Below are 72,089 nucleotides of genomic sequence, written 5' to 3' on the forward strand. Positions count from 1 at the left end.
AAACCCTCTATCTCAAAACATGGCATTGGTTCCTGGATCAAATGGTGACAACCATTTTGGAGTTAGCTTCTCTTGTGCTAACACTTCATTGAGTGGTTTTACTTTGTCTTCTTTGGTTTCTATCACGGAGGAGGAGGTAGAAACTTTGGATGATGAGGACCTTGCTCTCATTGTGAAGAAGTTCACCCGCTTCTACAACAATCATCGAGACCGAAGGAGGGGCAGTTCATGTGACTGCTTTGAGTGTTGTGATACCACCCACTTCAAGGCAGACTATCCCAAGATCAAGAAGAGAGAAAACCGCGACCATGACCACAACAAGCACAAGATGAGGAACAAGAAGCCCTTCTTCAAGAAGAATCATGACAAGATGGCTAAGAAGGCGATTGAGACGGCTTCTAGGGCGTTCGTGGCTGCTCTCAACGACATTGACACCTCTTCTAGCGAGGAGGGGGGCTCGGAGGAGGAGGAGCTACCGGTGAAGGATAAGAAAAAGAAGAACAAGAACTTCATCGGCCTCTGCTTCGTGGCGGATGACAACAACAACAACGACCCCAAGCTTGATCCCTCTGAGGTATTACCTTCCTATGACCAATTTTTTGTCTAAGTTAATACCTTGAATGATGCTCTCATTAGTTAGGATAAGTGACTTAAAACAAAGTTATGCGTGAGTTGAAGGAACTTAGGCCTAAGTATGAGTATGTTTCTTCTGAACTTGTATTGCTTAGGTCTAGGTCTGATGACGAGGAGTGTGAGAGTTGTTTGTCGGTTGTGATTGAACTTGCTGAACTTCAGAATATGCATGCTCAAGTTGTCAATCGGCTTGAGAATGCCAAGAAGAAGCTCTTTGAGGAAGAGTCTAGGTCTACTCTCTTAGGTACTTGCAAGAATTGCTCTTTGCTTGCAAAGGATGTTGAACTAAAAGACAAATGCCTTAAAGAGCTGGAATATAGATTGACGGGTGCTGGGTATTCGAAAGATGTGCAACCGAACTGTTCCACTTCCATAGTCTTTCAGGACAAGATCAGCTGGGTTAGAGGGCAAGTTCAGAAACTCTTGAATGAGAATGAGTATCTCCTTTCTTTAGTGGAGAAGTACTCAGATGGCAAGGGAAAATTGAATTTGATCTTGGCCAAGACCAAGATGTGTGCTGACAAGGCGAGTTTGGCTCTTGGGCTGGGATTTGAGAGGGTTGCTTAGAATGAGGATACTAAGACTGTTTTCACCACACATACTACCCTAGAAGCTAAGAAGACCAAAATCAATGTCACACCACAACCCATCAAGAAGAAACCCACACCGTAGCCTACCAAGAAGAATCCAGCACTACAACCCAAGAAAGCTCCACAACCTAAGGTGAGAGCCCTAGTGAGAGAGTCTAGAGTGATTGGCAATCGAGTTCCTCAAAGACTCTACCACTGCACCTACTGCCAGAAAGAGGGTCACATTGTTGGGTTTTGCTTTCATCGTAGGAGAGATGAGCGGTGTTGAAGGGACCGGTGACATCCTAAGAGAGGGGGTGAGTTAGGACAGTTAAAACTATTTCAGCTCCCAAAACAACATATGATAAACCTATATCAATTTTTATCTAAATATGTTATAGGTTTATCTATGTGTCTACTATACCGATCAAAGCACTTACAACCTATCTAAGAAGGTAAATTGCAGGAATGTAAATGCGGAAACGTAAATAAGGTAGAGAGAGCAAACTCGACACAAGGATTTTTTTCACATGGTATCGATAGCATGAATGTCACCCCTAGTCCACATTGGAGCTCCACAAAGGATATGCTCCTAGTCGGCACCTGGTCACGTCTCTTGAGCCACCAAGTTATAAAGACAAGACCTCCACCCGGATGAGCCACCAAGCCACCAAGGCAAGGTCTCTTCAGGTTCCTTGCCGCCATGATCACTTTAGAGCTTGAGCCACCAAGGCAAGGGTCTCTGCATCCCTGCACAATCGCCATGCCACCGCTACACACCAAGTCAGAGGGTCAACAATCTTGCCGGTGAGTCACCAAGACTCCAAGTGTCGGTGTACCACTTGGTACAAGGTTGGATCACTCCTTGATCCACTCTCTAGGCAGCAATCACCTAGCAACACTCTCTCTAGGCCTATAAGCACTAAACACTCTAATTATATGCTTAATCACCTTGGATAATTAATTTAAGTACTTTGGTAGCTTGGATGTCTTCTCAGGTGTACATAAACTTCTCTAGACTCTAGCACCTTCGAATGGCCAAGTGGGTGGGTATTTATAGCCTCAAACTCGCGCACAATCCGTTAACCCAATGGCTCTAAAAAGTTGTTAATACCGGATGATCCGGTGAGAATAATAGTACTAACACCGGATTATCCAGTGAGTACACTCTCACAAACTGGCCATTGGAACCCCACTCAAGCCTCTGTGAACACCGGACACTCCAATCTATACTTCATCTTCATCACCAGACTATCCGATGAGTTATCCTGAGTCATCTGAGTCTTTCCTTCTTCTCTATGTAAATTGCTCTTGTGTATGCCTCAGGTGCACATGACTTCATCACCGGACTATCCGGTGAGTTGACTTCAGCCAACCGAGACAATGCAACTCTCTCTGGAAATAATGCTCTGGTGTTACACAACCTTCATCACTGGACTATCCGATGCCTTGAACTTCGTTCTGCTTCTTTGCACTATTCATTATCCGGTATTCATTCCATTCACACTGGACCATTCGATGGGTTGAACCTTCAATCTTTAGCGGCTACATCCTTCTCTGGTAATAATGCTCCGGTGCATTCATCCTTCTCAACATTGGACCATCAGATGGGTTGAGCCTTCTCTTCTTTTCTCCAGAAATGCTCTGGTGTAACTCTCACAGATCATTGGACAATCCGGTGAGGATTAACCTTCATTCTTCAGAACAGCACCTTCTCTGAAAGAATTGCTCTGGTGAGCACTATGCTCAAACACCAGACTTTCCGGTGAGGTCTTTAGGCCTCTCTCCCATTTAACAAATATACTTCAGTGAGTTCAACACCCAGAGCACCGGATCATCCGGTGAGGTAAATCTTCCTGGGACCGGTGAGGTAAATCTTCCTGGGACTTTTCCAATTCAGTACAACTTTGTCCCTGCTGTGGTGGCTCCTTCATGTATTGCATCTATGAGACCTACTAACATATATTATTGACAAATATGTTAGCCCATTAAATATGTTGTCATTAATCATCAAAATCATAATCATAGCCTAATGGGGCCATTTTCGCTACAATCTCCCCCTGTTTGCTGATTGATGATAACACAACCAAAGCAAGTGGCAAATAATAAATGGTGGCAAATAATAACAAATTCTTACCACATTGCTTGGATGCATGTTCATACCACTTAGTCCCCCTTTGTTGTGGCTCTCCCTTTCTCCATTGTCACTATCTCCCTTGAACGATCTATGCAAGAGCTTCTCTTTTGTACATCTAGGCACCTAGCATCTTTTCTTCTCTCCCTTTGACAACTTCGGCATTCCTAGATGTCTTGCTTGTATCTACAATCTCCTCGCATTGTTCAGCTTGCTTTCATCTTTCTTTGGTCGTCAAATTTCTCCGCTTTTATCAATAATCTCCCAAAAAGGACCATAAACACATGTTGAACTCAAGAGAAAAATATTAGAGCACATGGGAGAGAGCTTCACAAATCATGATGCAATAAAAGGATACCAATTGTAGGCTATGAAAGCACATGGATCATAATTTATTAAACTCACATAATATAGTCTAAACTCCCCTTATATGTGTGCATACATATGATGAGAAAAAAATATATGCACAACTAACCAATATATTAAGATAGGAAGTTTAAGATATATATGTATGTATGTAGCTTAAATAAATAAAAGATTTGACAATGATACCAATTGAAATATTTAAGCATTGTATACCTCCGAGGACATGTTGATTGCTCCATGAGAGTATAAAAGATGTCACTAGAAACACTTGTTAGTCTCGAAATCACAACCTATAGAATATACTCCCCTTAAATGTGTGCATAAAAGTGTTAAATACTTGTGAGATATATATGCACTTGTTATTGATAACAATGGGGATTTATCCTATAGATTGGGTCATGGCACAAGAAAGATACCAATTGTAAAAACTAGTTCTATGTAAAGAACCTACAACGAATAAACCATGTAGGTTGCACATGTTTTAGAGATAAACACAAGCAACCTACCATATGAAAACCTACACTAGGCATTAAAATAAATTAAAATAAGCATATGCAATCCTAGGTAAGGCAAATGAGCTAGAAGCTAAACAACAAAATGCATGAACATAAGTCTTCCCTCTTTTTCCTTTAGATAGGGATTTGGGTATGTGATGATCATGATCTTCATCAATGCGTCCATCTTGTATACTTGGCTTGTTTTCTTGAATCTTCACTTCATCTTGTGAGACAAGTCTCCAAATCTCCAAGCCGACTTGTGCATTAAGTATTCTTTGGAACCCAAACCGATTGGGGCCCCTTCATGTTGGTCATGACTTTCTTGGACATCCAAATGGGTTGGTTCCACCTCCGGTCCTTTCTCCAACTATGTGTGAAACCACCTTATCATTGTCCTTCTTCTTGAGCTTGTAGTAGTTTCTCTTGGTCGTGATCTTTTAGTTGGACTTGGTGTAGAGATTTGAGGTCTTGCTGGAGAGTTTCGCTATCTTTTTCTTGTCCTTGGTCTCCTTCCTCACTTGTTTGCATTGGAAGGACTTGTAGCCTTCTTGATGGTATTTGAAGCATGTTACGGTGGACCCCTCCGCAAGCTCTTCACCATGATTGCACGGTTATCTTGAAGAGGTTGGATATATCCTTTGCCCTTTAAACTCACCAAGTCCTTCTTCAGCTTTTTCAGTTCTTGCTTAACCTCATAATTCTCTTGTGCAATAAGGTTTTTAGATGTTTCTATAACAACATTCGCAACACAATTCTCATTGCAAAGGGGTGAGCATGATAAAGCAATTAAATCATCATAAGAAGTGAAGGCATCTACCTTATGATTGTAATTAAATAGAGAGGTAGATTGCTTCAAAGGAACCTTAGTTTGAGATTCAATACACTCAAATTTAGCTTTAAGCTCATCATGCTCCTTGTTTAGCAAATTGAATTTGTACAATAATTGTTCATAATTAGTAACAAAGGTAGCATGATTGTTGTTGGAGCAAGAGTTCGTCTTGCCCCAGCAAGTACAGCGAGAGTTTCTTCTAAGGAGGAGACTCAAGCTTGGAGATGAAGTTTGAGAGGAAGGAACACCACGAATGTATTAATTGTAAAGATATAGACTGGGCTAAGGGGGAGTATCACAGGAAAAACTCTGCGATTATGCTCCTCCGTGCTATGTTGAGCGTGTCCTCTTTTTTCCTCTCCCTTCTTCCAAGTGACCACAACCCCCTGTTTATAATGCAGTACGTAGCTTAGTGTACAAGTTATTACCATGTACAAATATCTAGGACCTAGCCAAATTATTGGGCCTTATCCTAGATAACTATCTTTTACCCTACATAAAAGATAAATATCTACCGTGGTAACTATGTTGGTGCTTGCCCCCTTAGGGGTGAGCCGGCTGCCAATTACGGCCCGACGCCGCTCTACCGGGGGTGTCAGGATGACTTGCATCGTATTGGGGTGTCAGGATAAGTACCACTTGTACTGATATTTATCACCAGTCACCTCGCGTCAGGTCGGCGGCAGAGAGTGGGTGTCCTTTCTTCCCCGACATTATCTCCGGAGGCTGGTCATGCCTTTAGGTTTCGGAAGGCCGCATGGGCACCGGAGGGGCAACCAGAAGGGGTCTGCAACCCCTGGGGATAAGGCCTCATGTTGAGTTTGGAGGTCGAAGGCTCCGGGGGTACTTGTTGTAGCTCCGAGTCTTCGGAAGGCTACGTATGAGCCGGAGAGGTGGTCTGAAGAGACTTGCAGCCTCTGGGGATGGGGCCTTTTACCGAGTCTGGAGGCCGAAGGCTCTAGAGGGACCTTTGATAGCGACCGCCAACTATTATCCTCAGGTTGATCTATTTTTCCCCAACAAATGTCATCAAGTGCATTGAATTTCTTAAGCTCTTTAGATTGTTTCTTAAGGGCCCTTTGTTGCTCATTGATCTAATGAAGGAGTTCATCATAGAAAGGAGAATCCTCATCGGATTCATCATCACTTACATTGCTATCCATACCTTTGGCCATAAAGCACTTGTGAGATGACTTGCGCGATGATGACTTGTGTGATGACGATATTGAGAAAGAGCTTTTGTTGGAGGGGAGGATGGTGAAGCTTTCATCACTTGAGCTTGAGTCTTCATCATCGCTCACCCATCTCCCTATGCTTGCGAGTGCCTTGGCTCTTCCCCTTATCTCCCTCTTCTTGATCTTGATCTTTTTCTCCTTCTTGATGTGATCAATTGTATTGACCAAGTCTTCAATGGAAATAGGATGATCAACCTTGGCATTGATCATCTTCGTATTCTTCTCTAACATTGAGAAGAGCTTGACCATCTTAAGATCAATTTCTTCATCACTTGATGTGTTTTGATCATCCTCTTCATAGCTCACTTCATCTTGATCACCATCGCTTGAGCTTGACTCTTGTTCTTGTCTCCGCATCTTTGCCTTTATGTGTTGGCATTGAGCTTGCTTGCTTGTGAGAGCAAAATTCTTGGTATCGGATGAGGAAGAAGCTTCCACCCCCATGTTCATTGTTATCTCATGCGATGATCTTGTCGAGCACTCTTTTGGAGTCATCTTCTTGATGTCATTATTGTCGTAGATGATAGAGACTATCAACTTGTACTTTAGAAGAAGTACTTGAAGTATTCTTCTCACCACTTGATCATCTTCAATTTGCGTTAAACCTAACACATTGATCTCATTGACAAGAATATTCAAACGTGAGTACATGTCATTAGCACTTTCAAGGGGTAATTGCTTGATGCCATTGAGCTTAGTAATAAGCACATGATATTTCTAATTGCGCACATCCTTTGTGCCTTCATGTATTTTAATGAGACTAGTACAAATATCATATGCATTGGTGAGAGAATAAACACGATTAAATGCATCAACACATATAGATGATAAAAGGATACTCTTGGCCAACGCATCTCATTGCCTCTCCTTGTTGGTGATGCGAGGTCTTATCCCATCCTCGGTGACTCTCCAAACATGTAACCCTCGGACTTGTAAATAACAAGTTATTAGAATTTTCCACCGGGTGAAATTTATGCCATCGAAAAGTTGAGAACTATGGGAATCCATCCCAACCCCAAATGTCACTACTCACTAGGCGATGAAGCCTAACCGATTACAATGAAACTAAGGCTCAAATACCACTTGAATTGGTAAAACCTTGTGAAAGGTGTGAAGCTCTAACATAAATTGTAGAGCTAGATATGAGCCCTAACTCTGATACCAAGGGATCGGTTACGTCCTAAGAGGGGGAGTGAATTATGACACTTAGAACTATTTCAGATCCAAAAATAATACAAGATAAACCTATATCAATTTCTATCTAAATATGCTCTAAGTTTATCTAGTGTGTCAACTCTACTGATCAAAGCACCTACAACCTATCTAAGAAGGTAAATTGCAAGAATGTAAATGCGAAAACGTAAATAAGGTAGAGAGAGCGGACTCGGCAAAAGGATTTTTTTTCCCGTGATATCGATGACATGAATTCCAGCCCTAGTTCACATTAGAGCTCTACAAAAGATATGCTCCCGGTCGGCACCCGGTCACAGCTCTTGAGCCACCAAGTCACAAAGACAAAGCCTCCACCCAGATGAGCCACCAAGCCACTAAGGCAAGGTCTCGCCACTAGTCTCCCTTCTGGTTCATTACCACTGTGATCACTTCGAAGCTTGAGCCACAAAGGCAAGGGTCTCCGCATCCCCGCACAATCGTCTTGCCGCCGCTCCACACCAAGTCAGAAGGTCAACAAGCTTGCCAGCTCCAAAGTGCCAGCACCACTTGGTACAAGGTTGAATCACTTCTTGATCCACTCTCTAGGCAGCAATCACCTAGCAACACTCTCTAGGCCTATAAGCACTAAACACTCTCTAATTATGTACTTAATCACCTTGGATGATCACTTTAAGCACTTTGGTGGCTTGGATGTCTTCTCAGGTGTACATAAACTTATCTGAACTCCAACACCTTCAAATGGCCGAGTGGGTGGGTATTTATAGCCTCAAACTCGCGCACTAGCTATTAACCCAACGGCTCTGAAAAGTTGTTAACACCGGATGATCCGGTGAGAATAATAGTACTAACAACGGATCATCCGGTGAGTACACTCTCATAAACTAGCCGTTGGAATCCCACTCAAGCCTCTTGAAAATCGGATGCTCTAGTGTATAGTTCATCTCCATCACCGAACTATCTGGTGAGTTATCCTAAGCTATCCGAGCCTTTTCTTCTTCTTTGTGTAAATTGCTCTGTTATATTCATCCAGTGCTCATCACTTCATCACCGAACTATTCGGTGAGTTGTCTTCAGCCAACCGAGCCAATGCAACCCTCTCTGAAAATAATTCTCCCATGTTACACTGCCTTCATCACTGGACCATCCGTTGGGTTGAACTTCGTTCTGCTTCTTTGCACTGTTCATTTTCCGGTATATTGTCCGGTGTTCATTCCATTCGCAGTGGACCATCCGATGGGTTGAACCTTCGATCTTCAGCGGCTACATCCTTCTCTAGTAGTAATGCTCCTGTGCATTCATCCTTCTTAACACCGGACTACCCGGTGGGTTGAGCCTTCTCTTCTTTTCTCTGGAAATGCTCTGGTGCAACTTCCACTGATCACCGGACTATACGGTGAGGCATATTCTTCAGCACAGTGCCTTCTCTGGAAAAATTGCTCTAGTGAACACTCTACTCAAACACCGGACCTTCCGGTGAGGTCTTGAGGTCCCTCTCCCATTTGACAAATATACTCTGGTGAGTTCAAACACCTGGAGCACCGGACCATCCGGTGAGGCAAATCTTCCTGAGGCTTCTCCAATTCAGTCCGACTTTGTCCCAGCTACAGTGGCTTCTTCATGTATTACATCTATGAGACCTAATAACATATATTCTTAATAAACATGTCAGTCCTATTAACTATGTTGTCATTAATCACCAAAATCACAATCATGGCCTAATGGGGCCATTTTCGCTAGAACATTCATGCTACCTTTGTTTCTAATTATGAACAATTATTGAGCAAATTCAATTTTCTATACAAGGAGCATGATGAGCTACTGAATATCTTCCCACACTCTACCTTTGAATTTGCCATAAGGTACAACATTCTAGTAGGCTCGGCTCATCCAGCTCTTGCAAATTGAAAGCCAACAGCTAGTACCAAGCTCAAAAAGAAATTGGTTTACTATTAGTAACACTTTTTCGAAATGGATTTCGAAAAAGAATGGGTACTAAGGCTAAATTTTAGTGCATTGAATCTCAAACTAAGGTCTCTTTTGAGTAATATACCTCTCTATTTAATTTTAATCCTAAGGTAGATGTTTCTACATCTTGCAATGATTTAATTGATATATCATGCTCACCCCTTCGTAATGAGATATGTATTGAGAATATTTTTATAAAACCATATAATGACCTCATTGTGCAAGAAAATGATGAGCTCAAGCAAGAAGTCAAAAAGCTCAAGAAGGACTTGACAAGATTAACGGGCAAGAATCATGTCCAACCTCCTCAAGATAACCATGCTACCATGGTAAAAAAGCGTGCAGGGGGTCCACTGTGGCATGCTTTAAATGTTATCAAGAAGGCCACAAGCCCTAACAATGCAAGCAAGTCGAGGAGGAGTCCAAGAAGAAGAAGAAAGTAATGAACCTCTCCAACAAGAAATTCCAACATCTACACCAAGTCCAACTACAAAACCACGATTGAGAGCAACCACTACAAGCTAAAGAAGAAGAACAATGGTAAGGTGGTTGCACATATAGTTGGGAGAAAGGACCGGAGGTAGAACCAACCCATTTGAGTGCCCAAGGAAGTCATCACTAACATGAAGGGAGCTAAATCGGTTTGGATTATAAAGAAGACTTGAAGTCCATAATCGGCTTGGGGATTTGGAGACTTGGCTCACAAGATAAAGTGAAGTTTCAAGCAAAAAAGCTAAGTGTACAAGATTGGGTGCATCAATAAAGATCATAATCATCATATAACCCAAATTCCCATTAAAAGTTAAATAAGGCAAATGTACTAGATGATAAATCTCTAGATTGATGATATCTTTTGCCTTGTCTAGGATTGCATGTGTTTATTTCAATTTATTGCAATGCCTCGTGTAGGTATTCATATGGTAGGTAGCTTGTGTTTCTCTCTTTCTTATGAGCAACCTACATAGTTTATCAGTTGTAGGTTCTTTTCATGGCATTAGTTTCACAATTTGTATCTTTTATGTGTCATGAACCAATATATAGGGTACTCTTTCCATTGTTATTAATAACAAGTGCATATATCTCGCAATTATTCAAAACTTGTATGCACACATTTATGTAGAGTATATACTATGGGTTGTGATTTTGAGACCAACATGTGTTGCTAAATATATCTTTTATATTCTCATGGAAAAATCAACACGTCCCAAGGAGGTATGCAATGCTTAAAAGCTTCAGTTGGTATCATTGTCAACTTATTTGTTCATTTTAAGCTACATCTATTAATGATATGACTTAAACTTTCTACCTCTACTTATTGTCTAGATGTGCATATATTGCTACATTCCTACAAGTGGTATTCACAAGTGGGTTTCATTATATGTATGCAGACATAAAGGGGGAGTTTAGATTATATCATTTGAGTTTCATGAATTATGATCCTTCTTTGTCTCTTTTAATTGATATCAATGCCTAATATCCTTACAATTGGTATATCTTTTCAATTGGGGGCATGATTTATAGAGCTCTCTCTCATGTGCTCTAATGTTCTTCCTCGAGTTTAACATATGTTTGTAGTATTTTTTGAGATTATTGACAATGAGAGAGAAGTTTGATCACCAAAGCAAGAAGTAAGATACAAGATGTCTAGGAATGCCGAAATACGTAAGAAGAAAATACAAAAAGCAACATGATGCACCTAGGTTGACAAAGGGAAGCTCTTGCATAGGTCGATCAAGGGAGACAGTGGCAATGGAGAAAGAGGGAGGCACAATATAGGGGCACTAAATGGTAACAACATGCATTCAAACAATGTGGTAAGGCTTTATGCTCTTTACGATTTGTATCATTTATTATTTATCACTTGATTTGGTTGTGTTGTCATCAATCACCAAAAATGGGGAGATTGTAGTGAAAATAGCCTTATTAGATCATGATTGTGATTTTAGTGATTAATGACAACATAGTTATTCGGACTAACGTGTTTGTCAAAAATATATGTTAGTAGGTCCAGGGTTCAAAAAACCGACGGTAACTGAGCAAAAATCATGATAACCGACCATCTCGGTCCAGTTCGATTTCAGAAACCGAACGGCAACCGAATTTGAATTCAAAAAATTTTAAAAAATAAAAAAAATTCAAAAACAAATCCTAAAAAAAACTAGACACAATTCTAAGACCTTATGAGAAAAAAATTTCAAAAATAATGTCGTTTGCATCATATTCTATAGGGAGGAAGTTTAAAAAAATGAAAAAAAATTGAAGCGTGCGGCTCAGTTATTAACTCATGTTAAGGAAACGTTTAACATGCAAACACATATTTTTCTTGTGTAAAATGTATCTTAAGAGGATCTTTAAAATTAATTTCACTTTATTTAGAGTTTTATTAATTTCTCTATGATTTTTACAAAGTTCACAAGCATAAAGTAAATATGTTAATTAACATTTTCATGTGTACTATTATTTTTCCTATGTGAATCATAGTATAAATAAACTAATAAAAGTTGTTTTATTAATTTTTAGGTGTGATGGGTCAGTTATGAATTAATCTAGTCGCAACACATTACACAATTCTGCATGTTACAATAACTAATTCATGAGTTCATGTATTTCTAAAAGACATAGGATCATGTAAGAAGACTAACAAAATTAGTTTCATAATTTTTGGATTAGCAAAGAGTAAACTATGTATTTAACTTGGGTTAACAAATACATTTTCTCATAGAAAATTTTGAACTTTTTATGAGTATAAATACTTTTATCATGTAGATCATGTTACAAGGAAACCAACAAAATTTGTTTCACTTGATTTGAAGCTCAGATGAATTAGTTATTGATTTTACAAGATTGAGATAATTTTTGGGTTTTTTGTTGAACTTCACTGAAAATCGAGAAAACCGCTCGATAAATCAAGAAAACGAGTGGTTACCGAGAAAACCGAGTGGTTACTGACAATGTGGAAAATTTGAGAAAACCGCTCGATAAATCGCAAAAAACCGCTCGGTAACCGGTCCAAACTGACCGGTTACCAAGCCGCTAAAATCGCGATTTTTCCCCAAATTTCAAATTTTGCCAAATGAATTTTGTCCAATTTTTTTTGAATTTTTGACCGATTATCGTGGTAAGCGTGACTTTTTGGTTACCGCCGGAACTCGGTAACCGAGCTCCGGTCAGTAAGTCGAACCCTGAGTAGGTCTCATGGATGCAATACATCAAAAAGTCACCACGGTAAGGATAAAGTTTGATTGAATTGGAGAAGTTTGTGGAGAATTGACCTCACTAGAAGGTCTGGTGCAGAGAAGTTTGCACTAATTGGAGCTTTATGTTCAGAAGCTATTAGCCTCACCAGATAGTCTGGTGCTCTGTGTGTTAAACTCACCGGAGTATTTCTGACGAAGGGGGAGAAGGCTGAGGATATCACCGGATAGTTCAGTGCAGAGAAGTTTGCACTCACCGAAGCTTTATGTTCAGAGGCTGTTAGCCTCACCGGATAGTCTAGTGCTATGTGTGTTGAACTTACTAGAGCATTCATGCAGCAAAGCTACCTCGGGGCAGAAAGATTTGAAGGCACCGGATAGTTCGGTGATAAAGGGTATAAAGCACCGGAGTATTTCTTGCAGAGGCGATTCCAGGTGCTGAAAAATGAAGATCAATTCACCGAATAGTCCGATGATCACAGAGATAGTCGGACCGGAGCATTTCCAGGGAAAAGAAGAGAATGTTTAACTCACCGGATGGTCCAGTATGAATGGAATGAACGCCGGATGAATCCAATAGAGCATTTTACATCGAGAAACTGCAAAGGCTCGAATAGCTCAAGATAACTCACCGGAAGGTCCGATGATAGATTTGAAGGCACATTGGAGTGTCCGGTGTTCACAGAGACAGTGAGTAAAATTCCAACAGCTAGTTTCTGAGTTTGTACTCACTGGATGATCCGGTGTTAGTACTACTGTTCTCACCAAATCATCCAGTGTTAACAGCTTTTCTAAGGTGTTGGGAAATGGCTAGTTGCAGGTTTAAGACTATAAATACCCCTACACTCAGTCATTTGAAGGTGTGACATACTGCTGGAGTCTAGAGAAAGCTCATACACACTTGAAAAGACATCCAAGCCACCAAAATGCTTAAAGTGATCATCCAAGGTAATTAAGCACAAGATTAGAGAGTGTTTAGTGCTTATAGGTCTGGAGTGAGTTGTAACTAGATGTTGCAACTTGGATAAGAGATTAAGGAGTGATCATAGCGTGTACCGAGAGGTACGCTGGTACTTGGAGTCTTGGTGACTCACTGGCATATTGGGCCTTGGTGGCTTAAGCTTGTTGACCCTCCGACTTGGTGTGGAGCAGCGGCAAGACACGTGTACGAGGATGTGGAGACCCTTGCCATGGTGGCTTGAGGTCCAAAGTGATCACGGTGTCAAATGATTGGAAAAGAGGTTAGTGGTGAGATCTTGTCTTGGTGGTTTGATGGCTCATCGTGCTTGAGATCTTATCTTGATGACTTGGTAGCTCAAGAGCTATGATTGAAAGAGTTGTGCGGACCGGGAGTATATCTTTTGTGGAGCTCCAACATAGACTAGAAGTAGGTTGCAATACTCTTGAGCAATAGAGTAGACACACTAGATAAATCTAGAGCACATTTAGATCAAAATTGAGATAGATTTATCTTATGAAGCTTTTGGAGCCAATTTAATTTAAGTTTCTAAGTGTCCTAATTCACTCTCTTCTTAGGATACCATTGTTCCTCACAATATGAGAGCCTTTTGCTACGGTTTTAGAGGAGAGGAAGATGAGTGCTTAGCCTATGTATTATATGAGAGTTTTGTGAGAAAAAATATTTGTAATCTGTCTAAAATAGGACTGACCTCTGTTGCAATAAAGTTTATTTTTCTTCATATTGTTGTGCTCACCTACTTCTAGTTTATCTCTATTGGTTCCCTTGTAAATTTGTAAGTTTTTCGGTTTCCGAATTTGATTTTTAGGCTGAAATTTCATCACCTTGTGAGGTCATTCTTCTTATTGTTAGAGGCATAAAATTTGCATACACACGCTTATATGATAAAGTTTTGAATTCTCTTGCCTTTAGGCAATCAATTTGGAGAGTTTTGTTGCTTGGCGTTCATCATTTCTTGTTTCTTCGCAAGTTGTAATCTTTCGAGTGCTAAGACACATAGATTGATTTTAAATAGAACTTATGGTTCATATATCATCGTGGAGTCATGTTGTCTCGATTTTTTCTTGTTAAAACTTCTCTCTATTTTTACTTTCGTTTGAGTTTTGAGATGAGTTTTGAGATGTTGTCTCGATTTTTTCTTGTTAAAACTTCTCTCTATTTTTACTTTCGTTTGAGTTTTGAGATGCGTTGACTAATCTAAATAGGAGAAGATCATCGATTTCGAAAGAAATTTGTTGAAGCGCATATTCACTCCTCTCTGATCATCAATCTTGTTCCTACAAAGTTTAATAAAGTGTAGTTGCACCTCAACCGTGTTCATACTTAACGATGCTTTCAAACTTACACAAGAAGTCAAGAACATATGATATCCTAAGAACCCTTTCGTTGATGAAAGAAGGATTAAGTTACAGTTCGTGCATGACAGAATCTACAGATCATTGGATAATAATATGTGATCAGAAGCATATATTTGGGATCAAGGGGCCTCTAAATGGTGTGTCGTTAAAAACCTTAAGTACATTTTTTTTAACAATCTTGGTCTAAGAATCATATTTACCTCTGGTAGCTTTACCGCATTTGCCCGTCGTACCATCCGGTTTCTTCATACGGCACGACTGCTGACAACAGCCTATCACCAACGTAACCCCATCCCTGCACGCAGTAGTAACAGAAATTAGATTACCACAGTTCAGAACCTATCCATCTGGAAAGGTACTCCCAATTTCTCGATCATTGCAGGTATTCCTCTGGCATGCGCAAGCAGTCTTTCTAGGTTCTGTAACTCGGTTGGGACGGCTAACAGGCTGAGCGGCCTGGGTGGAGAGGAGGGAGAGGGGATGGGCTGGCCGGTTGGTTGAGGGGTTTCGGCCTAGACACTTTTTCTATTTTCCTATTCTTTTTTCTATTTTCTATTTCTATCCTTTTCTCTTATATACACTAGTATATACATGTACATATACTTGTACATCATATACTCTTCTTATATACATCTATATTAGCCCACATAATCAATCAAACAATCAATCACACAATCACTCATTACATATATACATATACATATACATATATATACACACATATATATACATGTGTATATATATACATACATACATATGTGTGTATGTATGTATGTATGTATGTATGTATGTATGTATGTATGTACACACACACACACACACACACACACACACACACACACACACACACACACACACACACACACACACACACACACACACACACACATATATATATATATATATTATAAGAAAAATTATCGCTCAATGTATATATATGTTTATACATATAACATATATACTCATATATATGCATATATACATATAGGCACATGTACACACTTAGGGTTTTATTTAGTTTTGCAAACTTTTTATTTTCTTTTATAAAAGTTTTTATTTTCCTGGGTTTTAGGATTTTGGCTATTATAGTCGGTGATGTCATTGACGATAGTAAATGGCCTTCGGCCACCTGACCACCACATGGTGATCAGGATGTGTATGAGGATTTCATGTACATGGGCAGGGAGGTCCCAAGCCTGGCTCCCTTGGTTTATATGGCGCTTTGTGGATGGAACCACTAACCAATTAGTTGGATAGGGCCACCAATCATGGCGTGTCGGTTAGGATATGAAACCAAGATCAACTAACACTCTCCCACTTGATCTAATGGCTCATCATCATCAGACCAAACCTAATAAAATGGTGCACCAAAATAATACGGTCACAACAGCCATCAAAATACCATTGGACCTCACAATCTATAGTACACAATTTTCATTTCAGTATGGATAAAACTTATGCCTTGGGAGTTGATTTCTTTCTTTTGGTCCTTTATTTCCAAGATCAAGAAACTAAGTAAAGTAATTACCTTAGAATGTTCTTTAGATATATTGGATGGTAAGCCTTTAGTTAGCGGGTCGACAAACATGACCTTTGTACTTATATGCTCGACATTAATGGTTTGATCCCTAAATTCTATCTTTCACAACATGATACTTAATATCAATGTTGCTTAGTTATTGCAGCTTTATTATCGCAGTATATCTTGAGCGACTTAGTTATGCTGTTAACCAATCTTAGCCTCGGGATAAATTTTTAAGCCATACAACCTACCTAGTAGCCTCATAACATGCCACAAACTCATATTGCATCGTAGAATATGTATTAAGGGATTGTTTGGAGCTTTTCTAGGAAATGGCTCTTCCCGCAAGAGTGAAAATGTATCATGAAGTCAACTTCTTTGTGTCCATGCACTCTGTAAAGTTAGCGTCCAAATAACCCTTAACCTGAAGATTATCAAACCTCTTATATGTGAGCATTAAATGCTTAGTGTATTGCAAAAAATGCAAGATTTTCTTGATAGCTTTCCAGTGCTCTAATCTTGAATTAGACTGATATCTGCCCAACATCCCTGTTATATAGGCTAAGTTAGGATGAGTGTAAACCTGAGCGTACATAATGCTCCCAACTGCCGAAACATAAGAAATTGTCTTCATCTAATCAGCTTCTAATTGATTCCTAATGGATTACTAAATGTATCTCCTTTAACACCAAGAGCATTTGATGTAGAACGATTATGCATATTATACCTTTTGAGCACTGTATCAATGTAAGCCCTCTGAGATAGACCTAACACCCCTTTGGACCTATTTTGGTGAATCTAACGTAATTATTCTGAGCACTCTATCAAAGCAGAAAGTAATACATTCTTCTGAGATTTCAATCCTGTGTCGTGTGGTTTTCTCTTATGCCAGTGATTCCAACTTTTATGTTTGCTTGATCTTTGTTAGTCATCAGTGGAAACTATTTTGATATAGATTGGTGGAAAAAGTATTTTTGGTTGAGTTTGTTTCTGGGAAGAAAACTAAGAGATTGGTGATCAGAACTCATTGGATGAGGACCGCTACGAATACAAGAGCATTTGCAGGACGAGGTTACGACGACTCATTGCGATGTGCTAGAGGAGACACATATATGTGGATGAGGAGATACAACCGGGAATAGCAGATGAACTTGCATATATAGATTCTTAAAATATAGCCATTAAAAATATAATGGTTAGAAATATAGCTGTTGAAAATATAGTCATTACAAATATAGCCGTTACAAATATAACCGTTTTATAAACGTAACCGCTACAAATATATGGTTAGTTACAAGATACTATTAAAACATATTAGAGTGGAATATGAAGAGTGCAATATGGATAGTTTGTTAAACTACAAAGATATAAGAAGAGAGAATGGTTTTAAATGTCATTTAATATGAAGATATGGATGGTGTAATATGAAGTGACTCCTGAAGATGCTCTTAGTGAGGTGAAGGTTGCTACCTCTTGTACCCGATTTTCACACCTACGACACTAGGTATTTGTGTTGGATGAGAATTTGTCATTCGATTGTGTTTCGGTAAGACAAACTTTGTCTTACCAAAGAGAAAAAAAGGACATCACAATGCAAGCTCTCAAAGAAAGAAAGGTAGTGATTAAAGAAAGAAAGAAAGATGCATTACGGGCCAATGTCGGTTAGTAGCTTCCCACGAAGGCAACACTTTCCTATTAAAAACTTGCTTGGCCTGCTCTGCGTAGCCCACATATCCATCGCTAGAGCATCTTCGACCATATTCCTTTCATTTCATTCATTTTCCGATTCCCTTCCCCGTTCTCATTCCCTTTATTTTCTCCCATCTCCAATAGCTTCCCTTCGAGGGAAATCGTGAAGGAAAAGGAAAGAGAATCCTTTCCTGAAAGGAATGACCTTGAGAATCCCTTCGTGACGAGAACCGTGAAGGGAAACCGTTGGAACGCTGAAAGGAACAAAAATCCCTTCACGACGAGATTTTCGTCCTCGAAGGGAAGCCGTTGGCTATGGCCTTAGAGATATGCCATACCCTTCTTCCTAAGAGCCCCAAACCTTAACGCAGAGTGGCACGGGTGTGGCCGCAGGACTCGACAGGGCAACACGCGCGGTGCGACCATCGTCATCGGTGAATCCATCCACGATGGGTGCCGGCAACGGGCAGAAGGCCAAGATGACCCGTGAGCGCAACATGGAGAAGAACAAGGCCGCCAATGGTCCGATCTTCTTGCGCTGTTACTTGTCCCTTCCAGTACTTAGATTTGGGTGGGGGTGCTCATCGTGTGATTGTTCTGGCTAGGCTGTCGATTGATGGATCTGGGTGTTTCTTTCTGTGTCGATAGCCAGCTTGAGACCAACAAGAAGGCTAATAGGCTATGAGCGTCTAGGTACCCGGTCTAGATCTATTTTGTTTTATGTTTTGAGATTTTTTGGTGGATTTTGTGATTGATCGATGGTGTAGGTCGTCGTCATAAGACTAGTATCTTGTATTAGTGGTTGTAGCTGTAATCTATAGGTTAGAATTTCTTTCCCAAAGTTAGGACCTGGAGAATATTATGCGACGGATACAACCTACAATGATAAAGTAGGTTCTTTTGCCAGAAAAACTTTACTTAGTTCAATCTGTGCACTGTGGTTGTTAGGTTCGACCTGCGAATTGGTGAGGAAAATTTCGATGATTTGTAAGTTTTTTTTACCAAGAACACTACGAGTGGGTCTTGCCGTCTTGGTATATGAAATTGACTTTGGTACTTGCTGCGACTGCTCAAGAAGAAGGATGCACCGTGCAATCCTTTCCCTTGAAATGGGCTTCTCTGATGAGTCAAACCAGGCACACCCTTGTTGCATAGTTCTTAAAAGAGAACCAGTGAGCAAACTAGTCCTACATGGATGGTTCGTTGTTTACTAGTCCATCCATCGGGGTTACTGTGCAGTCCCTGGTTGAAGAATATTTTTGTTAGTTAGATGTCACTAAGACTAACGGAAATTAGTTGTTTGGAGCAGCATTTTCCTTAAAAAATGACTTAATATAGTATTATGTGTGAACTATTGGCCAAGAAAACAACTTAGCCCAAGGCATGCTATGTGGTCTACTTGGGGCCTATGAAACACCGATACAGATACATGCATTGGTATCGAATTGATACGGATACAATAATACATCATTTTTCTACTTAAGTTCTATTACATAACATACTAAAAGTCTCAAATTTAGAACATCTATTATCACCTTCGGACACGGCTTGACTCCATGTCCCTTCTTCAGCGAGTGAGCTTTCGCTCTATTGTAGCTACTAACCAACATATGGATAATAATTACATTTCTATCTAGTATTGCCTCCACCTGGTTTAGGTTTCTCTATAACTATGGCATAATCCCACAGTGGAGCCTTGATGTTGGTGGAGGTTTCATCAACGACACTACTTGAAGTTGCCGCTGCCATCTTCTCATCGTTGGTGGTGCCACCATCGCCGTCGTTGCTGGGTGAGCACAACTGCACGATGCATCAGCACCACTGAGAATAACCAGAGGGGACGATGGAAGAAAGAAGATCAAGTGAGGTTGTGTTGCGCGTGCGGTGGTCATGAGGAGGGGGGTACTCACCGATCAATGAGGTTCGCCGGTGACTTGCAGCCAGCAGGTAGTGGAGGGCGGCGCTGCTACGGACGTGGCAGCGAGAGGGAGGCATGTAGGTTTGCAGGAGTTGCTGCTTGGAGTCGACTAGGATACAGAGAGGTGATGCGCTCATACTAGGTCGGACTAGGCTGAGTTGTATCTGAAAAGTATCCCACGAGTATCCAAGTTGTATCCATATTTTCAATCTTTATTTTTTAGACGGATACTTGGCGGATACGTATCGGCCACGTATCCAACATGTATTTGTATCGGATATGGTATCCGATACTGATACCAGACCGTTTGGAAGTATCGGTGTTTCGTAGCTTGGGGCACCAGAATCCCACTTAATGCTTGGAACTGGAATTCAATCTGGGCCTGACTAGGGCTTCGTTTTTCCTTTTTGGACAAACAATCACTCATGTTCGGTTTTACGAACTATGCAGTGTCGTGAATTTGTTTGGGACTAACTGGACAACTAGTGATTGTTGGCTCATCGAGTTATTGGTGGGTTGTGCATATGAAAGTACAAACATGAATTCCAACATTGTTCGTGTTTCTGCTGAATGATTAGTTATTCAGCATTTATCGATTTCCTTCATTGGAACTACCTGATGAGTGCAGTAGTTAATAGGTGAGTTTCAAAACATTATACCTTTACTCAAAATGAATTATTGAGGCAATATTTATAATCTTGATTGCATATGTGGCAAGTTAGCATTTTAAATATTTTACTTATATTCTTTTGGTTAACATGAACACACTGCAAAGTGTGCATGCAAACGTTCATGTGTACCAGTGCTTCCCCCATCTGAAGCAGTGAAAACTGAGACTAGCAACCAGTATGGTGGTCTCGGAGTTTAGAAAATGTGTCTGTTATCTGCGCAGTTTGATCACCATCAGTATATTACTGAGGGAGCTCATTCTGTGTTTTCTGCCGTCTATCCTGCGTCCTATCCTATGTTACCCTACATATGAAAGTGATGTGGTGTCGAATGAAACTATTGTGTGCATGGTTGTTACGGCGATGTGGTGAGGTGCGGCGACTCACCACCTTCATAACTTTATAGCGCCATGGCGCGTGGAGTGGTGACGCCATACACACGTGGCGAATACACACATTATAGTCTAGGATATTAGCAAATAGCAATGTAATGTAGCTCAACAATTATAGTCTAGGATATTAGAAAATATAAATGTAACACAAAAGATAAATAGCAATGTAAATGTAGCACAAAAGACATAGAACTCTTATCTCTTAAAATTCATCCAATGCAAACTCATCAAGATCGTTAGAAGCATCCACGTTCTCTGCATCATCTTCAGTAGCACTCTCAGACAGCTCTTAGAAGTCTATCTGAAAAGTTGCATGGCATTAGCTTGTGCAACAAAGAAGTTTACCAAACGTTGAGATTGATTTTGTCATTCTTAGCTGCGGAATAACCTAGATCAAGACAAATAGCAGTATCATTGTGAGCATTAGCTTCCTAGGGAGCAAGATACAAAGCCAGCACTAGAGCAAGCCACCCCACACATGTACTAGTGTAGCAAGCCAGCAACCCAGCACTAGAGCAGCAGCTAGATCCCAGTCATCCCACACATGTATTAGAGCAATAGAGCAGCTAGAGCAGATCATAGTTCACACAACACAAGAGAGAAGAGAGGCAGAGAGGGCAGCGAATAGGGACATGCTTACTGAGCTGGCTTGCGCAACCACGCAGGGGCGGACAGGGCGAAGGCAGTGGCATGGTGCACAACAGGATCTCAGGCACGGCCAGGCGGACCGATCTCGGGTAGGCGAACAGGGAAGTGCGAGCAGATTTGGCGACGCTATGACTCACAGATCTGAGCAGGGGTGGCGGACGACTCAGTATCGGCTGTGGCGGCAGTGACTCGTGACTCGCCAGTCGCCAACTCAGGCTAGGTCACGAAAATGGCATGCCCTCATGGTCTCGCCTTGATCTGTGACCCACCCGTGACCTGACCTCTCCTCCCCTCGATTGATGGGTATGGCACTCGCCGCAAGGAAAAGGCCACCACACGATGCCTTATCGTTGCCACGATGACGCCATCCTGAAACGATGGATGCCATACACTCCGGCATCATGGCATCACCGTGGCGAGGAGCAGATCACTACCACACCACCATATCATCGTTATGGAGATGACATAACGATGTCATGACAACTATGTGTATGCTTTTAAAACCTAGTTGATTTCAGAACAATGAGTTTCTTGTGCAAACATGATTAACGGACTGTGAGAACTGTTCTAATTTGCATGATATTGTATCTGCCTCCTGCACCTCTTCGGATTTCCTTAGCAAATAAGTTTGTCATAGTTTTACTCCTTAGAAATGTTTATCGTTCACCATACTTTTTGTTCATTCGCTTGTCTTGGTTTACTAAGCATATGTCCATAAATACGTATATATGTTATGAAATATTTTGAGTTGGGAGTTTTGCATTGTAGTGTTTGGTTGTACTCATAGTTATTACGATGGTAAGGCGAGGCGAGGTGTCTGACCACCTTCACACCTTTTAGACTAGTATAGCATGTGGTGAGGTGCACCTTTTAGACGAGTACATGTGGTGAGGCGACACCATACTCTATTCACATGAATGTACAAGCACTAGCAGTACTGCAGGACACATTATAGAGCACTAATAGCAAAGCAGTACCAGAAGCACTAGCACTAACAGAGCAGTAGAGCACTAGGAGGAATGGAGGAGCATAGCACTGTAAAGTACACAAACACAACTAATAGCAAGCACCTAACACTAGCAAACTCAGTAGAGCATACAAGCAAAGTACTAAAGCAGTACCCACGGAGCACTAGCAGAGCAAGCACTAGGCACTAACATAGGCATGGAGGAGCTCTAGGAGTAGAGCAAGTACATGCGGGATGGTGGAAGAGAAGTTGCGCCGGTGCTTCTGAAGCCTGCGGAGGAGTCCATGTGCCACTACAGGGGAGCAGACAATAGAGATTCGGTGGACGGCGGGGGATGGCAGGGGGTGATCATGGTGAAGCAGAGGAGATGGGGACTAGGGAGATTGGTAGGTGCTAAAGGTGGCGTGCATGCTAGACTAGAGTAGAGGAGGCGGCAGCGATGGATCTGATATTGAGAGATGGTGGCGCGCCCTTCTACTCTGGTGTTCAGGAGGTCTGGTCCCGCGCTTTAACTCTCTCTCTCTCTCTCTTTCATTTTCCCTCCCGCGCTTTCTCTCTTCTTTTCCTTAGTGTGCACTCTCAGTTTCCCCCCACCGCATGCATTCCTTCGACCTTGTGGCTCCCACCTTGAGCAATACAGCATCACATCATGATTAGGTGATGCCATATCTGGCAAGGAGGATGCCACATCGACATTAGGCAAGTCGAGGAATGCAACCACCGCTTTGACGCCTAGGTGTTGATTAATAACTATGGTTTTGCTTCTTTTCACTAAACACCAGATAGAGTTGTGATATTTTAAATTTCTATGAACTGCCCAACTTAAGGTCATGTGTCATGTCTTTGAATCATTTTAAACATAGGTATGCACAAACGGGGTTAGTATCTAATGCTTGAAATTGTGCAGATGGATTAGCTGCTGCCCTAGACTTATTTTTGCAATAGCATCTTAGTCCCATAAGGATGTAGAATTATATAGTAGTTTGGGTAGCTGCATTTCGGGCAAGTCAACTAGCATTGTAGCTTAACTCTCGTAATGGAGGGGGGAATAGTTCTTTATTGTCGTGAATCCTAGCAACACATCTATTATCATCAGAGCTCCATCAAACTAATTAAGTAGCAAACTGGTACATCATAATCTAAAAAGAAACACCTAGATCAATATGAATATGCTTTTGGTTGTGCTACTTAGGTCGAATGCAATTCTAGATTTGTGTTAATCGATCCATTGTTCGATAGTTCTCTCTCCTTGTCTGCGGTAAACCTAAATTCGTTGGGCTTGCAGCCACCACCTTATCACCTGCTAAAAAAGTAGCGTGTCAACGTTTTCACCCTTATCTTGAGCCGGTTGCTAGCAACCACATCCGCGTCAGGGATGTTGAAGACTTGTAGGGCTTGATTGGGAGGGGAGGTGACTAGGGATGGCATTTTCCCCTCTCGGGTCAGGTCCCCGTGGGTTTCAGCCTCGACGGGGGCGTGTTCGATAGGAAAAATAGCCCCGCAGGGATATCGGGTTCAGGGCCAGGGCTGCATATGCCCCTGTGGGCCCCAAAAACACTGACGTGCCCAGGCGGCCAGCCCACATGCACGTGCACGGCCAGCCCACGCGCCCCTCAGGCCTCAACTCTTGGCTCTCTCGCTTGCTCTTCCCTCTCACCTTGAGGTACCCATTCCCCATTTCCCCAACTGAGCTCCACGCCGTAGAGCAGAGTGCTGCCGTTGGATTCACCGTGGCACCATTCAAATTGGCAGAACCCGAGCCAAGCAGAGCACGAAGGGAGCTTGGTTGAGCCTTTCCCCACTAATTTTGCGCAGATCCTGTCATCCCCAAGCCAAATCAAGCGTTGTCCGATGTTCTTCTCCAAGTCTGGCAATGAATCTGCTGCCTCTCCATCGATTCATGGCTCTTCTGCTTCGTTGTTTGATTCCCCACCATGGTGAGCTTCGACGTGCCCCCTTGAACCTTCCGCACACGTCGAATCCGCCGTGGCCCGATGTCGACGTGGTAGCCATCGTGCGCCCTAAGCCGCCTCTTCCGCCACTGGCGTGCCCTTGCCAAGCCCCTAGGTCCGCTGCTCCACTAAAGGATTCCCCGCGTTGCGCCATGAAATCCAATTTCAGGTCAGATGTGGTCAGGCCAAACCCGACAGGGGCAGACCCGTTGCCACCCCTAGATATGGCGGAGGGTGCTGGCTGGTCCCTAGTTTTTTTAAAAGAAACTAAGCATTCCATTAAACAATAGACGCCACACAATCGGTGACAACTAGAGCCTGGATACAGGACGGGAGCTAGGAGGCTTTTCACCATGGGATCATCCTCCATTGAGCAAACACATCTAAGTGCTGCTAACGCATGAGCTACCCTATTACATTATCTAGGGTTAAAAATTACCGAAGCACTATTAAAATTCAGATGTCATAGTTCCTTCAGCTCACAAACAAGACCACCAACCAAACTAAAATCAAGAGTTGAGGATGTAGCAGTTTACTTCACCATGATCACGTCTTTCTCCACCACTATATTCCTCATTCCATCAACCAAATGTTCAAGCCGCCCTCTTCCCGCACATATTACTTATGCATCGCTATCCCGGATTATGAAGCCCCATCCACCTGAGTGTGTTTCAAGACAAAAGGGCCCATCACAATTAGGTCTCCTTTGGACTGTAGGAATTTTGGAGGATTTCAATCTTTAGGAATTTTTCCTGTAAGGGTCATTTGGAACAAATGAATGGACTTATCAATTTCCTATGAAAATCCTATGGAGTGGCTTCTTTCATAGGAATTTTGGAGGAATTGTAACATGAGGTTCAACCTTATGGAAAATTTCATTTGTGTCTATCTCTCTCATCTGATTCCTGTGTTTTTCTTGCGCTCCATCCAAACGGTAATTCCTGTGGTTTTTAATGTGATTAATGTTTAATGTGAAATACTCACGGATTGGAGTGTTCCAAAATGGCCTCTAATTTGGCTGGCCACGAGAATCAGAAAAGAAATGAGGAAACATGCATTAGCAATTTTCCTCGCAAAAGCAAGTTCCTTTTAGAAAAAAGAAACCAGGCTAGTCAATACTTTATGCCTTCTGCAGTCATGCCTTTTTGTGCTTTAGTTCGGTCTTGCCATGATGTTGGTTTTGTGCTCTCTTTGCTTTGCAGGCTCACAGCACGTTGTCCATGTCGGGTAGGGTACATCGTACGCTGTACATGGTTCAGTGGAGGTGTAAAGGAGTGTTGCACAATAGATTAGTTCATTTGACCGAATATAAAGAACCAGACGACTTTGAATTTTCCATGTGAGCCCACCATACACGCGGAACGCCAACTCCACGGCAAGGACCGAAGTGTCCCCTCCGACGCGCTCGCTGGAAAATGTTTTATCCACCCGGCCAGTTTACACAGCTACCATTCTTTTGCGCAGAATACATGGCCACTATCTTATCTAAATATCTAAATCCATCACTTTTGAATTCCTAAAATTAAGCAATTCATACGTACTTTCATGGTTTTATCTTCCATCTTCTTGATCAGCATGATTTTATCTTCCATCTTTTTTATCAGCATGTGTGGACTATACTAAAGATCTTAATAGTTATCTCAAAGCTAGTTTCAATACAAACCTTAGGTATATATGAGAACTTAAAAAGTATAGAACGCACTCAACCCAGAAGTTGAGTATTGGTAATACGAGGCCTTGAGATTTAACTTAGCACTCACTAAGTCACTGAAGTACTTTAATACTCTCATGAGAAACATTGCAAGATTAAAGGTGTGGATGTACGTATAAATCATTTAGGTTTGAGCTCTATTTTATATGAATTTGAATGTCTATTTCTTCTTATTTACACTATCACTAGATTTTTCCTTAGTTGATCGACTTTGTTTTTTAAAAGCAAAAATCACTGCAGCGGTTGTACCGAAGTCAAAAGCAACTTCTGGTTTTGATCGAATTGGGCTCACCACCTCTGATCATATAGAAACGACTGTTCAGAACTAATGGGCTTGTTGGTTGGTTCCCCTGCGAGACTAAACCAATTTGTGGGCAATGCCAATCTATAGGTGAAGCAAGATTTTGCTTCGAAGGCAACCAACTTGCGGGCAAGCCTCATTTTGACTGAGGCAATTCGTGGCCGAGCGATCTAGTCATTCTAGGATTACTCGCATAGGGTGTTCGATTTCATTGGCTTTACCAAATTCGCTGGAGTTACCAAAATTTTGCTTCAAACCAAACTGCAGCCAAATTCTGTGTCCTTACCAAGTATTAGTTTGGTTTTCCTTGGCACTCAACTAAAATGGCCTAATAAGGATCCACATGGGCTAGTTGCGTGGAAGACCATTAGTCTAGAGATGAGCGGATGAGGTCATCTATATGTTTTCTTTTCCAAGTCGGTCAACCCGTCCAATCCGGGCCTGATAAGTGATCACCATGGTCTCGGTGCCGGATGGGTTCATGGGTTTTTTATCTTCAAGAAAGCTTTGGCATGAGGATGATATCATGTTATCTTGGATAAATTATACTACATAGACTCTGCTTTAGGATTGTCAAACTTAAATTTGGCTTTTATCATGTTGATCCAAAAAAAGGAAGGAACCAAGCAACAACTCATAAACACTAAAGCGGTCAGCTAGAATTGTGGAAGAAACCGCTCACTCTACTTGTTAACCCCCGATCAACATAAATTTACTTAATGAAAAACAGTCACTACTCACCAAATGATGTAATAGCGTAGCGCAGAAGCTAGCTAGTTTGGGTGCTAATCTTGGGTCAGGAGGTGTTCTAATTTGGCAAGACACTGTCTCAAATAATATAAATTCTCTCGTGGCCGTAGACATTACGTCAGCCTTTAGTTAATGGAATTACTTTCCATATAAAAAAAACAGATACTACTCACCTTAGGTTTTCATGTGAACTGGCTTGTTCCGTTGTACATGCATGTAAGAGTAGTTTGGAATATGCATACATGGGCAATGCAAGGTATTTTGTCACCAATTAAGAATGTTCTGTTTACGAATCCGTGACGCTGTAATTCGTTAGTAAGGACAAATGGAACTCCAAAAGCAAGAGGAAATGGATTTCATATAACAGATCCATCTATTGAAGAGTTAAAAAAATAAGTAGCTGTGGCAGAGCTGCACGAATAGATGTTCAAGCAGCTTCTTGCTCAGCGTTACTCGCAGCATTCAGATCCGCTGAAAGATCAAGCTCCTGCATTGCATCAGTGTAGGTTGTTAAATTGCTAACTCAAGGTATCTCTATTCTAACAATACTCTAGTACTGAAAAATTGTGATCTTCTTTATGCCTATGATCAATTACCTTTCCAGTGATCTTGTTGTACAAGGAGAGCACGTCCTTCACAGTCGTCTCAAAATGAGTGGTTGCGTCGTAGCTCTGCAAAATGAAGGTATATTTATCAAAAATTCTACAGTGTGGTCTGATTGAATGTAGAAACTGTGGCCGCTTGCACTTACAATTGTTACGAAACAACTATCATTTTCAGGATTGTTAGCAGGTTCGTATCTGTCGTAGATGTCGAAGAATGTCTCCTCCACAGGGCCGAGCAGATCGATCCCAGGTTTTAGCTCAATCTCAGGCTTGTCAGTCTCAGCTTCAGTAGAAACGAAAGCGATGAACTTTCCTTTTGGTGCGATGCTGTGAGCGTATGAGCAATAGGACACGTACCTGAAATGAAACAACAACTTCAGAGTATTTTTTTAAAACAAGGCATCTCTCACTACGTTAGAAACTATCAAAGAAACACATCACTAAGGTTCCTCAGTACACGTCAATAATGTATTATTAGTGATAGGTTCAGTGACGACTCGTCACTAATGTGTGTCCCAGACTGAAATGCAGTCATAACTTGTCACTAATGAGGGTTCATTAGTGACGGCGAGCAAACAACCCGTCACTAAAGATATTAGTGACGGGTCACATTAAAATCCGTCATTAATAATTCAGTAATTAATGACGGGTACACAGGGCCCACGTCACTAAATATAGCCTACTTATTAGTGACGGACCGTTATGATACCCGTCACTAATATTAAAATAATTATGATGGATTGTAGTTGTTACTGTCACTAATAACTAACTCATTAGTGACGGGTGTCCTTATCACCTATTACTAATTTCTTCGTTGGCCACTACAATCTGCTCGACCAGTCTTATCCATCCATTTATCTCTCTTGACTACTCTCATCTTCGCTCACGTCCAACCGCCTCCTCCTCCCGCCGCCGCCGCCGTTCGCACCTCGCCACCGATGCTGCTGCCATCCTCCCCCTCCACCACAGCCCAACGTACGTTGTTGCCCCCCTCTACCTACTAGGGTTAGGGTGATGAATCAAGGTAGTGGTAGGGGCCGTTGCCGTCACCGTGGCGGACTTGGATGGATCCCGACAACTCCTCTATCGACTCGCGCACCAGGCGTACACTCCCCTCCAGGCATTCCCCCATCGACGTTCCCCCACCGGCCATGATCAAGACCGATCATATTAACCTCTTCTATTTTTTTTCTCTTATTGTTTGGCTCATAGTAACACTAATTAGGACACACAATTTAATTGAGTTTATAAGTACGTTAGGCTCAATTCATATCATCCTATCATATAGGTATTGAAACATATCATATGGCTCAAAGAGGTAATCCCTACTATAAGTGGTAATGTACCTTTGGTGCAATCCACTCTAAATGGAAGGAATTTTGTGAAGCTATCTATCTCTTTTGACATACGTTCAAAGGGAGAAAGTAGTGAGGATATCACTATTAGAGCCTGTGGCAATGCATCACCAATTTCGTTGCATTCCAAAAAAAACGTCGTTAGATGGTGCCTAAAAGTGCTTGAGGAGCATGAGTTCTTTTTGCCTGACTACAACTATTTTTGAACAAAAACGCTTGGGGAGGGCGAAGAGGATTTAGCTTCGATCAGTGAGAAGCTTGCTTAGTTCAATGAATATGATATGGTACAATAATATGTAATCCGCTTGTTTTGGTATACATGACTGTTATCGTATATTATTTTTATAATTTTATTTTCTTTATTTGTAGGATATTTTTTGTTACACCTTTACGGCAATTAGCTTTCATACTATCTTAGATCAAGCCATGAAGCATCTTGAGTTAAGCTTTTATGGACTCGGAGTGGACTTCACTGCTAAAGGCAACTACCAGGCTGATATAAGGTTTCATTTAAGTGGAAATGAATCAGCTAATAAGACATTGCTTACTGTCTATGGTAAAGCATCGGGTCGTCCATGTGAAGTGAAAGAGAGTGCACTAATTAATGCGCTAATGTATGTCGATGAAGTACTAGGATACAATATTCTATATTTCAACTATGTTTAATATCAGAGGTTACATGCTCCGGCAAATGTTCAAGTGTAATGATGTATGGATATTTGGATAAGTACGTAATGTATGCATAACTATATTGTATGACTGACTTGAGTTAAATTCAAGTTTCTGGATGTATATCTGTGTTCTTGATATACTCATGTTCTGTTCTGTTGAATGGGATCTGTTGAAGTACTCTCTGTTTGCATGCATGCCTCTGATCCGAAATTCGATCTCTTCTTGTAGAAGTCATTAGTGACAGGTCTTAGTTTTCACCCGTCACTAATATATCATGAATGATGGGTGTTCTTATCACCCGTTATTAATGTTAAATCATTAGTGATGGATGTCTGTATCCTTGGGGGTTTACTACCGGGGCCACTCATTACTAATGGGTTGTGATGAGACCAGACACTAATGGCACACTCATTAGTGGTGCGTGTCCTTATCACTCGTTACTAGTGAGTGATGTTTATTATTATTTTCTTCACCGAGCAGCACGACCAGATAGTGTCTGTCCGCCGTGGCAGCTCGGCAAAGGGGCGATTCTTTTGGCGATTTTGTTGAGGCCAAATCAAATCTCAGTGTTTTGAAGTTGGTGTCTATCCCTGGCCTTTGAAGGTTTGCCTCCTCCCTCTCCTCCTCCTCTTGCTCATACATGCATGGTGGATTCTAGGGTTTGAGTTGGAATCAATAATTTTTCTACTTCTCCCAGATCTTGATATATGTGGATTGTCCCCCTTAGTGTACATGCATGCGTAACCTACGTCTCTCGTTCGGGAGTGTTTGATTATAAATAACTTGGTAACTCGTCATATTTATAAGAAGATGCTCTTGAATTGTCCACGTACTTTGGACAGTTCAAGGATATGTGATCCGAATAGTAGGTTTCTGTGCTCTTGTATGGTTCTAGAGAGAATTTCGGTGGCGTCTCGTTGTTGTTCTTTGGATACATACCCTCTCAGCTCGTTGTCGGGACATGTATTTGGAGAATAGCAGGGAGGTGTTGCCGAAATTTTCTCCAGAACCGTACAAGAGCATGGAAACTTACTTGGGCCACATATCCTCGAATGGGTTTAGGACCTATCTTTACCCATTAGAAATAAGTTAGGATCCTTCACCATAGATAACATCAAGAGGCTTTATAGGATGGAAGTCAATGAACTGGAGTTATTGAAGGAGCAGATTAGAGAATTGTAGGCCAGTGGTTTCATCAGACCTAGTTCTTCACTTGGGGATCACCAGTTATGTTTATAGAAAAGAAAGATAGAAGTCAAAGGATGTGTGTTGATTACCATTATTTGAATGAGATGACCATCAAGAACAAATATCCACTACCAAGGATTGATGATCTGTTCGATTAATTAAGAGGAGCCAAGTACTTCTCTAAGATAGATTTTAGATCCGGATACTACCAATTGAAGATTAGGAAAAGTGACATCCAGAAGACCGTCTTTGTAACAAGGTATGGATTATATGAGTTTATAGTCATGTCATTTGGATTGACAAATGCCTTGGCATACTTTATAAATTTGATGAACAAGGTGCTCATGGAAGAACTGGACCAGTTTGTGATAGTGTTTATTGATGATATTCTCATCTACTTAAGGAGTGCCAAAGAGCATGAACAACATCTGAGAGTGGTTATGGAAAGGCTAAGAGCACACCAGTTCTACGCTAAACTCAACAAGTGTGAGTTTTGGCTTCAAGAAGTGGCATTCCTTGGACATGTTTTAACAGCTGAAGGTGTGTCAGTGGACCCTTCAAAAGTTGAAGCAGTGGTTGATTAGATTCAACCAATCAATACCACGAAAATCAGAAGCTTCCTTGGACTGGTGGGTTATTACTGCAAGTTTATTGAAGGATTTTCAAAATTGGCTAAGCCAATGACTAAGCTTCTCTAAAAATACGCCAAGTTTGAGTAGGATGAAGGCTGTGAAGAGAGCTTCTAAGAACTCAAGAAGAGACTAACTACAGCCCCAGTGTTGAAATTGCCAGATATTCAAAATGACTTTGTAGTCTATTGTGATGCCTCACGCCAAGGTTTAGGTTGTGTACTGATACAGGATAGCAAGGTTGTGGCTTATGCATCTAGGCAACTGAAGCCACATGAAGAAAACTACCCAACTCATGACCTAGAGTTAGCAGCAGTGGTACATGCACTTAAGATATGGAGACACTATCTCCTTATAAATAAGTGTGAAATCTATGCATATCACAAGAGCTTGAAGTATATTTTCACTCAATCAGAGTTGAATCTTAGGCAACGAAGATGGTTAGAATTGATAAATGATTATAACCTAAGTATCTAGTATCACCCAGGCAAGGCTAATGTTGTGGCTGATGCCTTGAGCAGGAAAGTTTACAGCCATGACCTACGAGTATAGGAGTTAAGGCCAGAGCTCCTTGCAGAAATGCAACATTTCAATCTGCACATAACACAAGGGTAAGTTCACACTTTTGTGTTACATCCAACACTAGAGGATAAAATCCGTGAGGCCTAGTCAAAAGATGAAGAGATTCTAGAGGTCAAGAAGAATCTCGGGTTAAATGAAGCACCCGGGTTTAGGATAGATCCACAAGGAATTGTATGGTACAAGGATCGGTTATGTGTACCAGACTAGAAAGATCTTAGGGAGTTCATCATGGATGAAGCCCACAACTCCCCCTATTCTATTCATCCTGGATGTACCAAGATGTACACAGATTTGAGGGTTAAATACTGGTGGACAGGAATGAAGGTTGATATAACAGGATTTATCGCTCGATGTGACACATGTCAAAGGGTCAAAGAAGAGAACCAAAGGCTAGTAGGACTGATGCAACCATTAAAGGTCCCAACTTGGAAGTGAGATGAAATTGGTATGAATTTCATAGCTGGGTTACCAGAACTCAGAAGGGTAACGACTCCATATGGGTTATAGTGGATCGCTTGACTAAAGTATCCCACTTCATACCTGTTAAAATAAGGTATAATGGAGACAAACTAGCAGACTTGTATATCGACCATATTCTGAGACTACACGGAGTTCCTAGCAGGATCGTCTCTGATCGAGGACCCCAGTTCACATCGAGGTTTTGGAAAAGTCTACACACTGCCTTAGGAACTACACTAGATTTTAGTTTTGCTTACCACCTACAAACTGATGGTCAGACGAAAAGAGTAAACCAGATCTTGGAAGATCTTGTGAGAGTTTGTGTGATAACCTACGGAAAAGAATGGGAGAAAAATCTATCATTTGCGGCATTCTCATACAACAACAGCGTCCAAGCTAGTCTGAAGATCTCACCTTTTGAGGCATTGTATGGAAGGAAATGTAGAAAACCTCTACTATTGTCAGAAGTAGGAGAGTGTACACTCTTTGGACCTACGTTAATAGAAGACACAAAAAAAGAGTTGCTAAGATCAGAGAAAATCTGAGAGAAGCTTGGAGCATACATAAAGCTTATGTAGATAACCAGAGGAGAGACTTGACCTTCAAAGTTGGAGACTGCGTCTACCTCAAAGTATCCCTGATCAGAGGCACCTGAAGATTTCAAGTTCATAGAAAGCTAGCACCTAGATATGTGGGACCTTACGACATACTCGACAAGATTGTAACAGTGGCATACAAGTTAGCACTCCCGGAAGAGATGTCCAATGTACATGATATGTTCCATGTCTCACAGTTAAAGAAATGTTTGAGAGTTCCGGAAGAACATGCTCCCCTAGAAATCATGGACCTCCAGCAAGATCTTCAGTATAAGGAAAGATCCATCCGGATCTTAGATGTGGCAACTCGTCAAACTAGAAGAACAGCAGTCAAGTTCTGCCGAGTACAATGGAGTAATCACACGGAAGCAGAAGCTACATGGGAACGCGAAGAGGATCTGAAGAAGGATTTTCCAAATCTTTTCGACGAGCTTTCTAAATCTCGAGATTGAGATTCTGTTTAAGTGGGTAAATTTGTAACATGCTAAGTTTAAACATATTAATTAATTATAAATTTCACTCTAAATTAAAACTTTTATGATTACTTAGGCTAACTAAGATTAAGGAAATAAGTATATGAATGTATATATACCAGTATGTATACATTCATATATATTAAGTGTACTAAATTAAATAGGTGTTCCAAAGTGCACTAGAATCAATTTCAAAATAATTCCTACATTAAATTGGTTCATATGTATTGGTTTGAGATCTTTATGGTTCTTTGTGTCGAGATTTAAAATCGAATGTCTCTCAATTTCAAATCTACTCTTATATTCTATTCAGCTCAAATCCAATTCGATCTCAAATCCTTTGATTCAAATCATCTTCAGAATCTCAAGGTCCAAGTCCAAATCATAGTTCATATGTTCAAATGATTTGATCCTATTCCAAGGTTAAAAATAAATTCAAATATTCCATTTGAATTTATTCCAAACTTCCTCCTCAATTTTCCTTTTCTTTTCCTTCTTTTCTTCCATTTCTCCCCTAGGCCGGATTTCCTCCTCTCCCTCTCTTTCCCAACCCATCCAGCCTACTCAGCCTTCTTCTTCTTTCCTTCCCCTCTCCTTCTTTCCCACGCTAGGCCGCCACCGCGCCCCTCGGCCCAACTCGCTGCACGCTGGTCAGTTCGCCCGCGCGCGTCTCCGAGCGAGCGTGGCCGACCACGTGTCACCCATCTGGTCGCACCTCATCGTCGGCCGCCATTTTCCCCTCTCTGGGTAATATCCCCGCGTGCCTGACCGATATCCGCTTCTCCCACTCTCTCCTTTATCTCTCGCTCTTTCTCTCCGCCCATGCTTGCAGCCCCACCACCTCACCGATGCACTGTCCATCGACATCTGCTCAACGTCACGTGCTCACCACCTCACTGCTCCTTTCTTCCTCTATAAATAGTGAAGCCTGGCCCCCTCTCCTTCTCCTTTTCCCTATTTTCACCGCCATCGTCGCCATTGCATGCCACCGTAGCTCACCGTCGCCGATCCTCCATCCACAAGCAGTCGAGGAGCCGCGTCGCCATCCCAGTGCCACTCTTCGATGGCTGGAAGCCCGATGGGAGACCATCCAAGCTGAAGCCGAGCAGAACCGCCACCACCCCTTCGATGAGTTGTCTGCCGCCGCCCTACCCGTCGCCGTCTCCAAGCGTGGTGAGTACTCCGGACCCCTAGCGCTCCCTCCTAGGTAGCTGGTAGCCACCCTGTACCTCCTTTTCGTGTAGCTGCGCACCACCGTGCTTAAGGCCTCTCGCCGTCGTGTTGTGGTCGCCGCCAACGTGTGCCTTGTGCTTTGTGTTGTCGACAGCCATCGTGCTGTGATGCTTAGAGCCCTCAGGCACCTTTTCTTTGTAGGTTGGCACCTCCCAGTGTAGGGGAGGTGCTGCCCATTTTTCCCGCATCGCTGCCTCCTCCCCGGCTGCCATATGGTGTTGCTTCCCGTTGCCGGCCACTAGCGGTAAGCCTCCCGCCGCATCCGTCGTAGCGCATAGAAGCCCGACATCCGCTCATTTTCGTGAAACCCCGGTGGAATCCCAACTCTGACGAGCTCTCCGGTGATGTGTAAAAATGGGTGAAAACTATTTTGGCGGGGGTAGGTGGAGTAGTACTCTAGATAAGGATGCTCTTGGGGGCTTGAGTCACCTTTATGGCGTTCATTGTTGGAAGATATCTGCCTCAATCGTTTAATGACCGATTCAATTGTCTCGACATGCTTAGCCACCCTTGTGCAACCATGTGTCCTAAATATGCAAGACTTGATTTTTCTTTCATCATACTGAGTTGGGTATCATACTAGGAGGCCGAGAGTAGCGAGCAGTCAAGTGCCATTTGTCTCTCTATTTGTAGGTTTCTAGAATCGACCTATGCTTAAAAAGGGGGCTGGCCTTCAGTACATGGACTCTGGCGCTTGGCGGTAAATCTCGTAGAAAAGCCCGATATGAAAGGTGATTGAAGTGTCTCGATATAATTCGCTCATCCGCTTGCAACGGTTGGCGGCTAAGCATATCGCGTGGGTATAATGTACAACCTTTGCAGAGTGTAAATCTATTCGAATAGTCGTGTCCACCGTCATGGACATGCGAAACATGACCCCATTTGACTATACTATGGGTGCGTGTGTCTTGATAAGTGAGTGTGTAGATTAGATGTTCGTATGATGAGGTTCTTAGCCCAATCCGCCAGAAATTATGTGGTACTAGAGATATACCAGATATAACGATAGGGGCTACGGAGCGAGGTGTGACCCCTCCCAGGACAAAAAAATCCCAGATAAAACTTGTTACCTGGTTTTAAACCATTTAAACTGTTTTAAAGTCAATAATAGATGATATAATTGAATACCTGCATAAATTGCTTTACGTTTAAAACTAAACTGTAAAGCCTTGTCCTTGAATTACCCATTTATGCATCTATCAACAGCCTGAAGTAGTGTAGAGCTTGCTGAGTATCTTCCGTACTCACTCTTGTTGTCATTCAGATAAGGAAGCAGCCACTTCCAACGTTGGAGGCGAAGACGAGGATGAAGAGTAGTCATAGAAGTTGTGTTCGCACCCTAGATGCTTGTAGCTTAGGTCCTTACTTTTTGTTGTGTTTTTGTTTGCTGTTCGGCCATGTTTGTAATATACAGTATGGGTTGTAACCTTTTGTACTCTGTAACCTTAATACTTGCATACAAAGTTTGTCTGTGATACTATAATTCTTGTACTATGCGTATAAGTTACTTGATCTAGGAACTGATACGGGTGGCACAGGAGATCCCAGGTTGGGTTCTTACAATTTATTAGGTAAAGAAGCTTATCTGCCCATTGCTATTGGATGTGCAAAAAATACACGTGTGTCTGAACCATTGTATCCTCTACTGTAAAGAGTACGAAGCTGTGGATAGATGCCCAGTATGCAATGCGAGTCGGTACAAGAGGAATGATGATTGTGAGGACGAAGATGCTTCTGCCAACACGAAGAAGAAGACGACGAATACTGTTCATGACGAAGAAAACTCTTCTTCCAATGCAGAGAAGAAGAGAAAAAGTCATGCCATGATGATGTGGTACCTGCCAGTGATCTCCTGTTTGCAGCGTTTGTACTTAAACCCTAGGGACTCTGAAATGCTGTGTTGGCATTTCGATAAGCGCAATAAGGATCAAACTAAGCTTGAACACCTCGTTGATGCTAGCCAATGGAGAACATTCGATGCCATGTATCCAAATTTCGCTGAAGAACCAAAGAATGTAAGGTTCGTGGTCCTGGAATAAATCATTTTGGTGACATGAGCAGCTCACATAGCACTTGGTCAGTGGTCCTGGCCATCTACAACTTTCCTCTATGGCTATGTATGAAGTGGAAGTACCTTATGCTGTGAAAATCAATTTTCCACATGGTGATCTATTTTACACCTATAAAAATCATATATTTTCATAGGCCTTCGATCACAAGCGGTTGCCCTAAACACCTGTGAAAAACAGTTACGAACCGTCTCTGAAAATAGCTTCTGTAGGAGTGGCAGTGCTCAAAAGAAAGCTATTTTTTTGTGTTGCAAAGTGAAATGTGAGTTTCCTAAAGTAAATTAATTATATCCTGAATTTGTATTAAACATAACTTGGGTACATATATGGATTACATCTTTGTCCTTGACGAAAGAGTAAGTCATCCCAAATTATATGTTAATTAGAAATAGCCCACTGTTTTTCTAATTTATCACTGGGACAAATATTAAGGTACTCCTACTAACGAGCATGGGCGGACCCACCATCAGGGTAAGGGGCTGCCCCCTACCCCCTCTCCCGGCTCACTAGAGAGCCCTCCATCGCCGTTATAATTTTTTGGTATAAAAGACAAATAAGAATAGAAGGAGAAAGAAGAAAAGAAAAAAGGGTGAGAAAAGAGAAAGAAGAAGAGAAAAATACCTCAACCTTTTGTCTCTGAGTTCACTAGTCAGACTACTGAAAAACATGTGGTTAATCCATTAAACCAAAAGCACATGAGCGGTTCACTTGTAACCTGATTTTTCGTAGTATGCTCTCTAGATGAGAGTTCAAAATTAAGCCCAACCAAAACGGTCAATACCAGATCTCGGATGGCCCACAATTTCCTGCCTTCTCTCTTTTTTATCGATAAGTGGCTATTTTTTTCCATGGTGAGGTAGGCTGATAGGATCCCTGTGTGAGTCTTATATTTTGCTCCCCGTTTGATCGGGGAGTTGTACTGTTCCTGTTGTAGTGTGTTAACCACAAACTGGCTTACCCTTCGCTCCGGTTTCCACCAACAACACTAGTGTTGTGTGCATCAATGCGCTTATGCTAGAGTTTGAGGATGATATCATGGTAACCTTGGGTACATTGGACTATACCAACTCCTCGACGCCTAGCTCCTGACCCCGCCTTGACAGCCTCAAAGAGCTTGAGTTCCACGTCCTAGGGATAGTCTTTATAGGATTTGAGGTTCCACATTTATGGCTACTCTTCACTGGATTCTAGCAATCCCCGATCGTCAACATCTATCCAGCCTCCTCTTTTTGTCCACCCTCCGTGTCATTGCCATCGGTTAACCAACTTCCAGATGGCATTGCTATTCAGCTACATTGCCCCAACATCAAGCAGCTCACTATGTTCAACTCCACAATCGCAGAGGGTGTCCTGCATTCCATGCTCGCCAGGTGCCCGGCCCTGGAGAACTCGCTGGTTAAACAAAATGTTGGCTTCCGCCATGTCCAGATCACTTCTCCGCTTAAAAGCATATGTATCCTTCCCCATTGTTTTTTATCAACACTCATTCTAGAGGAATTTATCATCAAAGATGCCTCATGTCAAGGCTCATTCTAGAGCAACTCATCGTCGAAGATGCTACATGCCGTGAGAGGCTGCTCTGACTTGAAACAAATAGGAAACGAACAAAAAAAGAGCTCATAAGTGCGACAATTGGAATTGAGGATGAAACCGCCTCACTTCACTTGTTATCTCACACAAATCAAACCTACTTAGCCCGGCATTCTTTGAACAAGGTTTAAAGCCAAAATCCATTCAGTTGGACTGTAAATCTTTTTTATTTTGATATCAATTTTGGTTCATATAAGGTGTCCTATGGATAATGCAAATCGAACTACGAGTAGGGGAGGGGATAAGCTCTATGTGTTGTTGCAACGATTGTTGGACCTCAACATCGTGTTATAGAGCTAGTACCCACCCTCGTCAATCTCTACACCTGGTTCCATATCAGTCACTTGTGACCAGGCTTGCCGCATAGTTTGCTTGTGAGTTTCCTTTGCCTCACTATACTTATTAGCTCAACCAACCTTCTTTGTATGAGTGCAAACAGAAAACTAACCAGGTCATTACACTTTGCCTTATCCTAACAAGAATTAAAGTTGAAACCCAACAAAACAAACAATTGCAACTATTATCCTTGCCATCTTCTGGCACGAGTCAAACCAAATAGTGTTACCATACTTTCTCTAGGCAAAGAGTTAAAACAAAAACCATCAAATTTATCGTTACAACAGTTACCTCTATCATCTTATGATGACAGTTGAAACCGAAGCCTAATTAGAGAGGGTAGTGACATTGCCCTGGCTCTCTCTAACTAAAATGAAACTTTGAAACCAAATCCCAAGCAGAGGGCCTTTCCTAGAGGTACCTCGTAGTTTTCTATTTTTTTTTCCATGGCGAAGCAGGCTGGTAGGATCCCCGGGTGAGCCATACATTTTGCTCCCTCTTTTTTGCCTGGTCCACATTGGACCGTGGACTTGCACTATCCTTGGTCCTTGCCGCCGTGTGTTGACCGCACACAGCTGCTGCTCCTTTTCCTTCCCATTTCCGCCAACACCACTGCAAAACCAGCTCCCCATCCCTTCCCTCTCTCGTGCGCTGCTGCCCCCTTTCACACCGGAGCAGAGGACGCGACTAGCCGATCGACCGCCGCACCCATCTCCTCTGCCGATTCTCTCTGGTATCCTATGGCGGCAGCTCGTGTAGGCCTCGCCGTCTTCGGCGCGCTCCTCGCCCTCGCCGGCGCCCCCGCGCGGGCGTCGAACGAGGAGGGCGACGCGCTCTACGCGCTGCGGCAGCGGCTGTCGGACCCCAACGGCGTGCTGCAGAGCTGGGACCCCACTCTCGTCAACCCATGCACCTGGTTCCACGTCACCTGTGACCAGGCCAGCCGCGTCGTCCGCCTGTGAGTTCCCTTCCCCCAACGGCGCCGCGGCGTCGGCGATCTCTCTCGCCTTCCTTCCCCTGTTCGTCCAAGATTCCGTTTGCTCCCTGCCCTGCATGAACTTTTTAGGTTGAACAACTTTTTTGGGTAAATTTGGTTGTTGGTTGCGAGAATTCGATGGCTGATCGCTGAAGAAATTCTCGGTTCTTGTGTATGAGTTTTGTCATATGGAGAAGCGCGTCAGAATCAGATCTTTGTTTCTGAGGTCTCGGCTCTCCAGTTGTTCTACCGTTGCAATGTTTGCCTATCACAAATAACACGCTTAGCCATAGAGAAACGGATGTTCTTTAGTCCTAGAGTTGCTTGTTCTACTAGAATTTCTGGGTCTGTTGACCACAAACTGCGTCTTTCTACAGAGGGGATTTTTTTTTCTCAAATATGTGCATAATTAAGAATTTCACGCTTTCTTAGTTCAAGAACTGTGTCTTGTCCGTGTTCGATGATTGAGTTATATGACTCTTCCTTTGTGACAAATATTTCAGGGATTTAGGCAACTCCAACGTCTCCGGCTCCATCGGTCCTGAGCTCGGCCGTCTTGTGAACCTGAAATACCTGTATGTTCCTATGTGAATTCTAGTTTTTCTGTTGTTCGGCAGGGAAAGAAAGCAGTGGAAGTTGATTGAATAAATGGAAATTGAAATTTGATCTGCAGGGAGCTGTACAGGAACAATCTCGATGGCAAGATCCCAAAAGAATTGGGCAACCTAAAGAATTTGATCAGCTTGGATTTGTATGCCAACAAGCTCACTGGAGGAATCCCCAAGTCACTTTCCAAGCTGAACTCACTCAGATTCATGTATGTTACCATCTTTTGAACAATTGGTTTGCTAACTACAAAGCCGTGCCTTGTTTTCTCCAAAGAATAAATTCAAGTGAATTAGGCAATTGTGCCAATTACTCTGAATGAACTTAAATCAAATTTAGGGTATATGTATTCTCAGTTCATTCTGTGTTCGAAATGTTAGGTGATAATTTTAGTGTGAAGTCAATATCCTTTTCTCATTTTTATAATTAAATCTTGGTTTTATTTGTCTTGATAGGCGCTTGAACAACAATAAGCTTACAGGATCCATTCCAAGGGAGTTTGCCAAACTCTCCAACCTGAAAGTCATGTGAGTGTAGACCTTTATCATATTCAGTATTTCAGTCGTTTCTTTAATTTTCTGTGGCACTGATTGTTGCTTGTACCTGTGACGTGCAGTGACTTGTCTAACAATGACCTCTGTGGAACTATTCCTGTTGACGGTCCTTTCTCAACCTTCCCTCTTCGAAGGTATGCCTTAAAGCTAACTTACTGCCAGATACTTTCAGTACAGCATACATCATGCGGAATGCACCAACAGCTCGAAGCAACTGTGGATTTTGTTAGATTTTGGTTTTTAATTGTGATACCTAAAAGAATACATTGCAAATGGTGCACATGATTGATTAGAATCGATGCTCAGCTAAGATAAATAGGTTCCTGAATCTTTGTTCTAAAAAAAAGATGGTTATTCCTGAATCCTTATATTTGCCACTGAGATGACTTTACGTTGGCCTTGTATTGTTGAATCTTTGTTCTAAAAAAAAGATGGTTATTCCTGAATCCTTATATTTGCCACTGAGATGACTTTACGTAGGCCTTGTATTGTTTAGTCTTTGTTCTAAAAAAAAGATGGTTAGGTGCTGTTCTAGATCATTCACATGCATCATCCTCAACCACAAGAACAAAAGGGCTAACACAACTCTATACCTTTCAGCTTTGAGAACAACAGCAGGCTCAACGGTCCAGAGCTGCAAGGATTGGTTCCTTATGACTTTGGATGTTAGAAGCTCCTGTTCATGGTATTACACAACAGCGTACCCCGTCCCTAGTGGAAGGGAAACCAGGATAATAGTACAAATAGAAACCTATCGTGGATAATGTCGTGAGTTATTTATATATGCAGCAGAAGAACTGAAGATGGTGCGATAGCAGGTCCTGTGATATTTATTCAGACAGCATAAAGATAGAATGTATTCAGACAAGTTTTGCCTGGCTGATACAGTTATTATGTCATGGTCAATTGTGTGCACCCAGAGGCTTCTTGGTACACTTTGGAAAAGGGGGTACAGAGGCTGTTTATGAATAAATTTGAGCCGACAAAAATATATACATTTCATATTTTCTGTACAAAAGTTGAAGTTCTTGATTATGATTCAAATAAGATGGTTGTACCAAAATGGCATGGCAAAGAAAATTGAACACTTGGCAAGTCATATAAACATATTAAAAGGAACACCACTTGCTATACAAAATGAGCATGATGCTATTTCATGCAAACTGAAGTTGCTTGACATTGAGCGCAACCACACAATACATTTGCAGACTGTTCCCTCGAAAAAAAAAAAATGGCTCCAGGGAAACACTGGCTCGCTAGTAACCGCCGAATGCCTGCAAAATTGATTCGTCATATTGACCATACGACTAGAAAGATGCCTCACAGGCTAAGAAACCACGAATGGACAAAATAACTAACTGAATTTCACTGTGATATGAACAGCAATAATTTCACTGCGAATTTTTTGCAACCGATTCTGCCGACGATCTCCCGTATAGCTGGAAAAGCATAGAGGATTTTGACATCTGAGGCTCTCGCTCCAGTGCTGCTATCACATCCCTTACTGTAATGCTCCGCACCACTTTTGTAACTGGTGACCTTCTAACACCACCTAGTGAAAAATGCAAGAGATTCAGGTCTAAAACACAAAAAAGTGTAGGCACGGTATTTAGTTTCAGTTAGGCCTAATCCCAGAATCTTTTAGTGTTTGAAATGCACTATTATTTAACAGGAACGATACGAGACCAAAAGGATACCGAGCTTACCAGGTCCAAGCATAGTAGAGTAGCCACCCTTTTCAATTTCCTGTTGCACCCTTGCATCTTTCCCAGATTTTAGTGAAGGCTTGTGAGGCAACATATTACCTGGTAAGGAACCAGAAGAACCGCCACCTCCCTCATTTCTCTGTTTATTTCCCTCAGCTAGCAATTGCCACTTTGACAGTATATCATCTCCCCCAGCTGCAACTCGTGCAGCAACATTTGCAGCTGTAGTTCTCATTTTACCATCTTCCTCCTTGTGAGTCTGTAACATAATAAACAGAATCATCAACACCTATAGGACACGTATTATTGTATAAGTATCTCGTAACTATTGAAGGAGACTAACCTTAGTATTCTTTGATGTGGCACGGGCGTCGGTCTTATCTTTTTCTGAATCAAGATTTGAATTGCCATCTCCCTGCAATTACGAACAAGCTCATCATTCAAATTACAGTCCTGAAAGCTACACCATGAGCACTATATTTGGAAGACCTATCAAATCTCTACTGTATAAAACACGAGTTAGTTCTCGCATCACCTATTTCTCATACTCTCCTCTCACCTAATAAAAAACCCTAAAATTCAAATAATTTACCTACTTTTGTCATCTACCCTCGTCCTCCAGCCTCTCCGTCTCGTTACCAGCTACAGATATGAAACCTATTTTACTAATGAAAATAAATGAAGAAATTAGGAGAAAAAATAGCGGATAATCTTCTCCTTTTTCGAATCTCATCTGAAATCGAACTATGGTATCCTCCCGACATATTCATTCAGCGACACTCTCATGGTACATCCACATCTCCGTACCTTGAGTTTATGCTTGATGTTATTACATCCAATATTCATATTTTTGTTGCAACACATGGGCACTTAGCTAGTTATAATAAATTTGGGACATTGGATGTCAACAATCAGAGAGCTGAGGTTATTCAGTGTACACAAACCTGGTGTAGACCTTGCAAAGAATCCAACTGGTCCTTTTTATATGAAGTATAGTACTTTAGAAAATTACAGAGCTTGTTTCTTAAGCTTAGACACATCAAATCAGTGATACAATCTCGTCACCTGCTCAATGAGAGGTAGCTCGAATGTACTATGGAGAGCAAATTCACTATAACAGCTTGGTATAACCTAAAAGCTTTGCATTTAAAAGGCTATATACAAATTATCACAAGCTACATTTAACAAGGCAGTATCTACTTCCAGATCTAATTTACAACGCAACTTATTGGAAGTACAAGGTGAATAAGCAGTCAATGTTATTCTCTGTATGCCTGACTCTTCCAAGTACGTAACACTTTTTATAAAAACTCAATTGAAATGTTGCAATATTTAAATGAAAAACTTGAATCACAAAAAAAGAATAGCGCACAGCTGTACTGCAACATTTGCATACAACAGCTATGATATTCATTGTTACCTGGACACCAGTTTCCTATTTGTTTTTGATGTAACGGGCACCCTGAATCCGAGTCGGATTGCAACACCCTTGTCCGACTAGGAGTAGTATTTTTTTGTGTCCATTTTTTTTTATTTATTTTGCCAAATTGAACACAGGTGTCCGTGTCCAGGTACACTAATGATATTCCATGTGAACCAATGCAACAAGCATTAAAAGGATCAGACATCTGATACTTTCTTATCCTTTTCAAAAATATTTACTGATGAGTAATCAACCTGGTGAACCAGTGGCTACATGCCATACGTATGATATTTACTGATTAGTCTCAGTTTGGTATGGGATTCCAAATATATCATGTGACAATGGATGCGACTTATAGTCAGACTCGAGTTATTTGTTATGATATTACCAGCACATGTCACATTGGCACTAAATTTTATAAACATGTAAAACTCTTGTTACAGTAAAAAAAGATCTAAAGTTCTCATTGTTTCAAGAAGTTCGATCATTTTATGTCAACAAGGAAATTAAAATTCAAATTGAAAATTCATGCAGAACTAACATCATTTTGTTTCCTGATTTTTTCAGCATCTTCAGCCTGCTTTTTGTCCCACTGTTCTCTAGCTTCTCGGTTCACCCTCATTATATGACTGCGAACATCTGAAGATAAAGGATAAAAACAATGCCTTGCTTTTTCAACATCAACCCTCTACAAGCAATAAGAGCACATTGAATTAACATCTCAAGTTGAAAATTTTACTTTGGAAAAGTTGACGGAATGAATAAATCATGCCTGTTTTGAGATTCTTATTATATTGCTTATAAACCCTTGTAACCGCTCCTCAACGCACTGGAGAAAACTTATAGGTCAGGCATAAGCCAAAAGACCAGGAAAGACATTACTATATAATCTCTCACCATTGATAGACAACGCTCCACATCAGCGCCGATGACCTTCAAATTACATTTCCTAACTGCCAGAAAACTGTAGTTAGAGAATAAACGCCTAAAATGTTTCCCTAGTAAACAAAACTTGAATGACAGAGGTATAACTGATTTCTGCTAATTTCTTTGTCAGGAGTCCCTTCTGTAGGATGAGTTTTTCTTCCTCTAGTTGTACAACTTTCCGAGCAGCTTCTGAAACTCGACACTCTTCCTTTGGAGCAGAGAAAAGTTGCTCCTCTTCTTCCTGGTAAAAGACACAATTTGTTACATCTTCAAATTCAGTAAATGACATGTACTATATGATATGCACAAAGCAAATAAACATAAAAGAAACATAAGAAGGAATATACCTTCAGATTAACACCACTAACTGCAGTGACATCATTAAGCTGGTCAATGCTTTGATCATGGAAACCAGCAGATGCCTTCTGCCTTTTGCTGGTACAACATAAAAGGCATCAGAAACAAAAGAGAGTAAATTTGGATTGAGTATTAACTAAGAATAGGCATTGGACTTACCTAGATGGTGTAGGGGATGAACCTAATGCTTCCAGAGGCTTTTTCTGTCCAGAAGATGCCTTCCTTTGGGGTGTTTTAGAAGCTGCTGGCGCAAGAGGTCCTTGCGCAGAAGATTGGATCTATTGATACAACAAATTTTGATTAGAGCACAACAGCAAAATCCTCCATGGTGCTTAATTATTTCTTAGGGGAAAAAAGTAAGAATCAGTAAAAGTGAATGAATGAAATGAAGAGAACAGAACTAGCATGCAGGCATGGATGCAAATGAAATAATATGTCACTTACCCAATAGAATTTAATAAGGTGTTATCGAAATATCGAATATCTAACTAACATTTATGCCTACATCAATTTATAAAATTCTATTGTTATCCACCACTCAATCCACTTGCCTGGTATAGTATTTACTACTTTGCTAGTTTGTCAATAACTGCATGCTTTCACTTTGTAACATATAAACTGATTCCTTGTGTGATCAATGTGGTTGCAGTTCCAATCTGAGATGATATTTATTTATTTCATCAAACAAACTGATGTATATGGCCACATATCTGGCTGTAGCCCTTACTAACATAAGAAATTTGGTTCCTTATTGCTCGACCTTAGAAGAATATGAGGCTTTCGAACAAAAATAACATGCAGCTGACCATACATATACAGCCAACAGAATAGTAAGGTCAAGGCTCCTAAGCAGAGATAAAACCAAGAAAAAGATCTTGATTTATATACCTTCCACTATAAAAATAAATCAAGCTACACTTCACTAAGACACCAATCACACTAGTTCCATTTTTCTTCATAACATAATATCAACATCTTTCTTGCCTCTGAGTTTGCGGCTTGTCACATCAAAAAAAATTCCAAGTTAAAATAAATTAAAACGTTATTTTATGAACTTTCTAGGAATATTGGTGGATATAAATTGAAAAAAGGTTTTCTAGATTTTCGGATTCTTAAAATTGTTTGAATATCTTAAAGTTAATGTTCAGCTGGAATGTTGAAAGTATTTTGGAATTTCTGGATCTATGTATTTCTCAACAAAATTTCTGGGAACAGATTAGAAGAAGATAGTCGTTTCTAGATTATAAAAAATATAAAGCCGCATTTGAGTGGATCCACTGGCCAGTCCGGATTGTGCATCTTCCAACAAGTGCCGCTGCTATAGACTTGCTCTATTTAAAGCAACAAGGATCACCACAATTGCACTGCTCGCCCCCATCATCAAAAACCATGACTTTGTTGCTCGTCGACTTTCAATAGAATCAAGGAACCACTACCAAGCGTAGCCTTTGATGTCATCGAGAAATTTTACTGCTGCTAGTGAGCTTTCATTGCAGGTGGCACACATCTACTTATGGCACTGAGATGTACTCTAGTTTGTATGATACATAGCTTGTAATTACCCTTCATCATTGGGATCCTTGTGCGGTTTAAAGTAATAACCCCTCTAGAGGGATAGCATTGGAACAAATTACTTGCGAAAAGCTATTATAATATTTGCCGCGCATTGTCACATTGTTTTGCAATGATATGGGATTTAAAAAATATGCACAGCCTCTGAGAGTTAAAAGCATTCAAATAGACATGCCCCAGAAATGGGTAAGCGATAATGGTAAGACTTCAAAAATTGAAAAATTACCCAAAAATATCATATGGTAATTGAAATTCATTTTTGGATAAAATTGGTGGTAAGAATTATAGGTTGGTGTGAGTGGTTAGCCATTACTAGTTTATGATTACTTGTTATTTACATTTAACTAGCGGGGTGGCCCGCGCAAATTGCGTGGGCTAGTATAAAAAATCCAACTGTGCATTACCGTTGTATCATCTTGGCTTTATTATCAATTTGTGATTTACCTTACTATCGCTCTTCCTTTTACCACTACTATAGCTGCTCCTTAATAGACATAATTCGAACATGGGCTTAGCATGACAATGTTTCATCTGTTCAGGCACTATATCATTATCTCTTTGCTTTATTTCATGTAGATTATGCTCCGCCGACACTTACTCTTGTTTTTCTTTGCTATTCCAATTGAATAACTTTTGTTTGGGTTGGGAGGACATGCTCCATCATCTACGATGGTATGTGGAATGTGCCTTACCCTACTGCCTTTTAAACGCCGCGACCTTGAGCTACACGGTACAAGCCCAATGCAGTGGAGCCCATATCCTGCTGTACCATTTCCCATGGATCGATTCATGCCCATCCCTAAAAGGCGTAATCCATAGATTGTTGATGGTGAAACCGCAACCTCTGGTAGCAACAAGGAATGTCGATGAAGCCATTGAGCTGTTGAGCAGGACACAAGAGAGTTAGTTAATTAAGTTGAACTAGAGTGGATCCATGGATCAATCCATATCCCTCCCTAATGTCTTTGCCATCATGACCTCAAGCTATGGGGTCAGATCCCGGTACAACAACGCATGTATCAACCCCTTATCGATCTTTGTCTCCGTCGATGTCAGTGGCCGTACGGGTCGCTGGGCTTCTCTTTTTCATAGCATATGCCTCAGTCATCCGCCATTGGATACACGGTCCAAGCTTGTCTTCCGCTTCAACACCACTACGCTTTGTGACATCCTTAGCGTCAATGTCCTTCTGCATGACGCCACACCCATTCCCTTTGCTGCTGCTGAGCGGGCAATTGCGTCCGCCAGTTGAACCGACAGCTCGTTTACGTCATCCGGGAGGGAGGAAGAATATGTTACATTTTTTTTTGAGCGGAAGCTTGTTTCTTTTCCAAGATATGAATAGATTGATCATCCCCTTGTATCGGATCTTATCTTCTTTTCTTTCTTTTTACTATGTTTCTATGTTTACTTTCTTGTTTATTACATTTTACATCAAAAGATCATTTGAACTGCAACTTAGAACTCTTAAATGCATGTAGGGTGCAACAAACTTATGCATTAATCAAATTATATTGTCTTTTTTGCCGACATTTGCCTTCATTTTTTAATAATGGCAGATGTGGGTAATAGAGAAGCAAGTATAGGGGTATTATGGGTTTACATTTTCGTAACGGCAGTGGTGGGTAAATTTATAAACATGTATAGAGACACTTTGCTTTCTTTTCTCTATGATTAACGTGGTAGTTTCTAGGCCTTGAGAGCAAAGGAGAAGATTTATTTTGTTGGCAAATTACTAAGATAATAGATTACTGAAGTTCTGCTTCGCATATTATTTATTGTACTTCAATGTAAAATATCGCTCTACACAAAAGAACCATATCAGTATAATTGCATTTGGATTAAGACCACTTGAAGAATACGAAATGTGTTCTCCCTTGCTCAACACAATGCTGCTCAACTGTTAGAGATCAAATCTCTGCATGCAACAACTTCGTCTTCATGGAGTGACAGAAGAGACTCATTTACTAGATCTGACAATTTATATCAATGTTTGCTTCATAATGTCCATTACTATATTAATTCATGTATATGACTGATACAAATCAATAATGTGACTGTTAACACCAGCATGATCTTGGACAAGTGTGGGTACACACACTGGATTTGCTATCTTGGTCCCGGCACCTTAGATGCAAAGATCACAACTTGATGACCTAATAGTCACAGATTGTGTTTGGAGAGGTAGATAGATAGGACGTAGTCTTGCTCGATCAAGACCCTTGCTTTATTGCGAGCCAAAACAGCAATTCAACTAGGTGAAAAGTTCTACTAAGTATGTGTTGCTCTATCTACTGACTTCAACTAGCTTAAGGTTGCTTGCTTACTCCTAGCTAGTCAGCAACTAACACGCTTTAGGAAATGATATAAAACATGTAGGTTGGCAATGATTTTGTGAGAATTCGCATGGTGAAGTTTGGCTTTGGCAAGATGGGCTAAGAACATTTGAGAGTTCATGTATAAACATAATAAGAAAGATAATGTGTTTTCAAAATGAGCTTGATGTGCAACCAGAAGTACGAGAACACATATATCAACAAAATAGTGATAGGATAAGTCCTTGTGCAGTCTTTGTGGGGCTGCCACATGATGATAGGATAAGTCCTTGCTGCCTATATGCTTTAGGACAGCATCTAGGACATCTAGGACAGCATCTTAGACTAGATGACAGCATCTAGGACAGCATCTTAGACTAGAGGACAGCATCTAGGACAGCATCTTAGACTAGCATCTTAGACTAGCATCTTAGACTAGCATCTTGGCATATGCTTGGCTGGCCATGGGCCTATAAATATGTATCCCCAACCCCTCAGGTTGGTATGGCATTGTATGAGAAGTGAGAAATAAACCAGAAAAATTTGCCCCAACTCCTAGTGTCATCCTCTCTATGAGAGTAAGAATTCTGCTACTACCAAGAGTAAGAATTCAGCGACTAACAACTGGTATCAGAGCCTGTTTATCCTGTAGCCTGAGCATCTCTTGCTCATCTCCCCTCTCAGCCTCGCAGCAGCCCCAGCTAAGAGCAGCAGCAGCCCCGGTTGCTCCTGCTCACTCCTCTCCCTCTGCACAGACGAGCAGCAGCTCGTCTGAAGCAGCCCTCTCCCCACGCAGCAGCTCTCCCCCGGTAGCGCGTCATGTCCGCAGGGCAGTCTCAGCGCTCGATCGCCTCGAGCACGCGGCGTCGGCAGGAGGCCGAACTTGCCGCGGCAGAGGAACGCAAGCGAGCGGCGGAAGAGACCGCTGCGGCGGCGGCAAGGGCGTCGAGGCTAGCAGCGGCGGAGCTGGCAGCAGCCAGAGCGGAGGCAGAAGCAGCGGCGGCGGCGGATGCAGCGCGTGCGGCGGCAGCAGAGGTCGAGGCTCTGCGCGGCAGCACCGGCAGCTCCATTTCTGCTGACGACAGCGCCGACGCGGATCTCGAGCTGCCGGAGGCAGAGGCAGCGCGAGAGCGGGCGGCACAGTGGGCAGCCGCGCACACCCACGAGCGCGGCGGCAGCCCAGACAGGCGCGGACGCGCCGGCGGCGCTCCTGGAGGAGGCGCGCACGCCGGCGGCGCTCCTGGAGGAGGCGCGCACGGCAACGGTGGCGGACGGGTCGATGGAGAGCGCGGCCTTCACAGGCGGCGTGGCTCTCTCTCCCCGGATCGGTACCGTGGTCACCACGGTTTCCAGGCTGTTGTCAGGGACGTCGGCCCCGGCGGTGGGTGGCCTACCCTCACTAAGACCAACTATGTTGAGTGGGCTGCGGTGATGAGGGTAAAGCTCCAGGTGCGGCACATGTGGGAGGCAGTCCGGTACGGCGACGTCGACTACGACCAGGATCGACGGGCGCTGGATGCCCTCATCGCTGCAGTCCCGTCCGAGATGCAGTTCTCGCTTACCAATAAGCGGACTGCCAAGGAGGCTTGGGATGCCATCGCTGCGGCACGCATCGGCAGCGACCGCGCCCGCAAATCCACACTGCAGGCACTTCGCAAGGAGTGGGAGAACCTGGCCTTCAAGCCAGGTGAGGACGTTGATGACTTTGCTCTCCGTCTCAACACTCTGTTGCAGAAGATGGTGCAGTTCGGCGACGACACCTACGGCGAGGAGAGAGCCGTCGAGAAGCTCTTCCGCTGCGTCCCCGAGAAGTACAAGCAGATGGCTCGCTCGATCGAGTCTCTGCTGGATCTCTCCACGATGTCGATCGAGGAGGCGATAGGTCGCCTCAAGGTCGTCGACAGCGATGAGCCACAGTCTCTCTCGGGGCCCATCACCACTGGCGGGAAGCTCCTTCTCACTCGGGAGCAGTGGGATGCCTGCCAGGGTGACCGGAGGAAGGGGGAGCCTTCTTCCACGACAGGCGGCCGCAAGCGTGGCAAGCCGCGCAAGGCGCGCAGAGACGCCGAGGCCGGGGCGCGAGGACGTGCCGAGGGTGATGCCCGCGGAGGCGCCCAGGGCGGCGCCGCCGGCAAGCACAAGCCGGCACGAGACGACACCTGCCGCAACTGTGGCCGGCTTGGCCATTGGGCCAAGGACTGTCGTCAGCCACGACGCGGCCAGGCCCACGTCGCACAAGCGGAGGAGGAGGAGCCGGCTCTGTTCATGGCTCATGCGAGCATAGAGCTACCTCCAGCGGCACCGGCCGCAGCGGCTCTCCTCCACCTTGACGAGCCAAAAGCCCACGCCCTCCTCGGTGACGGCTCCGGCAGCGACAAGACTGACGGGTGGTGCCTCGACACCGGCGCCACCCATCACATGACCGGTCGACGGGAGTTCTTCACCGAGCTTGACTCTAGCGTCCGAGGCTCCGTCAAATTTGGGGATGCCTCCGGCGTGGAGATCAAGGGCGTCGGTTCCGTCATCTTCACCGCCGTGTCTGATGAGCACAGGCTGCTCACCGGAGTCTACTACATTCCCGCGTTGAGGAACTCTATCATCAGCTTGGGACAGCTGGATGAGAACGGTTCGCGCGTGGTGGTTGAGGACGGAGTCATGAGGATTTGGGATCGCCGTCGTCGCCTTCTTGCCAAGGTAACCAGAGGCACAAATCGACTCTACGTCCTTAACGTGCAGGTGGCACAACCCCTCTGTCTCGCCGCTCGTCGGGACGACGAGACGTGGCAGTGGCACGAGCGCTTCGGGCACCTTCACTTCGAGGCCCTGAAGCGGCTCAGTGCCGCAGAGATGGTGCGAGGCCTGCCGTGCCTCGACCATGTGGAGCAGCTCTGCGACGTCTGCGTGTTGACGAAGCAGAGGCGACTCCCCTTTCCCCAGCAGGCGAGCTTTCGAGCCAAGGAGAGGCTCGAGCTTGTGCACGGGGACTTGTGTGGCCCGGTGACACCGGCCACACCGGGAGGACGACGCTACTTCCTGCTGCTCGTCGACGACCTCTCCCGCTACATGTGGGTGATGGTCCTCGGCAGCAAGGGAGAGGCTGCGGACGCCATCAGGCGCGCGCAGGCTGCTGCGGAGGCGGAGTGCGGCCGCAAGCTGCGCGTGCTGCGCACCGACAACGGCGGCGAATTCACGACGGCTGAATTTGCGTCGTACTGCGCTGACAAGGGCATTCAGCGCCACTACTCCGCGCCGTACAGCCCGCAGCAGAACGGCGTCGTCGAGCGGCGCAACCAGACGGTTGTGGGGATGGCTCGGGCCCTCCTCAAGCAGAGGGGGATGCCGGCTGTCTTCTGGGGAGAGGCGGTGGTGACGGCCGTCTATATCCTCAACCGCTCGCCTACCAAGGCGCTCGACGGCAGGACGCCGTACGAGGCTTGGCATGGGCGCAAGCCGGCGGTCTCCCACTTGCGGGTCTTCGGCTGCCTCGCGTTCGCCAAGGAGCTTGACCACATCAGCAAGCTCGACGACAGGAGCACTCCGGGAGTGTTCATCGGCTACGCGGAGGGCTCGAAGGCCTACCGCATCCTCGACCCGAAGACACAGCGTGTGCGCACGGCGCGCGACGTTGTGTTCAACGAAGGGCGAGGATGGGCGTGGGACAAGGCGGTGGACGACGGCTCGGCTCCAACGTACGACGACTTCACTGTCGAGTACGTCCACTTCGAGGAAGCTGGGGGAGTAGGCAGCTCTTCTTCGACGAGCGTGTCTACCCCAGTCCCCGAGCCTCCACCGACCCCGGCGCCTGCTACTTCGAAAGCACCACGCTCTCCAGCCAGGACCTCGGCTGCGATGAGTTCTTCGCCAGCTCCACCACAGCCGGCAACGCCACGCACTCCAGCACCGACAGGCACCTCTCCGGGCACGTCTACTCCAACACCAGCTCGTGTCGAGCACAGCCCGGTTGAGCTCGCTACTCCGCTCTCTCACGACGAGGAGCGTATCGACGCGTACCACGACGGCGAGCCGTTGCGGTACCGTACGATGGAGAACCTTCTCGGCGACCAGCCGGTGCCGGGACTGGTGCCTCACGATCTGGAGGCGCAGTTGCACCTTGCGTGTGACGACGGCGAGCCTCGGTCGTTTGCAGAGGCCGAGAGACACGCGGCATGGCGCGCCGCGATGCAGTTGGAGATGGATGCGGTTGAGAAGAACCGCACCTGGGAGCTTGCTGACCTCCCTCGTGGTCACCGAGCGATCACCCTTAAGTGGGTGTTCAAGCTGAAGAGGGATGAAGCCGGCGCCATCGTCAAGCACAAGGCTCGCTTGGTGGCACGAGGTTTCGTGCAGCAGGAGGGGGTCGACTTCGACGACGCCTTCGCTCCCGTGGCACGGATGGAGTCCGTGCGACTCCTCCTTGCGCTAGCTGCCCAGGAGGGCTGGCGTGTTCATCACATGGACGTCAAGTCGGCGTTCCTTAACGGCGACTTGAAGGAGGAGGTCTACGTGCACCAGCCGCCGGGATTTACGATCCCCGGCAAGGAGGGCAAGGTGCTCCGCCTGCGCAAGGCCCTCTATGGCTTGCGGCAGGCACCGAGGGCGTGGAATGCCAAGTTGGATTCCACGCTAAAAGGGATGGGCTTCGAGCAAAGCCCGCACGAGGCGGCCATCTACCGACGGGGCAGTGGAGGAACTGCTCTGCTGGTGGGTGTCTACGTCGACGACTTGGTGATCACCGGCATCAAGGATGTGGAGGTGGCGGCATTCAAGGAAGAGATGAAGGCCACCTTCCAGATGAGTGACCTGGGACCTCTCCTTCTACCTGGGGATCGAGGTGCACCAGGATGACTCCGGGATCACGCTTCGACAGACCGCCTACGCCAAGCGCGTCGTTGAGCTAGCTGGGCTCACCGACTGCAACCCAGCTCTCACTCCGATGGAGGAGAGGCTGAAGCTGAGCCGCGACAGCACGACGGAGGAGGTGGACGCTACGCAGTACCGGCGTCTTGTGGGGAGCCTTCGCTACCTCGCCCACACACGGCCGGACTTGGCATTCTCCGTCGGCTACGTTAGTCGGTTCATGCAGCGACCGACGACGGAGCACCAGCAGGCTGTGAAGAGGATCATCCGCTACGTTGCGGGGACTCTCGACCACGGCCTCTACTACCCTAGGTGCCCTGGGGCGGCACACTTCGTCGGGTACAGCGACAGCGACCACGCCGGCGACATCGACACCAGCAAGAGCACGAGCGGGATCCTCTTCTTCCTCGGCAAGTGCCTCGTTAGCTGGCAGTCGGTCAAGCAGCAGGTGGTGGCTCTGTCCAGCTGCGAGGCCGAGTACATAGCGGCCTCCACCGCTTCAACTCAGGCGCTCTGGCTCGCTCGACTGCTTGGTGATCTCCTCGGCAGAGACACTAGAGCGGTGGAGCTCAGGGTGGACAGCAAGTCCGCTCTAGCCCTGGCAAAGAACCCCATTTTCCATGAACGCAGCAAGCACATCCGGGTGAGGTACCACTTCATCCGAGGCTGTTTGGAGGAAGGGAGCATCACGGCGAGCTACATCAACACCAAGGATCAGCTTGCGGACCTGCTCACCAAGCCTCTTGGGAGGCTCAAGTTCCTTGAGCTCTGCTCCAGGACCGGGATGGTTCAATCTTCCCACAAGACGACGCACAAGACTTAGGGGGAGAATGATAGGATAAGTCCTTGTGCAGTCTTTGTGGGGCTGCCACATGATGATAGGATAAGTCCTTGCTGCCCATATGCTTTAGGACAGCATCTAGGACATCTAGGACAGCATCTTAGACTAGATGACAGCATCTAGGACAGCATCTTAGACTAGAGGACAGCATCTAGGACAGCATCTTAGACTAGCATCTTAGACTAGCATCTTAGACTAGCATCTTGGCATATGCTTGGCTGGCCATAGGCCTATAAATATGTATCCCCAACCCCTCAGGTTGGTATGGCATTGTATGAGAAGTGAAAAATAAACCAGAAAAATTTGCCCCAACTCCTAGTGTCATCCTCTCTATGAGAGTAAGAATTCTGCTACTACCAAGAGTAAGAATTCAGCGACTAACAAATAGCACATCAGTGCATACCTGCATCTTAGGTTCTGCTTGAGTGCCATGAGATTGATGAGTCTGACTTGAGCTTGCTATAGTCAAAGACTTAGAGGTATTCAACACAGGTGACTGGTTTTCTAAAACATCAGCACCCTTTGAAGATCCAAGTGCTGAATTGACTTGTTTTGCATGCAACGCAGCAAAAGAATTCTGCCCGGATCCAGAGTGTTGGATAACAACTCCCATATTCATATGTGGTGTTGGAGTGAAAGTATAAGTTTTATGTTCCTTGTTTGCTGATCGTTGCCATGCAGATTGATTTGGTGGCACACTGCCAGACACTGTGGATTGTGTTGGCACACTCCCAGAAATTGTCGTAGCAGCTCCCTGGACTAATTGTGCTCTTTGATTGTGTTGGCACATTTGTGGTCTAAGCGATGCAACTGGACCTCCAACTGGCCTTGGAAACGGACGTGCATGAAAGTTATTTGTTCCGAAAACCGGTGAAGGTATTTGTGGACACTGCACATTATGTTGCATTGGTTGCACCAGAACTGAGTGGACATTGGGTGGATGGGTTTGTAGCATATGCACACCTTTTCCATCTGATTTGTTACCCATTTCATTAGCCTTATGTATATTGCTTTCTGAAGCTGGATAACCCATATTACTCTGCATTTGGCCTGACGAGGAAGGATGAAATTGAGGTGGTCTTGAGCTGTCAATAGCTTGTTTTACATGGATGGGGTGAGCCACTGGAGATGCTTTCTGCTCATCTCCTGGCATAGAACTTGGAACATTCTGCTGGCCAGAAACTTGATTCAATAACGAATAGTTGCTTGGATTTGTCTGAGGGTTCTGTTGTGCCTGAGCAGCATGCTGCGAAACAAGAGCAAGTAACCACCAAAAGAAAACAGAATGTGTTTGTTGCAACCAAAAAAAGGAATGATGAGCAGCATGTGTTGGTAGGATTAACTTTAACACTACATGTAGTGCTAATAGATAGTTATACTTACCTAATTTAAGCACTAAAAGGCACAATGATGAGCGGCATTTACAAATGAAGGAGAGCTTGGCTATGTATTGCATCGATCACAATGAAGTGGGAAGCTTATTTACCTGCATTTGATATTGTGAAGCAGCTTGCTTGAGCAACTTATCACCAACAATACTCCTTACAACTTTTAAGAAGTGTTCCTTGCTGATTTCATTTTTCTATTGAAAATAAAATATCAAGATTACAACAAGGATAAGCAGATTAACAACTTCGATGCAAGTTCTACAAAAACAACAATAATCACAAAGTGACAACTTGTGAAGTACAATAATACGAGTAATTCATAAGAGTAACTAAGTATTACCATTTTGTAACAATACTAACATTCAGTCTGATGCTTGTCGGGAGATAAAAAAAAATACTGCAATCCATGTTTCTATTTTCTATTACTTCAATAGGGTATTAGAGTTTGCTCATCCTAGGACAAATTGACATGTTTCCAAGAAAAAAAGAAGTAATGAAACAACATAAATTTAAAGAAACAAAAGGATATATACCGACCCGCAACTTTGCAAAAATGGACTGAACTTGCATATCCTTGTCTTTGTCAAGATGGCGCCTCAAAATCGGGATTAACATGTGAAATGTAACAACTGGGGTTTTTACCGTCGTAGGAGCATTATTTGTTTGGTTCGTGCCTGGTGTTTGTTGACTCTTCATTTGCTGCAAAGGCTGCTGCTGAGCAGCAATACCTTGTTGAGAAGTGGTTCCAGGCTCTTGCTTTATGTTTGGCAGATCACATTCTTTTGGTGCATTAGTGTGAAGGTGTTCATTATCAGAACCTTGAGAAATCACTTCAGGTCTGGATGACTGATCTTTTCTAAGATGTAGATGTGTCTGTTCCTGCTGTTGGCTTTCCTGGTTTGCAAGTTCACTCTTTACTGAATCTTGCCACTGGCCATGACCGTGGTTTAATGATGTGTTGTTTTCTTGAGGTAAAAGATCTGCAATTAGAGATCAAATTATCAAAAAGTGTTTTTGGAAGTATATAATTAGAAACTGAATACTCAATAAAACAATAACAGCCTAGCTCAAGGACCAAGAATTTGGTGATAGATTTCAAAACAGGAAACATTGATAAAACTAGGCTCCTGTTGCAGTTCTCTCCACATCATGCAAGGGACCTTTGACACATCATGCAACTTGTTGCAATTGAGAATTTTAACATAGGGAGCCTATGCTGTGCACCCATGCATCCCACCTCATAGCACCATGCAATGGTAACGAAAACATTCAAAAATAAAATAACATTGACAGAAAAGATCTCCATTTTCATAAAATGGCAGATGCATCTCTACTACACTGAACTGTTGGGTATGCCTTCTTACAGTTTCTAAATGCTACAAAATGAAGTTTGCGCTAAAACAGAAAGATACAAAATTGTAAGGTGAAGGTGTCGAACTTGGTAAAAAATAGCTAAATGCTACCTTCACATAATAGTTATGCTTTCTCAGGAAGTTATATTTATCAGGTGGGTACAGGTTAGAAAAATTAAGGGCCTTGAAAATAACAGAATAAAATGTAAGATGGAAAGAATTGCATGCCAAGCTATGACTGGAATACAATACATACTTTTGCTTACTTGCTGAAAATGTTCCTAATGTAGATCTTTGTTTGCAAACTTCATTGCATCCATAACACCATTGCAAACTTCATTTACTCTGGTTCAAATTCCCAAAAACCAAAGGACAATACAAATACTCCTAAAGAGAGTACCATGGTAACTCCCTAATTGTTGTCCACACCAAAAGGACAATGCAGATAATCCTAAAATACGACCAACATATTGGTAATAATTCCTGAATTAAGTTGGAGCTCCATAGATGTTTCTGATAAATCCAGGCCAATTTCAAGAACCTACAAAAATGTTCAAATCCAAGGACCGGTATTTGAGCCAGATGTCTTGATTGTTCATTATTTCAATGCAGTCAAAAGGTAATAAGCATAGTATTGTTAGACCATCCCCAATCGATTCCCATCAGGACCCAGAATCCCTTCACGAAGGGATTTTCGTTCCCTTCAGCGCTCCAACAGTTTCTTTCACGGTTCCCGTCACGAAGGAATTCCTAAGATCATTTCTTTCAGGACAGGATTCTCTCTCCTTTCCCTTCACGAATCCCTTCGAAGGGAAGTTGTTAGAGATGAGAGAAAATAAAGGGAATGGGAACGGGGAGGGGAATCGGGAAGGGAATGAAATAATAGGAATATGATTGGGGATGGTCTTATGTTTGCAACCGAGTGTCCATATTTAAGTATTTCAGAATTGTCTCCCTACTCTTTACTTCTATTGAAAGAGAGCAAAAGCTTGAAACCCTAATCTCTAACTAAATGAATCCCGTTTCCTCTTGTAATGTCACAACTCATTCCTTCAGAGAGTTGAGCTAACCTATTTCAATAGGAAAGATTCATACAGGCATATTTGCTCGAATTCCCCAGGCTGTGTGCACACAAAACATAAAATCGGATTCCAGAAATTCCAGTATAGGAGCTGCATTCTGTTACCATGAACAGAAATGATTGTCGATTTCGTTGTTTCCCTAATCCAAGAACCGCATTCTCTAAACCCTCCAGTGCCGCTTATTGGTTGCCATAAGGCTAAAAGAAGACCGGCGCATCGCGAATTCGATCCAAGAACAAGAAACCATTTGGAAGGGTCAATTGGGTCTGAGGGCTCACCAATGCCGTGATCCATCGGCTGGGACGATGAGGCGGCGGGGGCGCTGCTGCTGGCGCTGGCCTCCACCTCGCGATTGAGCACCGCCGTGAAGGCCTCGACGTCGGCGCCCGAGTGCAAGCTCTCGTCCTGCGCAACCCCAACAACAAGAAGGCACCATTGCGATCAAATCCCCGACTTCCCCAAGAATCCCGGAATGGCAAGAGACGCGAGAAAGGTTCAGGTCAGGCGGGTAACCTCGTCATCCTCGAGGAGCTTCATGATGGGATCCATGGCGCGGGAAGCCTGGATTAGTGGCGCGAGGTCGCTCCTTCCTCTCGCTCGTCGCCTCGCCTCTCCGCCGTCCGTTGCCGGCTCCAAGGAACGGCGAAGGAAATGAAATGAAATCCCGTGTGCGGGCAGGAAAGAAGAGGAAGAAGGCCGGCTACTTTTCCCGAAGGCGCCTCGTGAGTTATGTGAGCCCCCGCTTAATGGGCCTTCCTTGATCTGCCCAAATATCTCAATGGCCTACACTTAAAGTGGGCCTTCTGTTTTTCTCATTTTCGATTTTTATTTTTTTCATTTGAATAGGCATTGTGGATATTGTTCCCAAGGAAGCAGTACTTATATGTGAAAATGTTACTCAGAAACGTCAAAATTCAGTAGTAAAGATGTTTTTTATAAAACTTGGAATTGTCCGTTCTTAGCGGTCTGTCACTGTTCATGCTTTTCTTTTTTTTTAAGTTCCAATGGGAATTCTCAAAAAAATTGGATTAGGTCTGTTGGGTAGAATTTTAACTCCAAAAATTCTTGTAGCAGATCATCTCTAGCTCCAGAAATTCTTAGAGCTGGAGCTATAGGCAGATTGAGAGTGTTTTATTTAGGTATCTTATTTATATTTTATATTGAAAACAGATATTTAAATATTTTATTTTATCTTACAAACTCTAAATCTTACATGAATCTCGAAGCTGAAGCTCTACCAAACAAGATCTTATTATATATCCAAATCTTTCTAGCAAGGTAATAGACATAAGAAGAACTATAGATTAGCTAATGTAATACTAGTATCTTATATAGACCAAAGGATCAAATAGGGTTAGGTGTCAAGACCAGGGATTCAAAACAAATATCGACTGAGTAAATAACTATTTAAGCTGATAAATGAGGATGGGTATAACATAGGTGGCAAGACAATTACTCTCAACTTTGGTCTACTCTTATGAGTATCAAGCCTCTTTTCCTCAGTACTTATTGGTGATAGATCGCTCAAGGAGCAATACCGTCTCTATATTATGCATAGGAAACAGGCGACCGTTGAGTATGTGCTTAATTCAGATCCACTTAATGTTTCTTTAGTAGGGTTATTGTGGGAAATAATCTTGAGGCTTGGCATGGTCTAGTGGCACAGGTGGCTTCGGTATAGCTTAGTGAGCAACATGATAGATCGCGTTGGTCCCAACACCAGAGTGTCATTTTTTTTTTCAATTCTACGTATAAGGTTTTTTTACTCTAATATTATACATAACAACCGATATATCTGGAAACTTAAGCTGCGGTTAAGATTTTTCATATGGTTTTTGCATACGGGAGTTAAACTAAAGATAACTTAATAAAACGAAACTAACAAGGAAATGAGATGTGTTGTTTTTGAAGAAGTAATAAAACAATTCAATATTTATTCTTTAATTGTCATTTTGCTAAGCTTATTTAGAGAAATGTAGAAATTACTTTTGGCTTGAACCCCCAAGGAGTACTGTTCCCCATACATTTGGGTCGTGGGTTAATGGGTTTGATGCTATGCTTAAAAAGAAAATTTTGGTAGTATTGGATAATTTGGTTCAGTGCAAATGACGTGGTTTTTGAGAATGCATCAACTAACTCTTATATGTAGGTGATTTTCGGGGAACTCATTGAATTTGTTTCTGAACATTGCTATAGAAGGAGGAGGAGCGGGGTATAATGCACAATGCATGCCGCCTTCTGAAGGCAACAATGATGGATATATTTGCCAAACATAGGTGAAAATTTAGCAACATGATTAGTGGTTGAGTATCTTTTACCTTTGCTATTATGGTGAACTTTGGCCATTTGTCAGTGGTGAACTTTGGCCATTTGTCAGTCAATATTTGCTTATCCATTGGTCAAAACTTTGTAATAAGTATGGACTATATGTATCTACATATGTAGAGACTAGGATATAATGTATTCCATTATCTATTTTTTATTTTATCCTAATCCAACTTGGTTGGGGAATGGTACCGCGTGGACCCCTGTTCGTTGACTTCGGTCACAATGGTCAATCCCAAAAACCAACGTAGCGAGGCTAACGTTAAGGCAAAGATGTTTCCCTTTATGCCCTGCAAGAGTTAGGCTCGAGAAGGTGTAACGAAGTTCAAGGGATGAAGCCCAAAAGCAAGGCCCAAAGGACGTAGGGGCGTGACGATGCCCGAAGGACGAAGGGTACAACGAAGCCCTGAGACCGAAGGGAGGCGACACGATGACCTTCAGTGATAGAGTGAAGACTCACCTACAAAGGAGCCTGCAAGTTAGTTAGAACCCAACCATAAAATGGCTGGAGGGAGATCGCAAGTAGTTTCGGTGGAGGGTTCAATGCGGGTCCCTGTAGGACGTGTGTCGAGATTTGGTTGCATAGAGCACCATAGGTAGCCAATGACCGTAATACCCTAGGAATAGTTTAGGATATTCTCTAGTGTTAGAAGGATTATCCTATGGATAAAGAGCAAAAATGTAATGACGATGGTGTGATTGATATGTGCCTATAAATACCCTCACTCACCTAATGTAATGATAAGAAATGAATATTTATTACACTTACAGTTGCAAGTACTATTCACTGTATTGTGATCACGATCCTAACACAACTAAACTAGGATTTAGGTGACTAGTCCGCCAAATCTAGTTTCCCCTTATACATGAAATCCAAACAAACATTTAGGTGTTGTTGGTACCACTACGTAAGAAAAATAACAAAAGAGATACAACATTAGTGACGGTTACTCAACACGTGTCACTAATATCTTATTAGTGACGCGTCACTAATGTCCCTTCTAATTAGGACCAGATATAGACCCATCACTAATGAGTGGTTATTAGTAACGGGTCATAACATGACCCATCACTGATGATAATAGTGATAGGTCAAGTTATGACCCATCACTAATGACTAGGTCATCAGTGATAGGTCATCTTAGGCCAATCATTAGTGACGGGTCAAGTTGTGACCCGTCACTAATGGTATGGTCATCAGTGACAGGTCGTTCTAGGTCAGTTATTAGTGACGAGTCAAGTTGTGACCCATCACTAATGACTAGGTCATCAGTGATAGGTCATCTTAGGCCAATCATTAGTGACGGGTCAAGTTGTGACCCGTCACTAATGGTAAGGTCATCAGTGACAGGTCGTTCTAGGTCAGTCATTAGTGACGAGTCAAGTTATGACCCGTCACTAATTATAAAGTCATTAGTGATAGGTCGTCCTAGGCTAGTCATTAGTATCGGGTCACAACTTGACCCATCACTAATGATCTACTCATTAGTGATGAGTCGTTCTATGCTAGTCATTAGTGATGGGTCAACTTGTAATCGGTCACTAATGATCCACTCATTAGTGACGAGTCATCCTATGCTAGTCATTAGTAACCGGTCAACTTGTAATCAGTCACTAATAACCAATTTTAGTCACTAATGACGGTATTTGCAAATAATTTTTATTTTTATTTTATTTTTCACTTATTTTTCTCACCTCAGTATCACTAGAATAGGAACCATTGTATATTCATGCTCAAGTTTGATGTAAGGTGTGGCAGCTATGGACATAGATGCATGTTCCGAAAATGGTGCAGAAACTTTCGAGAGCGAGAACTCAATTTTTCAAGCCATTTTTGGCCTCGAAAAAATTGCCAAACCCGATGAAGTGGGGAGAAACGGATGTAACTTTTTTTTTAGATGCCTGTAGTAAAAAAATATCGAAATCGGAATCTGTATGCAAAAGTTATGCCCGTTTTACCAACTGCACTCCGTGTCACCTAAAATTATAACCCTCGAAGAAATTTGGCAAAATTAGTCATTAGTGAGGATCATGGTTATGACGCATCACTAATGACCTTCGACAAAGAAGGTTAAAAGGATAAAATATCCGGTTTTTATCACAACTATGTGATAGCAGAAGTTGATAAGGTGGCTACACGTGAGAATGAGGTCGTAGGTTCGATTCCTATGGAACGCAAACTTGAAAACAATGTGAAAAAAGTGTGGCTTGTGAGACATATGGTATGGTTCGAGTGAAAAAATATTTTTTGGCTTTTTTAGTGTTCAAAAAATAAAAAAAAGTTCATCGGTCATTAGTGATGGGTCAAGATTACAATCCGTCACTAATGTTTAGTCAATAATAACTATTGGGGGTCATTGTTAAGGACCCCGACGGTCCCTTGGCTTAACCAGCCTGGCCTCCCGAAAGCTTAGCCTCTCAAAGGCTCGGTCTCCCAAAACCTTGGCCTCCTGAAGCCCCGTCCTTCTAGAGTCCTGCCTCCCGAAGGCTCAGCCTCACAAACGCTCGGTCTCTTGAGGCCTTGGCCTCCCGCTCCTCGGGTCGGCTTCTCGGAGGCTACTGGGTGAGTTATCAGGCCTCAGGAAAGATCTGCCAGAGGGGAAGCACCGATCGTACTTTGCCTGCAAGGAGGTGACCGGCATTAAATACCTAGGCTAGTGGACGTCGCTCTGACACCCCGACATGATGGAGGCTGTCTGTAACACCCTAATTTTTCTAATTCTAAAATTCACTGACTCGTGGGGAAAGCTAGACAACCTCTGCAGAGTGTAAAACTGTTATAACAGCTGTGCTCACGGATATGAGAGACTTGGATCCTCACATGATTAGATGGTGGATGGTTTTTGGTTCTGGTACAGGGAGTACTAGATGGTGTGGTTTTGGTCTTAGTACAGGGAGTACTAGACGGTTGTGGTATGCAGGGTGGGGAACCTGGTATGCTAGATGATGGATTGTTGGGTTACATTCATTTATTACTTGTCTAATGCTTTTGAGTCCAAATGTGTTTTCATTACTCGCATTTACTCAAATAATACCTTGTGTCAGCCTATTCTTGATATAAGCTTGCATGTCATTATTTTCCCACACTTGCTGAGTACATTATGTGCTCACCCTTGTTTTCTCCTACCAATAACATATGCTGCTCAGTGGAAGACTTTGAGGATTTCCAAGACGACGATCTGGTGTTCTAAGGAGCGTGTCTTCCAGTCGATGCCTGTGGAGTTTTGGTCACCAATGCTTTCGTCCCACTGCCATTGTTTAGATAATGTCGTTTAGGTTAATTTTGAGTTTGCTTAGGTAAAGTCTTTTATTGTAAGAGATGAACGTTTAATTGAATAAAATATTGCTTTTGTTACTTCACCTGTGACGTCCTTATGTGTGTGAAACTTCCTGGGCACACATAAGCCGCACTTGGTTTTGGCCGTTAGAACCGGGTGTTACAGAGGTGGTATCAGAGCCATACTGACTGTAGGATCGCAAGCCTAGCTAGCATGGTCGTCCTAAGGAATTGCCTAGTCGTCTAAACTCATCCAAGCCTTTCCATAGTTCTCAAACTTGTCTCTTGCTATCCATAAGACTATTTCTTACATCCCATCTATTCCTTTTTAGATGGTTCGCCAGCTACTTACTGCCCGCAAGTCAACCGGAGGACATCCACCCATTCTACCACGTGTGCCAACTGAAGAGGAGATTGATGACCCCACCTTCCGGAATATGGATCCCGTTCCTGATGTTTATGAGAGTGATGGTCTTCATGCTGGACATCTTTCGCGTCTTCGTGGTGTTCCTTCCTAGGGGTTGCGGCCGGCGCTACTGCCAAAAACACCGTTCCACCCGAACATCAGGACCAAGAGCAAGAATACACTGAGCAGCAGTAAGGAGAAGGCAAGTGTCCTTGATCATATTGAACCTACATTTTTTAAATGTTTTGTTTTACAAAACTGCATGCAATGTCTGTCAATATGATGGGTAGTCACCTATGTTAGGGTTTTTCCCTAGATATTCCCTTATCATCCCTTGAAACCTAGATGGTTATGGTTAGGAGTCTTTTATGGATAGATTGCTTAGCCTTGCTTTTGGGATATTGGGAAGTGTCATAATTTTGACTAATGAACATATGCAGTAATGATGGTTAATAAGATAATATTTTAGCAACATGGAACCTTAGGTCTTGAGCATAGGGATGTTGGTGATAGTTGTCATGGTTATGACGTTGGTTTAGTATTTGCTCAAGTAACCTAAGTAAGGACCGGTTCGTGGAGCGACAACCCAAGAAGTAACGTACCAACCACGAGGCTGATATGGGTAAGATGTGACATACTGATTAGAGTCTGTCCAGTGTCCGTTGGGTCAGCACAAAAGGGGGCTTCTGGGTAGAAGCTTTGCTTGCGTAAAGCGTGGCGGTGAAATCTAGTGAGCAGACATGCACTGGATTAGTCTCTGGTTAGTGGAAAGTGTCATACAATGATTCTTGGCAGCACACCACTGGCGTGTATTAAGTGTCTTGCAAACACGGCAACATGGAATTCACTGACTCGTGGGGAAAGCTGGACAACCTCTGCAGAGTGTAAAACTGTTATAACAGCCGTGCTCACGGATATGAGAGACTTGGATCATCACATGATCCGAACACCAAAGACCTGCAGGACTGCTGCAGCCATTAAAAATACCTGAATGGAAGTGGGAAGAAATCAGCATGGACTTCATAGTGGGTCTACCACGAACGCAATCAGGATATGATTCTATATGGGTCATTGTTGACCGTCTGACAAAGGTAGCTCACTTCATTCCAGTCAAAGAATCCTATCGAGGGCCGAAGTTAGCTGAATTGTATATGTCCAGAATTGTGTGTTTATATGGAGTACCCAAGATAATTGTATCCGATCGTGGCATCCAGTTTAGCTCACGATTCTGGCAACAATTGCATGAATCTATGGATACAAGATTGAATTTTAGCTCAGCGTACCACCCGCAGACTGACGGACAGACAGAAAGAGTAAATCAAATTCTTGAAGACATGTTGAGAGCATGTGCACTGAAGAATGGTAACAGTTGGGACAAGAATCTACCGTATGCAAAATTCTCGTACAACAACAGTTATCAAGCTAGTCTCAAGATGTGCCCTTTTGAAGCCCTATACGGACGGAAATGTAGAACCCCGCTGTTCTGGAATCAGACTGGGGAAAGTCAAGTTTTTGGCCCCGAAGTCCTAAGAGAAGCAGAAAGACAAGTGCAAGAGATCAGAGATAATTTGAAAACAGCACAGTCAAGACAAAAGAGCTACGCAGATCATCGACGCCGGGAACTAACTTTCGAAGTAGGAGACTTCGTATATCTCAAAGTATCCCCAATCAGAGGTTTACGTAGATTCAAGGTTAAAGGCAAGCTTTCACCTCGGTTTATTGGTTCGTACAAGATTTTGGGAAGACGAGGAGAAGTAGTTTACCAGCTTGAGTTACCACCTCAACTCTCGGGAGTACACAATGTGTTCCATGTGTCACAGTTAAAGAAGTGCTTAAGAGTTCCTGAAGAACAGTTGCCAGTAGAAGAACTAGATGTACAAGAAGATCTCTCATATTTGGAGTATCCGGTCAAGATTCTTGAGATATCAGAACAGGTTACCAGAAACAGGCAAGTCCGAATGTGCAAAGTACAGTGGAAGCATCACTTAGAAGAAGAAGCAACCTGGGAAAGAGAAGATGATCTGAAGACGGAGTTTTCCCATCTCTTCTTCGATCCTTCCGAATCTCGAGGGCGAGATTCATCCTAAGGGGGGTAGGTTTGTAACACCCCAAATTTCAAGTTTTGCAATAATTTAAAATTTTGCTAGAAATTAAATAGGTGGTTGCAATTTTGTTCAATAGAAAAAAATTAATTTCTAAAATTAAATTGTCCTAGGATAATGTTTGATGCATTCATGCCGTTAGAGATGCATTAAGGTTTTTATTGCGTGGAAAAATTTGTTAAAATTCGCTAGAAATCGCTCGTTCAAACCCCTATTTGAAAATTGTTGAAAATCAAATTGGAAAAAGAATTTCTAAAAGGAAAAATACCCTCGGGCCGATTCTTTCTCCCTTGGCCCATCTTCCCTCCCCCTTATCCTTCTCTTGTGGGCCGCCTTTTCTTCCCCGCGCCGGCCCATCGGCCGAGCCGGCCTGCAGCGCGCCCGAGCCGGCCCCCTTCACCCCTCCCTCTCTGCCGTGCGGGCCCCGTGCCGTGCCGCCCCAGGCCGAGCCGGCTCCGCTTCTTCCACCTCCCGCCGGTTCATTCCCCTCCGCCGCCGCCGTGCCTCCCCGCGCCCTTTCCCCTCCCAAAAACAGCCGAATCCAAAGCCTTAAACCCCATCAAGGTGCCCCCGCCCGTTTCCCCTCTTTACTTCTCCCTCTAGTGCCCAATCAATCGGGAAAAACCGACGCCATTGAAAGCCATGGCCGCCAGCCATTTTCTTCAAATTCTGGCCAATCCTCTTCCCCTCTCTCGTATATAAGCCGTCCATCGCCTCCCTTTTGACATTCCGCGCATTTTGCACCCGTTTCCCCCTCTTCTTCCGCTCGGATTTGAGCCCGACGCCATCTCCTCCATTGCCGCCGGTGAGAAGCTCACCGTCGCTTTGTTTCACCGTGCGGAACCCCCTTTTGACCTTTTTCTTCGCTTCTTTGGTGTCGCAGAACCCCGGGCGACGCTTCCCGACGCTCTTCGTCTTCGATTCGGCGCCCGAACCCCCTCCCCGACGTCTCTCCGACCGCCACTGCCATCCGCTTCGTCGCCCGGTCACCTCGAGCCCTCTCTGTCGCCGTTTGCACTCGGGGTAAGCTCGCCGCCCTCCCCTCTCTCTCCACCGCCGCTCGCCGTCGATCCCCTTGCCCAGCGACAAGGTTTGCCGCTTCTCCGGCGAGCACCGCCGCCACCGAGCTCCCACCGCTGCCTCCTCTCTGTAGCCGGCCGGCCAAACACCTCCCTTAGCTCTCCACTTTTGGATTCAAATTGGACGGCCCAGATCAGAGGGGCGCATACCCCTTCGGCCCGGTCCACCGTGGACCCATGGACTGGCCTCCAGGCCGTGGTCCATGGGCCCGTAAATCTATTCCATGCGATTTTTCCATTGAAAAATAATGTTGCTTTGTTTTATGATGTCATAATTAGAATTTCCAGTATAAAATCAATTCAGGTTTTTCTCTGAAAATCATGTAAAATTTGCAGTTAAGCCCCTGAAACTTCAAAAGCTCAATACTTTTTGCTCGTAGCTCCGATTTGGGAAATTTTCGCGCCCAAATGTTCGTAGCGACGTATAGAATCTTTTTGTAGGATTTTTGTCTAGTTTTAATACTGTTTGGTGTACTGTTCTTAGGTTTTCTTGTTGTATGTCTTTTCCGGTCTGTCGAATAGGAGGTGATCAGTTCGAGAATCCGCAAGATCAAGTGTTTGAAGACGTTAAGCAGCACCCTGTCAAAGGCAAGTGTCCTTGAGCATATTTATCCTAATTTAGAATTGCAGGTGTAGTTTTTAACGATTGGAATGCATGCTTGTCTAAACATGAATCCTATGTTAGGGTTTACTAGTTTTGAATCAATATTTTCCTTGTCACCGTTGTTCATCGTGTTATGAAAATGGGTAGTTTATGCTAGTGCAGTCTTGGTTGGGAAATCTAAATATTGATTAATGAACTATGCAACAATGTTGGGAGATGGTAATTCTTTTTGTAGCAACATGGTATAGGTTTTCCCCAACAGAATGGATGGTTTGAGGTGGAGCCTATGGCATGTTTGTGTTTGTATCTGTGTGGGGTCCTAAGGACCGGTTCTTGGGCATGTAACCAAGTTTTGTCCGCACAACCACGAGACCTATATGGGTACGGCCTGGCTAACTAATTAGTCACCTTCTAGCTTAGTGGGCACCATTGGTCGGTATAAGTGGCACAAGAGGGGGCCTCTGCAGCAATGTAATTGTCTGTTAGCGGTGAAACCTCAGTGGGTGCCTGCGGGTTAGAGGGAGCTTTGTAAAGGCCTTGTAGTGAGACCCCGACTCCACAAATCGGAAGTTTGGAGCAACAAGGGAATCACGACTCGTGGGAAAAGCAGTGCAAACTCTGCAGAGTGTCAATCTGGTCGATCAGTTGTGCTCACGGATAAGAGCGAGCTTGGACTTCCTCAGGATTAGTTGGGATCAGGGTTTGGTATGGTAAGTTAGGGTAGCCAGGTAATGGAATTATCTGGTGAGTCTTGGTAGTCGGACGGAATCCAATGAGTCGAACCTTTGGATATAGTCGTGTCTTCTCACTTAGTAAATAGGATGCCTGATGTTGGAGTCATAGGCAGATCATAGTTGCTTAGTGCTGTTAGCCAGTGTCAAAGTCCATTCCTTGACATAAGCCGCATATCATGTTTTTCCCTACACTTGCGGAGTACAATCTTGGTACTCACACTTGTTGTCCCCCACCCCGCATCCTACCGCTGTTCAGAAGCTGGCAATGAAGCTGGAGTCTTCGACGACGACTTCGACCCAAAGCTGCTGTTCTAGGCTGTGCTGCCCCCGGTCGACGCCTGTGGAAGATGGAGCCGCTGGCGCTGAAGGCCCCTTTAGTTTTCCCCGCTGTGTTTTCTTTAGACCCTCGGGTCCTTTTGTATTAAGTTAAATACGATGTTTTAATAAAGGCACTGTGATGATATTACTAATGATGTAAGCACATGTATGAAACTTGATCCTGGCATACATGTGTTGTGCTCGGTTTTGTTTGTTTAAAACTGGGTGTTACAGAAGTGGTATCAGAGCGTGTTGACCATAGGACGCAGCCTAGATAGACTGGACGTGCTATGGACTTATGTTTGTACAAACTACTTTAGCAAAATTGTTTTTCTTCCAGTTTTTCCTTTCTCGGTCTTTTGCTCTTTATAAAATGGTTACTAATTTCTGTCTTCTTCAAAATTTTAGATGGCCCGGACGAAGATCACCCCGCGCAAGCGCGTGCTGGTCCCAGACATGGAGGTTCCTGCTGGTGCAGTCTGGAGGCACCAACCCCCGGCTGAGTTCTACTAAGACGGACAGTTGAATGGGTACTTCACCCGTACGTTGTGGTACCTGCTGCAGGGTCTCGGCTACCACGACGCTCCCCTTTTCAGAGGTGTCAGAGTTTCACTTGGAGGACGTGGTTACTCCTGGTCAGTGGAGGTGACCATGTTCGAGAAGCCCTGCGACGACAATCTTCGCCGAGTTCACCGAGTCCACACCGCCACTGCCCCCAGAGCTTCGTTCGAGGCAGGGATCGAGGACGCTGCTCGCCAGGCTCTGGCTGTTCTCTGCCGGGAGAGCAGACAGGACCTCCGCCTCACTCAGTTCGGGAAGTTCCCGCAACGCCCATCAGGCAGTCTGGAGGTCATCTTCGCGCCCGTCAACAACGAGCCGAATCTCAGTCTGCGAGAGCAGGTCCACCTCACCGCCGCCCTCTACGCAGCACATGAAAACCCTGCATCTATCACATGGATGGAGTTTAAAGCTAGTTTCCGCACCCATCACATTTCCTTTGGAGATGTACGTCTGAAGAAGAAGGAGTTCATGAGTTTGAAGCAAGGACCCATGACTGTGAGGGAGTACCTGACCAAGTTTACTCAGTTATCCAGATACGCACCCAATGAAGTGGACACAGAGGAGAAGAAATAGGAACATTTTCTGGAAGGCCTGAATGACGCCATAGAATATGCTTTGCTACCCCAGGAGTTTCCCAATTCCCAAGCATTGGTAAACAAAGCCCTAATGGTTGAGCACAAGCGCCGCCAGCTGGAAGAGAAGAAGAGGAAGATGTCATTCCAGGGACAAGGAAGCAACACACGGTCCTGTGGAGCTACACAAATGTCTCCGCAAGGCCCCATGTTTCGTTCCAATGTTCAGTATCGGACTTAGTCACAAAACTCTGCTCGGCGCTCCAACTATCAGATGCCCCGATCAACCCCACCAGCCACACCTCAAACCAAGAACAGTCCAGCAACTCCAGGCCCGAACAAAGGATGTTTCTATTGTGGAGAAGAAGGGCACTATGTGAATAAATGCCCTAAAAAGAGGCAAGATCTGGCCCGAACCAACAACATACCAAGGACAACTCCAACCCCAGCCCAGTCACACAATGGAAGTCAGAACCCCAGCCAGAATAATCGTGGACAACAGAACTATGTGCATGGGAAGGTCAATCATGTCACAGCAGAAGAAGCTATTGATGCTCAAGATGTGGTGTACGGTATGTTCCTCGTTAACTCCCGACCTGCATCTGTTTTGTTTGATTCTGGAGCTTCGCATTCTTTTATCACCATTCAGTATATTGCAAAGCATGGATTGCCTATGGTTATGATGAAGAATAATATGTTTATTAGCTCGCTTGGAGGGAATTTGAAGGCAAAATATATATGTCTTAGGATGAGGTTTAGCATAAGGGGGTAGAATTCCCCGCGAACCTTATAGTTTTGGAAACCAATGGCATTGATGTAATCCTTGAAATGGATTGGTTAGCCAAGTTCAATGGAGTTATAGAATGTGCTAGAAGGGCAGTTCACCTAACCAATGGAGAAGGTACCAAGGTGGAGTTC

At 43.5% G+C, this 72,089-nt stretch overlaps 2 protein-coding genes and 1 pseudogene across 4 annotated transcripts; 1 reads left to right on the forward strand and 2 right to left on the reverse strand.

Annotated features, from left to right (window-relative positions):
* Positions 1-27,877: 27,877 nt before the first annotated feature.
* On the reverse strand, positions 27,878-28,590 carry LOC133910623 (guanosine nucleotide diphosphate dissociation inhibitor 1-like; annotated as a pseudogene).
* An 11,244-nt stretch (positions 28,591-39,834) lies between these two features.
* LOC133912746 (leucine-rich repeat protein 1-like) lies at positions 39,835-42,375 on the forward strand. Its single transcript, XM_062355637.1, has 6 exons — positions 39,835-40,195; positions 40,717-40,788; positions 40,887-41,030; positions 41,275-41,346; positions 41,436-41,507; positions 41,974-42,375. Exons 1-6 carry the CDS (start codon positions 39,978-39,980, stop codon positions 42,041-42,043), a joined length of 648 nt encoding a protein of 215 aa, XP_062211621.1. The 5' UTR covers positions 39,835-39,977; the 3' UTR covers positions 42,044-42,375.
* Positions 42,376-42,448: 73 nt separating this feature from the next.
* LOC133912745 (transcription initiation factor TFIID subunit 4b-like) lies at positions 42,449-59,896 on the reverse strand. 3 transcript variants are annotated; one of them, XM_062355635.1, is made up of 15 exons: positions 59,707-59,896; positions 59,472-59,598; positions 57,297-57,739; positions 56,858-56,953; positions 55,775-56,617; positions 45,946-46,064; positions 45,777-45,864; positions 45,535-45,670; positions 45,400-45,455; positions 45,275-45,331; positions 45,044-45,190; positions 43,423-43,494; positions 43,080-43,338; positions 42,733-42,925; positions 42,449-42,647 (listed from the first exon to the last, which is right to left on the reverse strand). In XM_062355635.1, exons 1-14 carry the CDS (start codon positions 59,740-59,742, stop codon positions 42,765-42,767), a joined length of 2,640 nt encoding a protein of 879 aa, XP_062211619.1. In that variant the 5' UTR covers positions 59,743-59,896; the 3' UTR covers positions 42,449-42,647; positions 42,733-42,764. The 3 variants fall into 3 exon arrangements, with proteins under 3 accessions (XP_062211619.1, XP_062211618.1, XP_062211620.1); XM_062355634.1 differs by having other exon boundaries at positions 42,449-42,925; XM_062355636.1 differs by lacking the exons at positions 45,044-45,190; positions 45,275-45,331 and having other exon boundaries at positions 42,449-42,925.
* Between the last annotated feature and the right edge of the window lie 12,193 nt (positions 59,897-72,089).

This window comes from Phragmites australis, chromosome 3 (assembly GCF_958298935.1).
Source record: "Phragmites australis chromosome 3, lpPhrAust1.1, whole genome shotgun sequence".
In the NCBI taxonomy this organism is placed as follows: Eukaryota; Viridiplantae; Streptophyta; class Magnoliopsida; order Poales; family Poaceae; genus Phragmites; species Phragmites australis.

Coding starts and splice junctions, on each gene's coding strand:
- LOC133912746 (XM_062355637.1), top strand. CDS start 39,978: ATGGCGGCAGCTCGTGTAGGCCTCGCCGTCTTCGGCGCGCTCCTCGCC. Junction 40,196..40,716: donor GCCAGCCGCGTCGTCCGCCT/GTGAGTTCCCTT, acceptor CAAATATTTCAG/GGATTTAGGCAACTCCAACG. Junction 41,347..41,435: donor CTCTCCAACCTGAAAGTCAT/GTGAGTGTAGAC, acceptor TGTGACGTGCAG/TGACTTGTCTAACAATGACC.
- LOC133912745 (XM_062355635.1), bottom strand. CDS start 59,742: ATGGATCCCATCATGAAGCTCCTCGAGGATGACGAG. Junction 45,456..45,534: donor AAAGAAATTAGCAGAAATCA/GTTATACCTCTG, acceptor GTTTTCTGGCAG/TTAGGAAATGTAATTTGAAG. Junction 45,332..45,399: donor TGGAGCGTTGTCTATCAATG/GTGAGAGATTAT, acceptor AGTTTTCTCCAG/TGCGTTGAGGAGCGGTTACA.